General features: G+C 47.6%; 2 protein-coding genes and 1 long non-coding RNA gene across 3 annotated transcripts in view; 2 read left to right on the top strand and 1 right to left on the bottom strand.

Annotated features, from left to right (window-relative positions):
* The first annotated feature begins 17,177 nt into the window (after positions 1 to 17,177).
* Positions 17,178 to 20,799, top strand: LOC142831272 (uncharacterized). Its single transcript, XR_012906977.1, has 3 exons — positions 17,178 to 17,314; positions 18,834 to 18,974; positions 20,522 to 20,799. It is a non-coding gene; the product is annotated as an uncharacterized LOC142831272 (long non-coding RNA).
* Positions 20,800 to 34,559: 13,760 nt separating this feature from the next.
* On the bottom strand, positions 34,560 to 61,378 carry LOC102463258 (cell adhesion molecule DSCAML1-like). The gene is made up of 12 exons (XM_006129622.4): positions 61,306 to 61,378; positions 61,245 to 61,263; positions 55,999 to 56,086; positions 52,946 to 53,296; positions 49,366 to 49,635; positions 47,226 to 47,354; positions 46,547 to 46,648; positions 44,055 to 44,177; positions 42,869 to 42,964; positions 42,309 to 42,401; positions 41,529 to 41,587; positions 34,560 to 37,703 (listed from the first exon to the last, which is right to left on the bottom strand). The coding sequence occupies exons 3-12, from the start codon at positions 56,012 to 56,014 to the stop codon at positions 37,662 to 37,664; spliced, it is 1,281 nt and encodes a 426-aa protein (XP_006129684.2). The 5' UTR covers positions 56,015 to 56,086; positions 61,245 to 61,263; positions 61,306 to 61,378; the 3' UTR covers positions 34,560 to 37,661.
* Positions 61,379 to 69,578: 8,200 nt separating this feature from the next.
* The window catches only part of LOC112546891 (uncharacterized), a 21,069-nt gene continuing 19,547 nt past the window's right edge, over positions 69,579 to 71,100 (top strand). Inside the window, exons 1-2 of the mRNA XM_075896685.1 lie at positions 69,579 to 70,011; positions 70,343 to 70,423. The gene's annotated coding sequence lies outside the window, so the exon portion shown is untranslated. The remainder of the gene's footprint in view (positions 70,012 to 70,342; positions 70,424 to 71,100) is intronic.

Genomic DNA, 71,100 nt, shown 5'->3' with positions numbered 1-71,100 from the left:
GGGATTTCCGAGAGCTGACTTTATTCCTTCTGCCATCCGCCGTGCCTGGTGCTTCTTCCTCCCACCGTGGGGCAGCTATGGGGCCTGCGGGACATTTCTATTCTCCCCTGCGACTCTTCTGCTGGTGCCAGCGAGATGTTTCCGGTCACCCCTTCCTGCTCCTCTGTGCTGCAAGAGGGCAGCTGTGGGGCGCCCCATCTGCTGGGCGCAGAAGAGCCTGAATCCTCCAGTAATGGGGCCTTCCTGCTACGTGATGGAGGAAGAGGTGGGGAGCCCATGCGGGGAGTCAGCGTCCCTGGTGAGCTGGGGAACATTGCACTGCGGGTGCTTGGTCTGTGCTTGCATGGGCAGCTCCCACCTCCCCTCAGCTCCTGTGTCCATCCCGCAGAGGTGGTGCACGGGTCACAGGATCGGGGCCTAAGCATGGCCCACTCCTACCCCAGTGAGATCCTGAGACCCTCCACGCTGCATCCCATGGGATGCCTCTCCTCTCACTAGCCCCGGCCCTGGCACTGTCTCGCTCTGCCCGGCCCCGGCACTCATCCTCCTTGACATCCAAGTCCATTTCCATTCTCTGCACACCGTCTCCGGGATTCCTCTTCCCCACTGCTGACAGTGTGTCTCGCCATGCAAATGGTGACTACGCCATCTGTCGAGAGACGGGAAAGCTTCCCTGGCCTTGGGAATCCTGCCGTGTTCTCCCCTCGCCATTGGCCAAAACTGCTCAGAGAGCATCCCCTGCTGGACCAGCCACACACTTCAATTCTCCTGCAGAGAGATTACACTGTCACTGCAGAGAGCTTCAGGGGGTAGCTGAGTTCGTCTGTTACAGAAAAAAACAACAAATGATCTGGTAGCACTTTATAGACGAACAAAACATGTAGCTGAGATCATGAGCTTCCGTGGGCACAGCCTACATGTTTTGTTAGTCTATAAAGTGCAACCAGAGAGAGAGAGAGAGAGAGAGTCTTTTCCACTTAATGGCCAGGCTGGGTGTCCCATTGGAGGAACGGTCGCATTTCTTCCAAAATCTGAGGACTCGTCCCACTGGGAAATACATTAACGGCGCCTCCTCAGAGCACGAATGTGGAGGTTTTCATCATCCTCCCTCACTGGCACTTCAGATAGATTGAAACCCAACAGCACACTTATTCCACAGCAAAATTAAATAGTAAACATTCTCCACCTCGACATGGCTGGGCAGATCCTCCGCTGGTGTAAATCAGAGCTCTCTTGAGGTCTCCGGCCACGCAGAGCAGACCCAAGCTCTGCATATCCTTACCCCTCTGGTGGCCAGAAGCTCAGTCATTCCTTCTAAAGCATCCCGCAGCAGCCACTGTTTGAAGACGGTTGGATCCTTCTCTGGGCTAGATGGGCCATTGGATTCACCCAGTAGGGCCATTCTGCTGTTCTTCGATCTCTGGAGCTCCACCGTGACCATCTGCGACTCTACCTCTGTGGATACCCAGGCTATGTGTGCTGTGAGGCTTTTTCTAATCCACTGTGCCCTGGTGGTACAAAGTGCTTCAAGGCAGTGATCTGTACGTTGCAGAGGGTGAGGGCTCTCCTGGGACCGCTTGCGTCATATTCCCAATGTGTGCTTTTCAGGGGGTCATAAGAACATAAGAACGGCCGTACTGGGTCAGTCCAAAGGTCCATCTAGCCCAGTATCCTGTCTGCCGACAGTGGCCAGCATCAGGTGCCCCAGAGAGGGTGGACCGAAGACAATGATCAAGCGATTTGTCTCCTGCCATCTCTCTCTAGCCTCTGACAAACAGAGGCCAAGGACACCATTTTATCCCCTGGCTAATAGCCTTTTATGGACCTAACCTCCATGAAATTATCTAGCTTCTCTTTAAACTCTATTATAGTCCTAGCCTTCACAGCCTCCTCTGGCAAGGAGTTCCACAGGTTGACTACACGCTGTGTGAAGAAGAACTTTCTTTTATTACTTTTAAACCTGCTACCTGCTGGTTAGGTAGCACTATATTTTTTCTTTATTTATTTCTGGGCTTTGGTTGTTACCAAAAGCTGCCCCATCCAGAAATGTTTGCCCCTTCCAGAGATGTTTGCTAACTTCATCCCAAGACAGTGCAGCAGCCACGAGACTTCCTCTTGCTCCTTCTAGTCTAGGTTCTTTTCTCGTACCGGTCAGCCATATCACCTCTGTGATGTTTAATTCTTGCCTCTTATTTTGCATTCATCTATTTTTAACCTTTAGGAAAGGATCTAATTGCCGGGTGTACATCAGCTCAGATGCTGGTCAATTCCCTAGGGCCCATGGGGGCCATGAGGGAAGATTACATCCAGAGACAAGGGGAGATGCGGGTCGCATCTTAGGAGAGGAGGCTGGGTCAGGACACTAGGATGTCCTCTTCCCCCCAGTTGCCCTCGGTAAGAAACTCCCTTCCCTTCCCAGCCTGTTCTCCTGGGGTCAGGGGCCAGGAGGGAGAGATGGGTCACAGGGGGAGGGTAGGCTGGGGGTTCAGGAAATCAGGAAAGCAGCAGCTTGGGACCAGCATTGTGCCAGAGCAGAGAGGCACATCAGGCAGCCAAGAGGAGGCTGGATGGAGAATGAAGCTGCAGGAGAGTGGGGAGAGGGCAGGGGGTCCTCCTTGTGGGTGCAGGAGTGGGCTGCAGAGGTGGGAGACAGGGAGAGTAGGAATGAGGCAGGAGATGGACTCCGGAGGTGGGGGGAGGAAGGGCAAGGAGGGAAGAGGCCGGTGAGATGGGATTGTATCCCATCCCTCGCTAAGGAGTGGCCAGATCTTGCCCCCATGCAGGGCCTGGCTTTGCTCCCTGGGAAATTAATGAAAATTTGACCAGAGGCTTCAGCGGGAGTTGGATCAGCCCCTTGGCTGCAGGATCCTGGCCAGCGTCTATGCGACGGGCTGCACGGGGCAACCGAGGACAGGAGTAGCCCGCTGAGTCTCCAGCACTGCTGGACTTGTGTGCGCCAAGGAGCATTGCCCGGGTGCTGCCAGCGAGCGGAGGGTGACATCCAGGCTCTGCTGGGGTCAGTGGGAGGGTTGTGGAGGAGTCCGTGTGAGCCAGGCCAGGCTTTGCATGGCAGCAGCGACTGGAGGCTTTAAGCAGAGGAGTTGTGGGGGGTCGTGCACCCCACAGTGGCAACAAGAGGAGTAACTGGAGCCGCAGAGCGACTAGAGCCCCGGGCCGCCCCGGCGGAGGCTGCCTCAAGGCTGTGTCCCAGCTGAGGAACCGTGTGAGGATCACAGGAGGGTGATCAGGGCAGCAGGGGAGAGGCCCCTGGGGAAAGAGGCCTGCGAGGGGTTCAGAGAAGGAACAGGGCAGGGGAAACTGAGGCACAGACTGAGCCCGGGGGGCCCAAATGTTGGTCTAAGTTTATATTTTGAGTTGGGATTTAGTTGGGAGGGGAGATCCAGGGAGGACCTGAGATGTCTCTGAAGGAAGCCAGAGCGGCTGTGGTACCCGGGGCGGGTGGACTCCAAGAAGAATGAGAATCCACAGGGGGCCCACGTGCTACACCTGCTTTAGGATCACAGCATCCTAGAGCACTAGAACTGGCAGGGACCGCGAGAGTCATCGAGTCCAGCCCCCTCACAGCAGGGCCCAGCACCGTCTCTAGCCCAGCCCTGACAGGCGTCTGTCCAACCTGCTCTTGAATAGCTCCAGAGATATCGCTCACAACCTCCCTAGGCAACTTATCCCAGGTTTAGCCACCCTGACAGGCAGGAAGCTTTTCCTCATGTCCAACCTAAGCCTCCCCTGCTGCAGTTTAAGCCCATTGCTTCTTGTTCTATCCTCAGAGGCCAAGGGGAACAATTTTTCTACCTTTGTAACACTCTTTCAGGTACTTGAAAGCTGCTGTCATATCCCCTCTCAGTGGGGCCAGGATTTCACCCACAGACTTTCTCTTTGAGATCTTACAAACATGATTTTGGTCTCTGGCCTCCCATTTGCCTTAAATCTAGTTTTACAAAATGCCAAGCTGTTTGAGCACACAGGAAATAATAGTTAAAATAGGTGTCGCGCCCCCTCTCCACCTGGTTCCCTTCTTCAATGCCAATCTGCTGACAGGTTTAGATGGATAGGTCTGTGTTCTTCTGGATCCCGCCACCCACTCAGCTTTATTTTTTCCGATGGATTTATTTGGCCGTGCCTCCACCCACCTCACTCCTTCCTGGCAGGGTCATCAGGGCAGTTTGGGAGGAAAATTCTAACCCAGGGGAATCCCCACGTACTTGCCAGATAGTTGGAGACTCCCAGAAAATAACCCCAACACATAGGCTACGTCTACACTGGCCCCTTTTTCGGAAGGGGCATGCTAATTTTGAAAGTGGGAATAGGGAATCCGCGGGGGATTTAAATATCCCCCGCTGATTTAAATAAACACGTCCGCCGCTTTTTTTCCGGCTTGGGGAAAAGCCAGGAAAAAAGCGTCTAGACTGGCCCGATCCTCCGGAATAAAGCCCTATTCCGGAGGATCTCTTATTCCCCAAGCCGGAAAAAAAGCGGCGGACATGTTTATTTAAATCCGCGGCGGATATTTAAATCCCCCGTGGATTTCCCTATTCCCACTTTCAAAATTAGCATGCCCCTTCCGAAAAAGGGGCCAGTGTAGACGTAGCCATACACTATATGAAACACAATTATATTAAACAGGAGACCTATATAACGTAACAGGGTAAAACACTATTTTTAGGGTCACCGGTGCCCCGCAACTGTAGGATTAGTGTCCCGTTGGTACGCGTACTTTGTTGGGGCCCTTGACGACTTATGCCCACAAAATTCTTCGCTGCAATGGTTTAGCAGTGGGGCTGACTGGGCCCAGTACAGCCCAAAGGACTCACAAGTGGGAAGAGGTGGTAAATCCCTCCATAGGTTTAATATGCAGCAGGTTATAAAATCCCCACACAAATTCCCTGACTAACTAACTAAAAGATGGTGCACTCACACACTCCATGAACGAGGCTCAGGTTCAGAGATGACTCAGTCACTGCAGAGGGGCTGCTCTCTTCTGGCAGGGATCCTCTCCAGGCAGGAATCCGGCAGCTTCGGTCCCAGGATTTCCTCTCACCGCGAAGGGGTGCAGGGCTCAAGGTGCAGGCCACACAACTGCACCACAATTCAAACTGTAATCTCCTAGCCTGGCATTCAGACACCCAGCAGGCAGCAGCCCCAAACTAGCAGGCAGAGCAGAGCTGACCATGCAGTGACTGGTCTCACCCAGGGAGCTGGAGCCAACTCAGCCTGGCTGGGGAAACCTCCCAGCAAACTCCACAAACTGGGAATCAACAGTGGAGACAGAAAACGTAGCTGAGGGATCCTGCCTTCAGGGCCCTAGAGGCCAGTTCTCAGGGGGAACCCTGCATGCAGGCCTGGGGCTTACTAGCTCCCACACAGCCAGCCCCCCGCCCCCTTGCCCTGGCTAGCTCCAGACCCCTCCAACAATGGCTCCTCCTCCCCGTTCTCAGCTCCCTATGGGTTGCCCGGCAGACTGTCCCTGGTAGGGAGGGGGAGCCCAGGCAAACTCAGTGCGCCTGTCCCTGAGCTGCCCCCAGACAGAGCCCCAGGAATCTAGGAATCTCCTTGGGGGTTACATAGGGCCGGGGGGAGGAGCTCTGGGATAGGAAATAAGGAGGTTTGCTCTCCACAGAGGCTGCCAAACAGAGTTGGAGCCTAAAGCGACTGTCTCTCAGCGTGGCCTGGGGCTTACCGGGGAGCCTGGAGCCGGCACCGGGGCCAGGTCTGCCCCTGCATTCACCGGCGGGAAGGGTAACAACCCAGCGCCAGCCTGCTCAGCTCCGCCCTCTCCCAGCTGGGTCAGGCTGCTTCACTCTGGCAGCGGGAAGCGGAGCGACCCGGCCCCAGCCCCAGCCCGCTCCGTTCCCCCAAGCGATGTGCCTGGGAGCAGAGTGGAGGCCAGGTCGCTCCTCTTCTTGGCGCTGCGGAGAGGGCAGGGGATTCCCCTGCCGGGGCCGGGCCCCCCAATAATCCCCCAGGGCTTGTCTTTTGGGGGAGGAGGTTTGGGAGAAGAGGTGCAGTGGGGGAGAGAGGGGGGCAGAGCAGGGGCAGGAAGCGGTGGAGGAGAGGTGGGTCCCGGGGTGGAATTGGGGGAGGGTTGTCTCAGGCTCTGCACCCCCCCAGGGGTGGCCCCGAAATGGTGCTGATAGGCCCTGCGGGTAGAGCTGCCACAGCACTGACAGAAGATGGGGCTGCCACCTCAGCCGTGGCAGGGGAACGGCCACAAGGGAGGGGATCTTGGGAACGGAATGAAGTACCCTGGCCTGATTTTAGGAAGACGCCCGATTCTCTCCCTCACTTGATGAGAGGAGCAGGATTTGGGCTTACAAATATTCGTGCCCTTCAGTCGCCCAATTGCAAGAGGCAATTGCTTTTTGGGGAGCCTCCGGCCTGTCCCATTGACACCTGGGATCCCGCTGTTGGGTGGTGGTGTTTACCGTTGTCGTTGCCTGTAATTCAGCTGGGGCGGGGGAGGGGCTTCTGCCCCAACCGTGAAATTCCCCTGGACGTGAAGTGACTTAAACACGATGAGCGAGCGAGCGGCTTCAGGGATGCATTGAGATGGTACCGCCCTCCCACATCTGCACGTGCATATAGAAAAGGTGGCGGGGACCAAGCGAAGGTCTGTTAAACCCAACTGGTTCTCCACAGGGATGGGCGTTAGCCCCGGCTGGGTCGTCTGACCGTCCCTTTCTCCTGTGCCAAGGAGGCCTCCGGTGCGAAGAAGTTTAAAGAGACGTCGCACATAAATCTGGCAGCCCCAAGACCGCTCTCCGGTCTGCACGACTGGGGGGTAGCCCAGAGACAGTGGCGAGACAGGCCCCTGGCCCGGATCATCTCAGCGACATGACCCAGATAGACTAAGGCCTTTCCAGGAAAGAGGCGCTTTCAGACAGGTAGGATAAAGGGAAGCGAATGCCTTGATCTGCAAATCAGATTATATTCCGGGCGACTAGAGGAGGGAGAGAGGCATTGTCTGGAATTCAAAATGAGATTTCAAGGAATAATTAAGGGTTCTGCCACTGAACAATAGACACGAACTAGGAGGGAATAAATCAAATGCCACTGGAGGGGGAGGGGGAGGAATATATTAGCATATGTCCCTAAAACTGACTGAGGGGGTCATTGCATGGAGGCGGTGAGGCCAGGCCACTCTCACTGGACCTGGGAAGCGACTGGCTATAAGATATTCATGGAGCCCAGCCCCTGAGAGCCATGGGTGGCAGGTATAAGAGGCAGGAGAAGGCGAAGGCTTCCTAAACAGCCAGGCGTGGCCCCACCCACTTCAGGGTGGCTCCCAAGCTGCCCCCTGGGCTTCAGCCATGCTGAGGCTGGGACCACCTGCCCTCCCGGTGCTGTGGGGCCGGAGGAAGCTGGGACCACACACCGCCCTGTGCTCTGGGGCTAGGGAAGCTCACTCTGGAGGCTGGAGACCTGCCCCTGCAATGGGGAGGGGGCTTGGTTCTTGCAGGGGGGCAGAGATGGAGCTGGGGGTTGCCTTCCCCAGCTCTAGGTCCACCCATTGCCCATGTTGAGAGCTGTGGAATCACCAGGGAATACGATCCGTGTCTTGTGAGTTGGCCCTGGGGGTTGGCGAGAAACGGGATTTTCTCCGTTTTTATCCCCAGCCGTGGCTGCGTTTTACACTTTTACTGAGGGGAGCAAACGTCAGCAGCCCCTCCCTGCTCCAGGCCCTGCCCCCCATTTCTGCAGTGCCAGTGGAGCCGTCTGACCTGGGCAGAGCATGGACGAGACGTTTCTGTTGAAGAGAGACGTTGGGCCCTGCTGCTAATTGAGCGATCTAGCCGGCCCTAGCGCCTTATCACACCCAGATGTGGAATCTGTCCTGACATTCAGGACGTTATTACAAGTCGTTAACAAAGGAATCGCAGACACGGGGAAGGAACAAGACTAATTAGGCCATCTTGCCCATCCCCCCTCTGCCAGCAGATCCTTCCTGACAGTGCATGGCTCAGTATGCTTTGGGGGGTTCAGCGCCTCACACCCTGACTCCCCCTCAGTAGCATCTTCCTCCAGGAGTAGACTCATTTATTTCAAAATTAAATCTTTCTCCATACGTTCTTCCCTCCTTGGTCACAGAAGTCTGGCTAGACTGACATTATCGTCCTGGCACTGAGCAATCCAGGATGCGCATGTGTTATTCTAGTCCACATACATCCTTCTGCCACATAGCTTGTGTCTACACTGCACAGTTAACCCAGGTGATCCACACCTGCACACTTGGGTTAGCCTGACCTGGGCATGACCATTGCCACTGCAAACCCCTCTCCAGTGAACTCCGGGCTTCTGTGCTCCCTCATAACCCAGAATGCTTTGTGCTGAGACACTCTAGGATTCTTCCCCATCAACTGAGGCTAAGTCTAGATTGCAGCCTTTTTTTCGGAAGAAGCTTTTCTGGAAGAGATCTTCTGGAAAAACTTTTTCCGAAAGAGAGCATCCACACAGCAAAAGTGCATCAAAAAGCGATGTGCTTTTTCAAAAGATAGTGTCCACATTGATTGGACGCTATCTCACATTTCAGTTGTGATTACTGTGGACGGAGTGGCCGCCAGGGCACCTGTGCTTTTTCCTGGAGGCCTCTTCTTTTGAAAAAAACACTATTTTCCGCGTCCACACATGCCTATTTCTGAAAAACCTTTTTCGGAAAAAGGCTTCTTCCTCGCAGAAAGAGGTTTACTCGCAGTCGGAAAAGCCCCTCCGTTCTTTTGACTTTCTGTTGAAAGAACACAATAGCGGTGTGGATGTAAGTGTAGTTTTTCTGGCTGTTTTTCCGGAAAAACTCTGCAATGTAGACATACTCTGAGGGACCACTTGTCTGTCCTGCAGGGGAGATTGTGGGAGGAAATCGTAGGGTCGCCACTCAAGTGACTTTTGTCTCAAGTCCTCATGGCCAAGGAGGTGGAAAGCAGACCCGGAGGTGTAACACAGCCCCCCACTGCATAAGCGAACCCTGGCATAAAGCAGCTCCAAGCCTGGGTCAGAGGTCTCCAGTGTGAATAGTAGGCGGGTTGGGCAAAACTCAGGCATGCACCTGGGTTAACTGCAGTGTAAACACATCCACAATGGGATGCCGTTTTATGGAGACCTTTACAAAGGTGAAGATCGTTGGGCCAAATTCATCCCAGGTGGGACCCAGTAGCATCCGTGGGAGTATGTTCTTTTCACAGAAAAATAACTAGAGTCTGATTTACCTCAGGTAAAACTCTCCAGTTCCTCTCACATTCGATGTGAGAGGTGCAGCTCCAACTGCAGGTCAGCGACGTCGCCCTCATGTTCAATGCTACCATGTGGGAAACCCAAGTGAGGTGAGAGGAGCGGCTTTCATCCTGCATGACGGGGAGTTCGAGGGATGGAAAGGCAGGAGCGGCAATGAAGAGGGTAGCGCGCTGTAGACAACCCAAGCCTCTGGCTGACACTAGCTGTCATTCCGGGGCAGGAGGTGGCAGTGGTGGTTGTTGAGCCAAAAAGGCCAGATCTGGCCTTGGCTAGGGGAGTTTTACCTGGAGGTGTGACGCTGCCATGCTAACTCCTTACTCTAACATGGAAATTACTTATAAAAGTGGCATGCAATTCGGCCCGAATAACTGGGACAGAATTAGCCCAATAGTAACAATTAAAGCCCCCAGCTAACTGATAAAATTATTAGAACTAGGTGGATACTGCCCGGCATTTTCTGAGGAATATTTGTTTGAATTTGTAAGGAACTTCCTTCATCTGAGTTCACATCCCTTCTATCTTTGTTTTCCACAGAGAGTCTCCAAAGTTTCCTGGCAGAAACGAGCACAGAGGCAACGCACGTAGCCAGCTCTTTATGCAAAGTAGGGCTGGTGGGGAAATTTGTCCCCACAAATTGTGGACAACTCAGTCTTGTCTGTTTTCCTCTCCATTTTCAGGTTTTTGTTGAAAAAAACCTGAAGTGTTTCTCAGATGTCCAAAATCTTTTTTTTTCTCTAGATTTGGGGGCTTTGTGAAGAAAATTTGATTTTTTTGACAAGAATGTCCATTTTGTCAAAAAATCCCATTTTCTTTTGAAAAACGATTTTGAAGGCCGTAGTAGATGTTCACATTTGGAATTGTGAGTGTTTGCTTCAGACGCCACATTCAAAGTTACATTCAGCCAATCTTGGAACAGAAATGATACCCTGTGACCAAAGGGACCAATCGAAACAGCTCAAGGATCACATACCCGGGGTGCACGGCTTGGGAACCACAGATGACTCACGGATGGGTTGCATGGCGTTGAGTGATGATTGACTCTGGGAATGTTGCTTTCTGATTGTGGACAATCGCCCAAAAAAAGGTGAAATGTGCCCAATAACTGATTTGATGTGAAGTATTCACGCACTTCTATAAAGCATCAAGGAATGGCTCTGAAGGTGTGTGTAGAGCAGTGGTCTCCAACCTTTTTACACCCAAGATCGCTTTTTAAGTCTCAGAATAGGCGAAGATCTACCGCCCCACCCCTTCCTTGAAGCCCCGCCCTCTCTATTCTCCTGTCCATCACTTGCTATCCCCAGCCCTTATACACTCTGTTAAACAGTTTATTTTTTAAATTATGCAATATAAAATTAAAATCACGTGTTTATAGTTATGAAATAAATGGTCTGTTTTTAATTCATGCTATTTAAATGTCAAATGAAGCATTTACAATTATACATTTTGTTCTCTGCTATTTTGTAAATCTAAAATCAAGTATTGATAATTATATATTTTTTCTACCAATAACAAAGTCTCACTGTTCAGTCACAGGTGTCGCACTATCTGCCAGTATCTTGAAGTCTGGGTTGTAGTCTAAGATTGCTAGTCGTATACAGTCCATCAGATGGGCATCTGTGATCCTGTGCTCAGCCTGGGAAGCTTGCTCCAGCACAGCTGGAGCTAGACGCAGCCTCCCTGGGCTGAGCGCAGGGCAGCCGGGCTGGAGCGAAGAGAAGCGGCTGCCCGACCAGCTGACCATGGCGCTCAGCCAGGGCGCACCAAGCTCCATGTGGGCAGGTGCAGAGGAGAAGCTGCCGATCAGCTGGAGCGCGGGGCAGCCTCTTTCAGTTGAAAGCCACAGTCAGCTGGCTGGGGTGTTTCAGCCCTCCCGACCTCCCAGCTCCCACCATTCCTCGCAGCTACTCACCTGTGCTGTTGCTCGGTGAGTAGCTGCTCCTCAAATGAGGAAATCTAATGTAAATGTACTGCGCAGGCACGCAGTTCAGAGAGGGCTCAAGAGCTACTCTTAGAGCCCCTAAGATCTACTGGGAGATCGCGATCTACTGATTGGTGACCACGGGTGTAGAGAAAGAGTGTGTGAGCATCACTCTAACATAAGAACGGCCAGACAGGGTCAGATCAAAGGTCCGTCTATCCCAGTGTCCTGTCTTCCATCAATACCTGGCCGATACCAGGTGCCCCAGAGGGAGTGAACAGAACAGGGAATCATCAAGGGATCCCTCCCCTGTCGCCCTTTTCCAGCTTCTGGCAAACAGAAGCCAGGGACATCATCCTTGCCCATCCTGGCTAACAGCCATTGATGGACCTAGCCCCCATGAATCTATCTAGTTCTCCTGGCTTGAAGTGTTTGAGCATCATAAACTGGGTTCAGTGACCCGACACCCCCACCATACAAACTGTTCCAGCCCCCTGCTCCTGACAGTGTGCAAAGCGCCATCTCTGTGCCAGTAAGACGTACCCTTGAGCCTTGCTCACTGCTGTTCATTGTCACGGGCTTAGGTACCGTTCCCAGCCAAATGGACTTTGAGGGTACAAACTGTCTTGTTCCTCTGGGCATGTGCTCAGAGAGACACAGCTCCTGCTGTGTCGCATCCCCATTACAGCAGTTTGCAAGGGTGGTGTTTTTCCGCACGATGTTTTGGTTTGTGTTTTAGTACCATCAAGTGGTGAAATTGTGCACTACGAGTGAAACTGCAGGGACATTTCTTTCACAGGCGGCGTTTAAAAAAACCACAAATGGGATGAGAGTCCATTATGCATATTTTCAGAGAGCTGTAGTATTCACCTGCTCTTGGGGAAGCAGAAAAGTGGCCTTTAAAGTTCCTCTGCTCCATAGCAATGTTAGGTGTGTGGTAGTTTATTATTTTACTACAGCTCTTAAAAGTAAATAGCAGCTCTTTCCAAAGCAGGAGTAAAGTGCTTTAGTAACTTTCATTACTCCAGGAAGTGAAGTAAAACATGATTATTAAAGAGAAATACTTGATGTCTAAAGGTGTTTATAACATCTAGGGGCTTCCGGGACCAGAGCCCCATTGCACTCGGCTATACAAAGCACAGGAAACCCTCGCTTGCCCCAAAAAGCTGACACTCCAAGTACAGGAAAAGAGCCCACACATGGATGCGGAAAGGCTAGGGCATGCAAGGAAGCACTGAGAAATGCCGGTAAGTATTGCCAGGCATCAGCTGGCCCCTGAGGTCAGCAGACAGGCTGAGATATCAGAGATAACACCTGTCTTTTCTTCCCTTTCCCCCCTGCGACTGGCCTTGTTGATTGGGGCCAGTGAGAGACAAAGGGTAGACCAAGAGAAAACAAGGCCTGGATTTCTTAGGGTTTCCTCGCCCCGGTCCAGACAAGCTCAGTCTCCAAAACTTGAGGATTCACCCCTGAACTATTGAGCTCCACCCAAAAAGCACCAAATGCCCCCATAAAAGAAACGAAGTTTCATGCCCAAAAATGAAGTCTTCCATCCACATCAGCCCTCCCCCGCAAGACTCTCCTCCCACAGCAGAGTCTGTATCTCAGGGATCAAAAGCCTATGGCTCTGGAGCCAAATATGGCACCTTTGTCATTCCCAAAACACATGCAACTTTTTAAATTAAAATGAAAAATTAACTCAACATTTTTAAAACGCATCACTACTCGTGTCAAGAGGGTCTTTTGGGGCTAGCTCACCTTTAAGCATGTTTCCTCTCCCCTTCCCTCCCCCGCGCCCAGAGGAGCACGGAATCGCTTCAGGTCTGCGGAGAACGTCGTTTGAGGCACGGCATCCAGGGAAGCAGCCAGCGAGCGTTGTGACTGCGGTAGGGGTCACAGAAGACCCCTTGGGGCCGCTTCCTGGGATGAAGTGATTTAGTGTCTGTATTGCTCTTTGGGAGGGGCCTGATCTCAGCTCGGTGCCTGGACTGGGGGAGACCAGGAGACCTGGCCCAGCAGGACGGGGGTGGGGAGGGATGAGATGCCCTGGAGAGCAAGGAGGTGAGTGTCAGAGGCTTTATCAGCACACCAGGAAGCAGCCCCAAGGGGTCTTTCGTGACTGCCCCCATCCTAAGAGTGATGAGGCAGAAGAGTTTAGAACAGTAACGTACGCGCCTGATTCACTGCCCCTCTTGGAGCCACTGTGCAGGAGGGTAAAATTGGTAGGAGCTGTAACGGGAAGATGGACCACCCAGAGTGACGAGGACATGCCCCCTGTGACTTCTGGCGAGCAGCATTCTCCACGGGATTGGTGGCAATGTGGGTCTTTGATAGAAGCCGGAACCAGGCTTCAGAAAGGGTCTGTCTACACTAGCCCCTTAGTTCGAACTAGGGAGGCTAAGGTAGGCATTCGAACTTGCAAATGAAGCCCAGGATTTAAATATCCAGGGCTTCATTTGCATGTTCCCGGGCGGGCGCCATTTTTAAATCCCCTTAGTTCGAACTGACTGCCCACGGCTACACACGGCAGTCAGAAGTTAATTCGAACTAAGTCCTTAGTTCGGATTAACTGTTACTCCTCCTGCAATGAGCTGTAACAGCTCCTCATTGCAGGAGGAGTAACAGTTAATCCAAACTAAGGATTTAGTTCGGATTAACATTGCAGGAGGAGTAACAGTTAATCCGAACTAAGGACTTAGTTCGGATTAACTTCTGACTGTCACGTGTAGCCGCGGGCAGTCAGTTCGAACTAAGGGGATTTAAAAATGGCGCCCGCCCGGGAACATGCAAATGAAGCCCGGGATATTTAAATCCCGGGCTTCATTTGCAAGTTCAAATGCCTAGCTTAGCCTCCCTAGTTCGAACTAGGGGGCTAGTGTAGACAGACCCAGAGAGTTTTGCATGGGTGAGGACTGAGCTAATGGTTAGACCACAGGTGGGGAATTTAAGACCTAGGGGCCAGATGCGGTCCCTAGGTTGTCTGAATCTGGCCCCTAAGGCGTAGGGCCTCCCCCAGCACTGGGGATCCTGCGCTGGTGTTCCAGCCCCTCTGTCGCCTCCCTGCAGCCCCCAGCCCCTGACTGATTTTTCTGCGGGTCAGCGGTCCCCGACCCAAAAAAGTTTCCTCACCCCTGGGTTAGACAAGGAATTTTATGTGGAAAGATCTATGAATATTTGAGCTTTTCATGTGACCCCAAATCCATTCCTTTCTCTAGCTATTTCCAAAGCTCCTCTGTCTCCCGTACGTAAGACTCCTCACGCTTTTTGGTCAAAATAGCAAAGATCAGCTGCATTTGCTCTCTACTCTACACAGTTCTGCATGCGCCACCTCTAAACTCTCCCCTCCAGTGCCAGATTAATTTCCCACCTGAGATCATTCCCAACTCAGATCTTTCCAGCACCAGAGAGAATCCTTTTATCTGTAGAAATATAAATGTGAGCCAAGACAGAGACCTGACCTTCATCCACACCGACAAAAATAGACATGATCTTACAATCTCTGACTCATCCAAGTCATCGCTACCGCCGGCTGCTTTCCTACTGAAATCAAAGGGAAAGACTCCATGTGTGAAGGAAGGTTTATGAACTTGTTCCCTATATTTTCTCGCTGCACTGTAGAAGAAATGAGTCGCTTGGACTGCATTGACGACACACATTAAGCTCCTGCTAGGTGTCTTTCTGTGGATTGCTCTGCATAGTCTGATAACAATAGGGGATTCCTCGGTCAGATTGTATCATGTCAGCACAGTTTGGTTCATGTTTGCTTTTGGCATATGGTTAATTATGACATAACAGATGGAGACATCAGCAAAATTAATGTGCTGCTGGTCCAACTACTCTCACATTGATCAAACTGCAGCCCTCGTCTCCTGCCCTTCCCCAAATCACACCTCACAGCAAGCAACGGGCTCCGTGTCTCCGCTTCCTAGGCACTCCAGTAGCACAGATAAAATAACAGCAATTTACTATATATTGGGGAAAGTTTGTGCATCTGTCTGTCCATCTGTCTGCGAGCCCGTTTGTTCAAGAACTCCTCCTAAACGGTAAGAGCGAGCACCATCAAATTCGGTGGCCAGCTTCCTCTTCTCCTAAGTAATAGCAAGGCCAGGGTTTGGTTGTGCTAGAACAATGGGATTTGCCTGGAATCTGATTGTTTCTCGTAGAATGTGAAGTGAGGGGTCTGCTGGCAGGCACGGTTATACGGCAGCATGCCAGAGGGAGCAGATGTACCGGTAAGAGAGTAAGCGGCTGGGGGCAGGGCTCTGGATGTTGCCAACCCCCATACATTGGTAAGGGTTCCATGCTGGTGAAATGTTGGCTGGGCAGTGGGGCCTCCCCTTGCCCTGGTCATCCCCAGGGATTTGCCAGCCCCAAGGATATGCCAGCCAGGCACTGCATCCCCCACTATTCCAATGGCTGCACTACAGCTTCCGCAGCCCCGGCCAGTCTCAGGGAGCTAATGGCCAGGGGAGCCATCAGCCAGGCAGCGTGGCCCCCGCTGGCCCAGCCATCCCTGAGGATCAGCCAGCCTCCCATATCCCCCACTCCCTGCTGTGAGCTCCAACCCCCCCCCAACCCAATGCTCTGATTCCTGCACCCCCATCCTCTGCTTGGAGCCTCTCCTCACCCCCCCAACCCAGAGTCCTGTTCCCCCCACATGCCTAACCCTGAGCCCGGCACCCCCACACACCTGAAGCCCCCTGCCCTGAGCCCCTCCGTAATGACCCGAGCAATGCTGGGTAAATGTGCTAATTAATAATACAAACGCCCAAAGAAATATAGATGGACACAAGAATCAAAGCCCCAGATTTTGGAAACCTAAGTAGCATTTTCCTGAACAGACGAGATGCCCAGACCACAAGAGACTTCCACTTACTGCACAAAGGCCAACACAGACTCTTCAATTGAGTAGGAAATGAATGGCTAACCTTGGGGCGGATAGACGATTAGAACTGAAAAGGAAAGAGAAGCCAGGAGTCCCATATGATGGGGACTAATTTGGCTACAACTATTCAAGAGAGAGATTTTGGAGTCCTTGTGGGGAGTTCTCTGCAAACAACCACTCAGGCTATGTCTACACTGGCATGATTTTCCGAAAATGCTTTTAACTGAAGCACTTTTTGCGGAAAAGTGTCCGTGGCCAATCTAGACGCGGTTTTCCGCAAAAAAGCCCCGATCGCCATTTTTGCGTTGGTTTTTTTTTTTTTTTTTTTTTTTTTTTTTGTGGAAAACAGTACTATGCTGTCTACACTGGCCCTTTTGCGCAAAAGTGTTTTGGAAAAAGACTTTTGCCTGAACGGGAGCAGCATAGTATTTCCGGAAAAGCACTGGCAATCTTACATGAGATCGTCAGTGCTTTTCCGGAAATTCAAGCGGCCAGTGTAGCCAGCTGGCAAGTTTTTCCGCAAAAGCAGATGATTTTGCGGAAAAACTTGCCAGTCTAGACACAGCCTTAGTGTGCAGCGGCAGTCAAAAAAGCCAACAGAGTGTTAGGAATCATTAAACACAGGATAGAGAATAAGACAGAAAATATCTTATTGCATCTCTATAAAACCAGGGGACAGCCACATCTTGAATACTGCGTACAGATGCGGTTGCCGCATCTCAAAAAAGGTATATTGGCATTGAAAAAGGTTAAGAAAAGGGTACCAAAAATGATAAGGGTTTTGGAACGGGTCCCAAATGAAGCGAGATTAAAAAGACTGGGATTTTTCAGCTTAGAAAAGAGGAGGCTGTGATAGAGGGCTATACAGTCATGACTGCTGTGGAAAACGCGAATAAGGGAAAGTTATTTACTTGTTCCCACAATATGAGAACTGGGGGGGTCACCAAATGAAATTAATAGGCAGCAGGTTTAAAACAACAAAAGGAAGTTTAATGCCCTGTGGGCAGAGGAAGTCCTCCCCCCCCTCCTCCTCTCCCCCCCCCCCCCCCCCCCCCCCCCAGCCACACTGGGCATGCTCCAAGGGCTGGGGTAGTATAAAAGGGAGTCGCTCAGGCTGGGCTGGATGCTGGACAGGAAGGACCTATTGGAGGAGTGCCAGAGGTGGACTAGCCAGAGACTGTACTGAGCTGGTAGGGCCTCAGCGGGAGACTGGTGCAGGGAAGCCTGAGGACTCTGAGTCCATGTGGAGCACCCCAACACTAGAACTGGTAGGTAGTGCCCCGGGGAGGGTGTGGGAATGGTATCTCCCATCTGAGTGAACTCAGTGTGTTGTGGTGGGATTCCCTAGTGAGTGAGTGGCAGAGCACTCCCCCAAGGATAGGGTCCTGGGTTGGGATCTGCTGGAGTAGGATGGGCCTGGACCCTGCCCCCCCCCCACCCCATTGGGGCTGTTGCTCCAACCCCTTTGACTTTAGCCATTAGGCATAATGTCCTGTTCCCAAGGGTAATATTATAGACTCTGGCCATTAGGCTGTACTAGTCTGTGAGTCAAGGACTAATAGATACTGTGGCCATTGGGCTGCACTGCCTCCGGATGGGGTGTGCTTATGATGTGATTTCCTCCCCATACACCTACATGCCTTGTAAAACTAGCAGTGGGTGCTGCCTGGAGAACTGTCTGCCTGTTTCCTGGTGGAACACATTGCTGATTTAGCAGCAGTGAGGAGGCTAAATGTTGCCCCAAGAGAAAGGTTGATTCAAACCTGAAAGCTTTCCTGAGCTGAACCAGCTGTGTGTTTCAGGGCTCTTTGTTGCTGCGCTGCTCTCAGGTGCAAACCCTTTCCCTTCTGAGGGGAAAAGCCCTGCCTCCTGGCCAGACAAGAGGTGTCAGGGAAAACTCCCGGGAGTTCACCAGATGATGAAACCAAACTACTGGTGATCTCTTCAGTGCTAGCCAAGCACTAAGCAAGTGGAGGGTCTGATTTTCTGCCTGGCTCTCTTCCCAGTGGGACAAAGTGGGAGCTGCTAGGCCCTTAGCACTCCTGGTACAGGTGTGTGTGTGGGGGGGAGGGAGCTGCAGCACCAACAGGGTTTGCACCTGCTTCCCCATGCCTGGGGGTCAGCCCTGCTACCAACCCACTGCCAGGTCTCTGGTCCTGCTGTCCTCACTGGCTGTGCCACTGCTTGCAAGTTCTGCCAGCCCTTGGGGTCCCATCACCCTCTGGCCTTGTTCCACCCCCCTCTGGGACCCACAATTCATAGTCTGCTGGCACCAGGTCACTCAGGAGGCTGGAGACCTGCCCCTGCAATGGGGGGCTGGGTGCTTGGTTCTTGCAGGGGGGGCAGAGACACTCTAGCCCTTTTGTTTAAATGGTGGCCAGGGAGCTGGGCGCTCCCAAAAATCTGGTCAGACCCTGGCCTTTCGCCATAAGCCCCCTCCCTCTCTCAGCAAACAGGATTAACTCGCACACCTGCCGGGCAGCATTTACAGCAGTAAAACACGGGCTCTGCCAGAGGCAAAGGTAGAGATCCAAGGAGGATAAACATACGCCCTATGTCTGAGAACTAGACTGAGCCCCACCCTGTGGCCTTGTCCCTTCCCCCGTGCCCCCCACCTAGTAACGGCTCCTGGGGCAAGCTCTCCTTGTTAGCGGCTTAGCTCTGCCCAGCCTTCCTGGCTGCTAGCAATTGGAAGATGAGCCCTGTCCTGGAAGGCACTCGTTTACTTACTTACACATGCAATCCTGATTCTTCCCAGCTTCTCTAAGCTTGTATCTTGCTCCCTAGGTATGTTGTGAGGATCCTTTTGCCCTGCACAATCTCTTCCTCCAGCCATGCCCACTGCAGTGGGAATGACCCAGCCTGCTGCGTTGAACCACCGGGAGGATAATTTAGCACTTGGTTCCTTCCGTGACACTCAGCCTTCAGGTGAGGCACAGACACTTTGTCTTCAGTGCAGCGGAATTCAAATGCTGCAAGAGTTGCTTGCACAGTGAAAACTCTTCTAGCATTTAGGATGCATCCAATCAAGAAGCATGAGACTTCCACCTAAAACTGGGGGAATTCCGAGTCTGTGTGGGACACAGACACGGTTAAAGCTGGCCCGGACTCGTACTGTGGGGTGAGGAGTCTTTCTGTCTCACCCTCTCCCGTAGTGTGTTCACTTTCCATCCTCACTTTACCCATTTTCCTCCTCTGCGACATGCGTTTCTTGTCTCCATCGGTACCTCTGTCCCCTTCCTCCATTCTCAATATTAGGGCTGTAAAATCCTGTTTAAAAAGTTTAACCAGTTAACTGGGATCCCGTGGCAGGGGGCTGCTCCAGCGGGGCCACTAGTTAACCATTCAAGCATGTCGATAAGGCTTATACTCACTGGGTAACCAGTTAACCCTTTACATCCTTACTCAATAATGCCCATCTTCCTTCTCCACCCTTATACATCCACTCCGTGTTTCCTCTCGCTCAGTACTCCCATCCTTCCTCACACCTTCAGACTCATTCAGGCTGGGCTTGGAAAGTCTGGCCTGCATTCCTTCATCTCCTGCATTGTCACCAGCAGTCGAGACTCCAAAGGGTTCAATGAGTCTTGGTGACAACTGCAAACCCTTGTCACTTACGGGCTGTTGCATCTTCTGGAAAAACAATAGCAGGCCAGAGATCTGAACAAACGGACTCCAACGTAGGGAAACCTCCTGTGCTGAGAGAAGGAGCCATCTAAACTTGTTTGGGGGGAGACTAGAACTGCTGAGAGCAGGAATATTCTGTTCCCGTTCAAGGCAATGGGAAAACGCCTGTTTACTGAAGTGTTTGTAGGGCTGTCTCCCTACCTGGGTCCCCTCTCCTACCAGGATGGCTACTGCAGCTCATTGGGGAAGGTTTAGAGCAGTGGTCCCCCAGTGTAGTGTCTGTGGGTGCCATGGCACCCGCCAGGGCATTTATGTGCGCCTGCCTAGTGACCAGGGCCAGCCCGAACCATTCTTGCACCCTAGGCGCCCGGCACATGCACGGGCCCGCTGCTGGGCACCCGGCAGCCCCAAAAGGTTGAGGACCACTGGCTTAGAGTGACTACATGGAAGACTGTCATATAGACACAGGTTTCATTTAGCAAGGCACTTCCTCTGGCTGGCTCCTGCTGAGGGTTAATGCTAAACCTCTTGAGCCAGAGTCTGTGGATAGTTTCACTTACTTTAGTAGAGCCACATCAGTTAACACCAGCTGAAGAGGCCCTCCCCCATGTAACAATTGACTGAAATAGTACAGTATTGGCTGGGGTGATGCCACAACCAGAAGAACACGGTGGTTGTCAGGCAACACACTCTAAGTTAGAGAATTTCCTCTGTATGACTAACTGCTCCCAGCCATGGAGGCTCGACAGCACAGAAACATCGTATGCTCGCTTCATCAGTGAATGAGCATCCGGGGGAGAACTCAGCCCTGGCTGACCTGTTCTCACAGCGTTATTTTCCTGTTACAGAACGTCCACCAGTCCCAAACACCACAGCTCGATCCCTTCCTGGGAGGCGGCAGAGCCCTGGATGACACGTCGGGGGAAGGAGGATGCACTTGTTCTTAGATGGCAGCTAAAAGCTGACTTGAGAGGCTAAAAAGCAATGGGACTGCAGTTCCAGGCTAGTCCACCCCAAACACCCGCTCATGTAGCAGGAGTCAGGACTAGCACTAGACCGGCTCTGGGTTGCAATGCGCCCATTTGTTTAATGGGGCTTTTATATTAAAATGACTTGGCTCCACTTAGCATTTTGGAAGTTTCACCGATCTTTAGTAGCAAACTTCCTGCGCAGTGGATTGCAGCTTTTCTAGCTTTGTCGTCTCTGGAGCCCATGTGCTGAAGGAATGGTTGCAATCCCTCAGCTTACCAACAGGGGGCGTCCTTCTTACCATGAGTCCTTCTCTCAGGAGTGGAACTATTTACGATGCTAGGTGCTACCCCGGTTATGATGGGCACCCCCAGGGTGCCAGCTGGGCCTGGGCTACGGATGAGCCCCCAACCCACTAGCCTGAGTTTCCAGCCACACTGCACTGCTGGGACAAGCTAACAAGTCCCCCGGTCTGCACTTTCACCAGCATATGTACAGGTAGGGACATACCCAGCCCAGGGCGACTTAGGGAACAAAACATACGGATTGAAAGGGATGGGATAGTGATACTGGCTTCCGTTTGAGGATGCTTCTGGTTCCCCCTTGACAAAAAGACAGCAGAGAAGGGAATTCTTTCCCATGGCACAAACTCTCATGCTGCTTTTTTCAGATCTCAGGCAAAAAGGAAAAACAACAACCAAAAAGCCTAAACTAATGGGTTCATCAGTCACATTTCACCAGAAACAACCATGCCCTGCAAACAGGAAAGTGCTCAGGTTGAGCGACTGTGGACGCAATAAAACGAGCTACACCACGGCGATGGCTACGTTGGCAAGATTTTGCGCAAATACTTTTAACGCAAGAGTTTTTGCATTAAAGTATTTGCACAAGAGAGCGTCTACACGGGCATGTGCTTTTGCGCAAGAGCATCCGTGTCAGTGCAGACACTCTCTTGCACAAGAAAGCTCCAATGGCCATTTTAGACATCAGGCTTTCTTGTGCAAGAAATTCATGTTGCCTGTCTACACTGGCCTCTTGCACAAGAATAGTTGCACAAGAGGGCTTATTCCTGAGCGGGAGCGTCATAGTTCTTGTGCAAGAACTCCCCGCCAGTGTAGACAGGCAGCATGTTTTTGCGCAAAAGCAGCTGCTTTTGTGCAAAATCATGCCAATGTGTAGACAGCCCATGAGTTCTGCTCTCGAGCCAGGCCGGAACAAGGTTTTCCATCTTGCAGGAAGGAAATGTCACCATAAAACATAATTCTAACAAGGAGGGCTCCTTTTTGATTAACATGGAAATCCTGCCTTCTGACTTTTGACTCTTGTGTAATATGAAACTTTACAACAAACTAAATTGTTTCCAAAAATGGAAAATCAAAATGGTACCTTGGCAAGGTCAAAACAGAACACTTTGTCCTTATCAAAAATACTCGTAACTTTTTCTTTTGATGATTTCAGCAAACCATCTTTTCAAAAGCAAGAAGCATCATAGAAACGGATCAAATTGGCACTCTCCAATAGCACAAAGTGACATGTTCCCCACATGTCAGTGCTTTGTTAACCACCAAAGGGAACTGTGGAGTTTCATGTCTGAGGGAAACAGTGAAACTAGCAGGAGACTGGAAAAACTCATGGCTGATTAAGATCTAAATATCTTCTCTAACTCATTACCAAACTTAGCCTGAAAATGTACAGATTTGCTGTTTCAGTAAATACTAGCAAAATGTCCTCCCTAACATTACCAAATCTAAGAGGAATGATGTTTATGTAGAATTCCAGTGTCCATTTGTGGGAGAAAAATAGAGCTGTTATGTTGCAAGAGAGAGATTGCTTTTGAGTGTGTCTCAGACATGCAATTACCTGAGTCCCTTTTCTTCTCCATTGAGGAAGATCACGTTTGTGAGTAAATGTTACACAGTTGAGACCCAAACAAAAACATACTATTCTCTGAGCCATGTGTCCAATCAAAACAAAGCACACCGTGCTTATTCAAATAGTGACCACAGCGTAATTCACTAACATTGTTTGGCAAATTTCACAAAATAGCTGCTGGCAGACAATTTACAAACAAAGGGAGGTGACATTTGTCACAAAAGACTGAATACTTTGCAGTACCGGCAGTCCGAGTTACGCGGATCCGTACTTACGAACGGGGCTTTTCTCGCCCTGGAGGATGCAGGCGGCGGGACCGCCCAGACGTGCCGCGGTCCCGCCGCCCGGTCCTCCGCGTCTCCATGGTCTGCTGGGGAGGATGGGGGGTGCAGCTAGTGCCCCTCCCCAGCAGACCAGGCTTTTCTCGGGGACGCCTGTGGTAGAGCAGCTGGGGCGCTGCTGGGTGGTCCCGCAGCGCCGCTCCTCGGCGCTACTGGACCAACCCGGCAGCACCCCAGCTGCTCTGCCCCAGGCGTCCCCAAGTCAGCCGCTGCTGAAACTGACCAGTGGCTGACTACAGGAAGCCCAAGGCAGAGTTTCTCTGCCCCGGGCTTCCTGGAATCAGCCGCTGATCAGTTTCAGCAGCAGCTGATTTGGGGACGCCTGGGACAGAGCAGCTGGGGTGCTGCTGGGTTGGTCCCCGCAGCGCCGCACCTCAGCGCTGCGGAGACCTACCCGGCAGCACTCCAGCTGCTCTGTCCCAGGTGTCCAGATTCAGCTGCTGTTGAAACTGATCAGCGGCTGATTCCAGGAAGTCCGGAGCAGAGAAACTCTACCTCGGGCTTCCTGTAGTCAGCCACTGGTCAGTTTCAGCAGAGGCTGAATCTGGATGCCAGTTCCGACTTACAAATTTGACATAAGTACAAACCTACAGTCCCTATCTTGTATGTAACCCGGGGACTGCCTGTATTCACCTAGCTGTTAATTAACACAAACACTGGCTCGTGTTCTCAAGTTGTCCGTATTTTCTTTCTTTTGGAGAAAGCTGACTATTGTCACTTGAATAAGGAAATCTTGTTTTTAAAAAGCCAAATCTAATATGAGCAGCACAGCCATGCATTATATAACTCCCAGCAATACAAAAATTTTGGACACTGATACATTTTTTCAGAGGTGTAATCAGATGGGAGCAAGAACTCGCTGAGGGCTGGATACACAAGCCTTTAACACTGAAGGGGTAAATTCTCCAAGGTGGCTTACTCCTGTATGCCAAACTTCCACGGTATCTTAAACTAGTCTCTCTTTAAGTGTGGGTGTATTTTTGCATGCATTGTCACATGTTAAACCCCAGGAATGCAGGTGATACACTCCAACATCTCTGTGGGGGTGGTTTATTTTCATATGTAAATTGTATAACATCAGAGCAGATAAACCCGTTGGCTTTCAACCAGGTACTAGCTTTCTGAAAGTGAATGAAACGAGTTATCAGTGTTCCCTGCAAGCTGTGTGCTTGGGTGGCTACTCAGGGGAGTTTAAAATGCTGCGCTACTGATTAGCAGAGCTCCCACAACTGGTTTTCTGTTTCTATTGGTAGTGCACATTTGCACATGCTTTGGTGCACTAAAAAAAAATCATTCTGCATGTGGCTGGAAAAAATCTGCCCATGGATGGAAAAGCTTAGAGGGAGCATTGGTTGTGACATCCCAACAGCACAAGTCTCCATCTTCTTGACTTTCTTTTCCAATAACCCACAGAATTACTTGAGGCTGGGGCCTATAGACTCATTCCTCAAATACAGCCTCAAGTGGAACAACCTACCTCTCCCACAGATCATACCCACTTTTCCTGGTGAGGAGCTAGATGTTTAATCTTGAGAAATCAGATTAATGCCAAATACATTTATTTCCATATTAAATGTAACAAGCTGTCCCCTGGATTTGGATTGCAATGCTGTGTGTCATTCTATTTTGGGGGGAGAGATGGTCAATTATCTACCTACCTGTAACCAGGGCAGGCTGCTTTAATTAGTGCTTCAGCTGTAATCCCAGCATTCATTAGATCTGACTCTGCCGGTCACCAGCTATTTTGGCTGGGAGGTAAATAAAGCAATTGGCATTGAGTTTGATACTTTGGGGGTGGATAGCTAAAAGAGACTGCCACTTTCCCCAATCACTACACAGAATTGACCAGGAATTGTATTTGATATTGTTTAATCAGCCTGATAAATAGATGAATTAGATATTAACCCACTTTATTTAACTTGATTTATGTATTTTTACATTATGCACACACACAAAGTGAGATTTCTCTCATGTGGCAGATCTAGGGAGCTTTAACTTCTGAGAGCCTCATTTGAGACACCTTAACGGGCCCTGACTTTGTGAACATGCTGTTGCTTCTCCGGTAACCACAGCGGCAGACTCTTGGTGACAGATTCGCCTTCGGTGGAGTGAGGGCAGCGACAGTGTGGGCTTCCCGGCCAGGCTGGGTCTGCGGGGGTTGAGATTCCCTTCAGTGCCATCTGCCTGAAGTGTCTCCTCTGCTTGCTTTTGTGGCTGTCTAGCCTCCAGCTCCGCTGACACAGAGCTCTTCACCTCTTCCCCCTCATCCTGCCTGCTGCCTCCTTTCGACATCACTTGGGCACCATCACCATGCAGCCTTTCGCGTGGGCCTGTCCCCAGGACCCGTCTTTGACGGCCTTTCCCTCCGGCCTCCGCTCCAGGCCATGTGTGTCTTGCCAAGTCTTTCGGTGTAACACATCTAAGAAATGGCCTTTGCTGTATAGCCACAGAGCTCAACCGCTTGGCCAGACTCTCCTCCTCCGTCTCAGTTAGTGGAGTATCCTGTTTCTCTGGCCTTGTTAAGCCAGACTTGCTCCCATCACCTCCATTCAGAGTGCTGCAGCAAAGAAGATTTTCCTAGCCTGTCGCTTTGATCACACCACGCTAACCGATCTCCCTCCTTCCTTCCCCCTCCTCCCCCACTTTTTCGGTTGCCTCTAAGGGTGTGTCTACACAGCAAAGCTCTTTCAGAAGAACATACTTATTCCCACACTATAAGAACAAGGGGTCACCAAATGAAATTCATAGACAGCAGGTTTAAAACAAACAAAAGGAAGTATTTCTTCACGCGGCACACAGTCAACCCGTGGAACTCCTTGCCAGAGGATGTGGTGAAGACTAGGACTTAAAACAGGATTCAAAAAAGAGCAAGAGAGGTTACAGGAAGCGAGAGAGGAGTACAGGAAGAGGTTACCCCTAGACCCTAATTGGCCTGGGGGCAGAGGAGCAGCAGAGTCTCCACAGGCCGGATCAGCCCACTTGGCGGGCCAAATCCAGTCTGCGGAAGCCCTTTTGCCCACTCCTGCACTAGACAATCAAAATGGTCCTTTTGTTCATTTATATCCACGGCTTTCGGTACTCTTAGAGCAGTCACTGTAAAAAGTCCCTGGCTTTGGAGCCGTCGCGGTGAAAGGCAGAGTTTGTATTTCATTCGTTGCTGTGCATGAAACGTGATTAGACACTTCTGGCTAAATGCTATGTGGCAGGTCAAACTAAGTTCAAAACATGTGGTTAACCAATTCCCTTCCCCCCTGCCTGTCTGTTTTACAGTTGTTCTCTGTTTTCTCTGAAAGCCTCTTTGGCTGGGAATTTAGGAGAGCTATTACTGCCTTTTTATAGTCCTTTTTTTTTTTTTTTTTTTTTCATTCTCCATGGGAAGCTGTTTCCCCTCTTTTGGGGCTCTTGTTTTCCTGACCATGTCAGCAACATTAGGCTAACATTGAACTCTTTATGTGTCTTCTTTCCTGTGTGCACTTAAAGCAGTTCTGCCTCCAATTCTTATACAGACACTGACGATCACTTGAAGAGTCCCGTGCTTTCATTCTTTATGGTTTATGAAGCTTGGCCGCCAGACAGTTTGGCTTAGTAACATTTCCTGTATGTCGGCAATCTTTCTTCCTGACCTTGCAAACGTGCTCCTGAATAATTAGGCTTAGGCAAGTAGTCCAGGGAGTCCAATGGGATTATACACAAGAGTAAAGTAATTTACTGCACTTACTGGATGTAAGAGTTTTTAGCATCAGGACAGTGGCTCATTTCTTTTTGAAAGAGGCACCTTCCTTAGGAAGTTTTTTGCTAAGGTTATTTGGCTGAGATGCAAGTATAAATCTTTGTGGGTGGTTTGTTCTTTAAACACGTCCTACAACACTTGTAGCTGCTCTGTGCTAAGTACACAAAGGCAAGAAATGGCTTACAGTACTGCTGCCAAAGCAGAGCAGCTACAATTAACCCAGAGTTAGGTACCGCCCAGGAATGTCTGGGGCACTAACGGTGAGGCACCGCGCTGATTTCAGTCTTTTTGGTGGTGTAAGTTCTGCTAAGTAGCAAAAGCAAGATCACTGACTCCCATGCACCATGCCCTCCTTTTACTGCCTCCTTCTAGCTCCTGCCGCCGCTAGCGACACTGTTATCTCTGGGGAAGAGACTGTTTTATTTGTGCATGGCACACCGCTCCTTGGCTGAGCCCTTCACTATAACTGCTTCCTGGTAATATCTATCAACCCTTCTCACTTCAATTGGTAGGAAGAGTGTTGATTGTTGGTTTGTAGGACTATGATTTGACACTTGGTTCTGGCAGCAGGAGGGGCCAGATGACCTATTTCGTTCTTTTCATCTCTGACTTTTATGAGACTCAGCAATGTATTGTGAGACTCAGCAATGTATTGTAACAAACCTCTGGCTGCCTTGGGTTCCTGGTTGTCGCTTTATTTCACATCATGCCCAGGTGGAACTAGGGAATCAATAACTCAGCTTTTGACAAGTACAGCAAGAACGCCTGTTCCTTGAGCTGCGACTTTTAAACCATGCGAGTTTGAGTTGAATTGCAAAGGAAAGGCATGAAAACTCCAACACGCTTCTTGGCTCCTGGAGTTCCTTCCCTCTTATCCACAATCCTTTGCACTGTCTTGCATCCCTACAGCTCTATTGGTGTAGAAAAAGGCGCCATCGCTTCAGTAAAAGTTATTACAGAACCCTGATTAAATGGAAACCCTAATCTCCCCCCCTCCCCTGTTTGTTGCCTCGAGGTGGCATTTCAAAGGCGCAGCCACTGCACAGCTAATCTGTGGATCAGCTGTGCGGCAGCTGCCCCTTTAAAATACTGCTTCTATGCCTTTCAAAGAGGCAGCCATGGAGCCCGGGGGTCAGCTGGAGACTCCCCAGCTGATCCCGGGCTCCCTGCGGCATTTCCCCAGAACCCGGGATCAGCTGGGGAGTTCCCAGTGACCCCATGCAGCGTAGCATGGACCCCGGCTCCATGGCTTTGAAATGCTCAAGAGCCCCTGTGTGCATTTCAAAGCAGGCACGCCGCATGCAGCCTGGAGTCAGCGGGACTTCCTGCTGGCCCCGGGCTGTATGCAGTTTTCCGCATTCCTCCCTTGAAATGTACAAGAGCCACAGAGAGGGATCTTGTATATTTCAAAGGAGGAATGTGGAAGTGCCTATTGACTAGTCGATGGAAATTCCATCGACTAGTCAATTAACCACATTTTAGCATCCTTAATATGAAGCTGTGAGTATACGCACATGTGAGTAAGCTGCCGGCAATAACAGGCCACTAAACTTGAGGACCCAGCATGCTTCTTCCCTGTCCTGTGTTTTTTCTTAAATCACTGCAATATCACTGCTCTGTGTGGACAACATGTATGCCTGTGCTACACGAGCTGGTCCAGTCTTCTAGGGAATAGTCCAATTCTAAATCTCCATTTCAGTTATCCTACCATTTAGGAGGAATTGTTGCATATTCAGAAAAATCTGTCATTTTCTTACCCCTTTTTTCATGCATTAATATAGATCATGCTCTTGATTTTGCTCTCCCATGCACTCTTACAAGCCCATGGACTAAGAAATGAGCTTAATGTCTTGCATCCCTACAGCAATGACATGAGAGCAGTTTTCAAGTATCTAAAAGGGAGGGTGTTACAAGGAGGAGGGAGAAAAATTGTTCTCCTTGGCCTCTGAGGATAGGACAAGAAGCAATGGGCTTAAACTGCCACAAGGGAGGTTTAGGTTGAGCATTAGGAAAAACTTCCTACCTGTCAGGGTGGTTAAACACTGGAATAAATTGTCGGGAGGTTGTAGAATCTTCATCACTGGAGATATTTACAAGCAGGTTAGACAGACACCTGTCAGGGATGATATAGACCAGTGTTTCTGAAAGTGCTCCGTGAAACCAGTTTGAGAAACACATTAACTGGCCGCCCCAGTTTGTTTATTTACGGGTGCTGCGGCCACGGAGCCTCGCAGCTCCCATTGGCTGCAAAGAGTGAAATGGAGCCAAAGGGAGCCGTGGGAAGCGGCGTGGGACGGGCCAACATTTCCTGCTGCTCCGCTTGGCCGCAAAGAGTGAAAAGAAGCCAATGGGAGCTGCGAGGCTCCGTTGCCGCGGCACCCATAAATAAACTGGGGTGGCCAATTAATGTGTTTCTCAAACTGGTTTCATGGAGCACTTTCAGAAACACTGATATTGACAGTGCTGACTTGATGACCTCTCGAGGTTCCTTCCAGTGCTGATTTTATGATTAATGGGGCTTAACATAATTATCCCCCAATATTTGTGTAGGCTTCCATAAATCCCTTCCCATTTCAACAGTTGAACAGTCATCATGCATTTTTATAACAATTCCTTGAAATTGTATCTTTCTGAATGAGGAAAACATCAGAACTCCCCTATCCAAAATATCTTCTTGGTATCATTTCTCTCCTATAAACCAAAATAGAATCTTTTAAAATTCTCTAGCAACTAAGGATTATAATAAAGACAGAGGAACTACCTGTGCTGCTTTCCGATTATGTTTAACATTCCAGTAAAGCTCAGAGCTAGTGGTAACAAGAGACTGGCAGATAATCCTTTCCTTTCTTTCATCAGGAAAAATGGACACATATTAATCAAATTACAAAGCTTCACTTTATCCTGAGCTAATGCAGACAAATTAGAAAGCGATTTGCTTAAAATCCAGTCCTTCAGGGCTAATTCTCTGTCATCATTACCGAGGATGACTTGAAACTCCGTTCAATGATTATTGGGAGATGTGGGTCTATATCCCCTAGTAAACTTTGACAGTCTCTCAGCCCAAGATACAAAGGCAACACTTATGTGAGAAGTATCAGAGGACTAGCTGTGTTAGTCTGAATCTGCATAAACAATGAGAAGTCCTGTGGCACCTTATAGACTAACTGATTGATTGGAACATAAACTTTCATGGGCAAAGACCCACTTCGTCAGATGCATGTCACATGCATCTGACGAAGTGGGTCTTTGCCCACGAAATCTTATACTCCAATAATTCTGTTAGTCTATAAGATGCCACAGGACTTCTCGTTACTTACGTAAGAGGCTCACTTCCCTGGGTTTCATACCAGCTGACCTCTTTGTTGACTTTGCAGGAGAAAGATCCATTGTTTTCTTTCCTTTGAAAACTGTGCTGTTTCTTCTCTAAGAAGTGAGGTAACATTTTTCCCTGGGGAAGAGGCTCTCTACCCCTTTTCTAAAAAAATGTGATCCACTTTGCCCTCTGATACCAGACAATGTAACTCCATATCTAACAGTGCTGGAATCAGTCTCAAAGTGCTTTGTAGTTGAGGTTTGGGCATAGGTCGATAAATACAAATATTCACATTTTAAGATGTTTAATTGTAGACAGTATAAATGCTGCCTATTCATACAGAGAACGTATATGTTTTAAAAACTGTCAGGTGTATCTGGTATTTACAGGGTGACAATCACATTGGTATTCAATAATCTCTTGTAGTAAGACGATCTATCGTGCTGAGACTAATTCTTTTGTAGCTTTGTACTTCAGTGAAAGCCAAAAGCCATATTTTGTTAGCATGCCTTTAAACATTTATAGCCCACTATTTTCATTGTAAAAGTTACACTGGAGACATAAGCATGAGGGAAAAGCTTAGGGGCTGAGATTTGCACTGCTATCTTTCTAGCTTCCTTCATTTTTCATTTGTCTCCTTTCTCTTCCTGTCAGTTTTCCTCTTGTTGAAATGACCACCAACAGCTGTAGAAAGTACCTTGGTGCTCCTACAATACAATGCACTACCCAGCGTGCCTTCTGTGAATGAAATCCTCTGCAATCATCTAATCATAGTTCGTTTCACTCACAGCATGTGCTGCAGGTAAAGTACTCCATTGTCAATGCGGTACTTTGCCATTCCCTAGCTGCCAGAAAATATCCTGAGATTCCAGTCAGAGACAGGAATCTGGGCCCCCTACCAAGAGCATCCTACATAGCAACTATTATTACAGCTAGTTAAATATTATTAAAATCAACACAGGCCTGTTGTCTTTTAAGGATGACCATGCTGTAGTGGCAGCCGCGCATTTATTTTGCACAGCTGCAATGCTACTTTAAAAAAATAAATCAAGATCTACAGTCTGCTGCAAGGAGGAGGAAGAAAAATTGTTCTCCTTGGCCTCTGAGGCCAGGACAAGAAGCAACGGGCTTACATTGCTGCAAGGGAGGTTCAGGATAGACATTAGGAAATTTCCCGTCAGGGTGGTTAAGCACTGGAATAAATTGCCTAGAGAGGCTGTGGAATCTCCATCTGTGGAGATGTCTAACAGCAGTTTAGACAGACACCTGTTAAGGATGGTCCAGCTCAGGGCTACTCCACATGCGGCCCACGGGTGGGATCCTTTGGACATGGCCTCCACTGGGAACATGTTCCACAACGGTGAGGTGTCTCCCAGGCAAGGTGAGCATTGAAAGGTGCAAGCGATGGGCTGGCTGGAACAGATGGGTACAGGATGTTGGCATTCCAACCCCCAGGTAGGAAGTGCTGGGAGTACCAGAGCATTGTGGGAAGTGCTGGCTGCTTAGCCTTCTGGACAGAGCCTGACTGGTTCACACTGGTCAGGTTTGGATCCATGCTGAGGCTTAATCTTTGTATTCATGGCTGTCAGTGTGAAATAAGCTATTTGCATATATAGAATCATAGAATACTAGAACTGGAAGGGACCTCGAGAGGTCATCGAGTCCAGTCCCCTGCCCTCATGGCAGGACCAAGTACTGTCTAGACGATCCCTGATAGACATTTATCTAACCTGCTCTTAAATATCTCCAGAGATGGGGATTCCACAACCTCCCTGGGCAATGTATTCCAGTGTTTGACTAATGTCCAACCTAAACCTGCAGTTTAAGCCCTATATTTGCATGTATATGCAACCATACTTACGTTGCAGCCTTCAGCTTGAGCTGTGAGTATTATTGTGTCCTCCAGGGCTTCCAAAGTTGAGTATCCCTAGTCTAGCTAATACTTAGTCCTGCCCTGAGTGCAGGGAACTGGACTAGATGACCTCTTGAGGTGAATTCTGTATAACTTTTCCATAAGGGATTAGAAAAAAGAATGTGAAACATTGGACCAAATGCTTGGGTGTGCCCAGCAGTGTTTGCTCATTTGACTGGGGAGAAGGGGCAAAGGTGATAGTCCATGGGCTTTCTACTCTCCTGGCCCTGGGCAGGCAGATGTGAGGGGCTTCCATGTCATCTTCTATCCCCCACCACCCTAGCTCTTGATAGGGTAACTGCTGAGGCCTCTACAAACTGGATCTGCCTCTGCATGGCACTACACCAACTGGGGTTGCCAGAGCACTGAGCATTTCAGCCATGCTCCTTCACGTGATCCCACCACAATCTCCTGTACTGTGAGGGGCGGAGGGAAGAAGATGGTGTAGAGTTACTGACTTCTCCAGATAATTTCCCCTGGTAGGGACAGGCACTAGGGTAGCTATAAGTCTGCTCTTCCCTCCTTTGCCCTGCAGTTAGCTGCAGCTGTAGGAAGGTAGCTCAATAGGCCTTGCTAAACTGTGGCCAGAATTTGAAGTTAACAGGGTGGCTTTAGGTGAAAGTGCAACCCACACAGGAAGATGTGCATTATGGGCAATGTATTTGGCCTTACAGTCTGGCCCAGAGCAGAGAATGGGAGCATAAGGCCGACCGCTGATACCGGTCAATGCCATTTTAAAATTAACATTCTGGTTTATTGCCAAAATACTTCTATTTTTTTAAAAAATATTTTAGCTACAGTCAACCTTTTCCAATGAAAAATTAGATAAAAATGAGAAATGAATTTGCCAAACCCACAGGCGAGGTGGGAGAGGGGTTGCTGGGGTTTTGGAGGGGTTTTGCTCGGGAGGCTCCAAGCAGCTGTGATGTTCCTAGAGGCTTGCCCTGAAGTAGGAAATGTCTGTGTGATGTTCTACTGTACACCTGTGACGGACCGGGCTGGTCTGGGCACAGCTGAGGGCGTCCACTCAGGGTGAATTGCTCAAATTCAGGGCTCCTTACAGCCCCCAGACTGGTGACCTTTCCAAACAGGCCACAAACCAGTCCCACAGAGCGCTTCAGCTGCCCACCTGAAACCTCACGATCAAAACCCCTCCAACACCCCAGCAATATCTGTGCCCCAGGTGGCCCCGGGCCTCATACACCGGTGCGGGGTCTTAGAACCCAATCCCACCTACCCCGAACAAGTTCTGTCCGGTTCCAAGAAACCAGCCACAGATCTGGTCAATTTACCCTCTGGACCTTACCCATAAATCACGCTGAGCCAATCCTTTAGAATCTATCCTCTAAAGGTTTATTACCACAAGAAAGAAAAGCATGAGAGTGAGGTTGCTAAAGAATCATACATTACATGCATCGAATCTCCCAGTCCTCGATGCAGGCTCTAGCAGAGATGTTACAGCTGCTGGCTTAAGAGTCATTGTTGCACATCCTAGCATCAGGATGGGTTCACAGGTCTTTCCGGCTCTTCATTCCAGAGGCAGCAGTGCAGGGATTGAAGTGCTGAGCTGAAGACCAAGATGGAGTCCACTACATGGCCTCTTTATACCTCCTTCCTGGTCTCTTCTTGGCTACAGCAGGTCACCTGGCCCATGGCTTATTCCTGTGTTCCCTGCTGGTAGCCCTTAGGTATGGGTCACCACTCAGTCTTCAGGTGTGTCCTTGGCCCATTGAGTGCCATTGTCCCACAGGGCCTCACTGATTAGCATGTCCATAGGCCAGGCACTGCCCACTGCTCAACCACATGCAGAGAAATATTCAGTAACTACACACACAGACATTATACAATCACATGACTATCGTACATAGGATTAGCAGACAGTGAGCTTCTATTCAACACCCCACTTGGCCCCCTTTTATACCATTTTTGGGGCCAACACCCCCACTTATGGGTGCATCAGTAATCTGGCTGCTCCCCTCAAAATCCAGTAACGTGACAACACCATTTCTTTCTGTCAGGCTGTTCGTGAATGATTTTACTTTCTTGGAAGAAAGGAGTCTCTCTTTTGGGCTAGTAGCCAGTTGTGCTTCCAGAACCACTTAGCACCTGCTCAACTTCCTACTGTAGCGACTCAAAATGTAGCAGGTAGTTTAGGTGGAATCCTGTCATTTTACATCCTCTTAAACTGTTGGCTAACCACTCCCACTCTATTTTCTGATGCCCAACCACAATGCATCAAAGGGGCAGGGAGGCCAGAGTCTTTCTCCACCTGCCAGCCATGCAGAGGAGGGGAAAAGGAGCTCAGGTGTACCAACCTACCTGCAGGTACAGTAAATAACTTCCCAGGCAGCCCCCGGAGCAACTTAGTTTATGTTCTAATATGAAACCCAAGAAGAAAATGCTGGTCATGGTGCAAGCAGCACTTTCACCCAGATGTTGAGTGAGTACCTTGTATAACATGGGTAACATACGTTATGTTTGTAGCCACTATCTGTCATGGAACAGGAAACTCTGGTTTGATGCCGCATGGTCAAGTCTAAAATTTTACCACGTCACAAGGGGTCCTGGGAATAGGTGTGTTCTGCCTGGGAAAGGCTCCTCTGCTCCAGTTTGGCTGAGTGGAGCCAGTTTTTTTTCAAAAGTGTTACATGTACTCAGATGGATGTTCTGTTCAATCCTTTTCTCAGACACGTTTGTGGTCAGACTGTCAAGGGGGTGAGGTTACAAATGAAAGAAAAGACACTACATATAGGTTGTTATAAAAATGAAATTTTTATTGAGCTCAATTGGCAGTGAATATTTTTAGCCAAGTTAGCAAGATATAGTTTTAGCTCTGAGAAGTTCTCCTGAGAAAGGCGAAAACCCAGAGGGAAAACCCCTCTTTTTAAAGAGGGGAAAAACTCTGGGAAATTCCTTTCTGACCCTCTAAGCAGCGATCGGAAAAAGGCCCAGGAGACCAAAACAGAAAACACGCTAAAGTATTAAATGAAAATACAAATAGAGCTGTTATAAGCAAAATGGGGGAGCAGAATGTTTTGGGTTTTTTTTTTTAAATATTGACAATACATAAAAACTGGAGTTCAGATCTCAAAGGAGCCTAAGTCCCGTTGACCTAAATGCCTTGCAGGATCTGGGCCTGGGTTACTGAAGTTCTGCAAGCAACAAAGCAGTGGCTAGCCATTTTTACCAAAATGGAAATTAGCCACCTCTGTTTCTATTTATGGCAAGCAATGATGGTACGGCAAACAGTGCTAATGGCAATAAAAGCAAGCTAAGGGGGAACTTACACAATGCTATCTCTGGAAACAAAATCTAGGCCAAGCTAGTAAACATGCACCTTTTTAAAAGATAAAAAGCTAAGTAATAAGATGTCAAGAAGGTTATATATAAAACTCTTATCAGAATCATTGGCTTCAGCTTTCTGACTTTCCAGCCTGTCTTCTATTACGTCATTCAATGGATTCCACTCTTGTGTTTAAAAGAGCGTAGAGCTTACACACACCCATTTGCACACACAATCACACACCAAAATGCGCACACATCCCAACACACCATTGCACCATCCACATCTCATACACTCATTTGCACTATCAACACGCTCTATGCACCATCATGCTCACAACTCACCAGGTTATTTTAAGTGTTGTAAAAGATCTGCTCTTGGAATTATTTTGGGGAAGTTCTAGGGCCTGTGACATTCAGAAGGTCAGACTAGACTGTCATAACGGTCCCGTCTGGCCTTGGACTCTATGGATACACCATCACACTGTCCATCCACAAAAGAGCATTTGTGTAAGATTTTTCCACCTTTCTGCCCAACAACACTGGGAAAAGTCCCAGCAGTGTCTCCTCCCTAAGTCTTGCACTTGCATCCCCTTTGTCAAGGTATCCAATTCTAGCAGTTCATCATTGTCCTCCCTTTCTAAAGAATGTGGAAAAGTTTCTGTTGGTTTACTTCTGAATTGCAATTTTCATTTTGATTTAGTTTTCGTACACTCCCATTTCTAGCACTTAAAAAGCAAACGCTTCTAGTGAGGAGAGAAGAGAAAAGAGGTTCTGCAGAGAATGGAGCCTGGGAGGGCTGCCCCAACCTGTCCTACATACCGGACAGCTCTCTTGGCAGAAATGCTTTCTTGTTGACAAAGGGAGCCTCCCTCAGGGAATGGAAGTATTCTGTTGGCAAAAGTGCCAACAAACAACGATCAGGCACGCTGCCTTTTAGCTACATGGCAGTGTTGAGACAGCCTTGCCATTGAAAGCTGTGCAGCATAGACAGAGGTGAAAGTAACTTAACACTTCTTACAGGTACTGTCCTATTGCAACCTGGGTCCCTGGTAGGTCTTTCCATAGCTCCCTGCTGGCTTGTGCCGCAGCTCACTCTGCTCTTGACGGAGCTGCGCGCCAGGGCACATCTGCTTCCTTTCCCCTCTGAATGTAGACATACCCATGGAGTTAAGAAAACATTTGGGACAAAAATCTAAAGAGAACTATTTGGCCTAGTTGCTAGTGAAGCTGACAGCATATCTGCACCTGATCCAGCTCAGCTGACACAGGCACACTATCTGGCTCTGAAACGCTATGAGGGCTGGGTCTCAGAACCCACTCCCCAAATATCCACACTGCTGTGTGTGGCACTGCAAGCTCAAGTCTCTTGAGCTGGGCTCTGTGATTCAGTGCTGTGGGGTTTTTATTGCAGGGGGGCATAACTTCAGAGGCTCCCTCTCTAATGTGTGCACTTTACAGGCAAAAAAAGCAGACCTGTTAAAGGTTGAACTGCACTGTAACGTTCTTAGGGGAGATTCTGTTCCTATATTGTTCAGGGGTGTGAAAAAGATCCACACCCCAAGCAACATAAATTACAGTGATCTAAGCACTATCCACGCTGGCATTGTGTTGGCAGGAGGTACTGTCTGATCAACAGAGCTTCCACCTCTCGTGGAGGTGCAGGAATTGCGCTGATGGCATAGGGCATCTTCACCAGGTGTATCACAGCACAACAGCTGCATCTGTGCTGCTGTGACAATATAGCACTCTGGTGTAGACTTGCCCCTAGCAGAGACCTAGGGTGAAATCCCAAATTAGGTGCGAAACTCCTCTTGACTTTAGTGGAGCCTGGCGTTCACCCTTACTTTCCATCCTTTCTTCCACTGTAGGAGTATGGACTAGACTAGAGCCTTTGTCGAAGATACTGTCAACAAAGCTTCTGTTGACAAAGAGCATTTAAACTACATCCAGTTCTGTTGACAAAGCAAACCTCTTTGTCAACATGAGAGTGTAGATGCAAAGGACAGTGTAGATGCAATAACGCCTTCTGTCGACAGAACTCTGTCAACAAAAGGCATTATTCCTCGTAGAATGAGGTTTACTGCTGTCGACAAAACTGCCGAGTTCTGTTGACGATATGTCGACGGAACTCGGTGGTAGTGTAGACTCAGGTACAGTTTTGTCGACAAAACCCTGTAGTCTAGACATACCCTAGGTGACTTCCTTCTAGGGGAAAAAGTGCTCTTGAGGGGCAGGGAGAGACGAGATCGCTTGCCCTCCAAGTGTCTTGGTCTCCTCCTCAATCACTATCTCTTCACACAAAAACACAGGATTGTTTTAATGGGTCCTCTTTTGAGGGTAGCGGTATGTCAAGCACCTGGTTATGAGACTCCAAATCTGTGTTACAAACTCTACCCTGAGTCTAGAATGAGCATTCCAAATGTCAAGCAGATCCTTGTAGCTTTGTTGGGAGGGAGGACTAAAAATTCAGTTTTAAACTGAAAATGTGTTCTACTCTAAGCTCTGATGCCTTTTTACACTGCCTCATACTCCCACCTGAGAACTACTGACCTGGAGGATAATACCTTTATGTGGAGCTTTCAGCTTCTGGACTCTCATTTAACGGTTCCTACATAGGAAAAACAATGAAGATGTTAAAACTTTTTAAATGTGTTCTGCTGTGTTAGCTATTACCTCAGGCTTCCCTTCAGCCGTGCTCGCTTTCTGGTTAGTACTGCAGCTCTTGCCATCCCAGGACTGAGCTAAAATAAGAATAAATAAAAATGGTCATCGTGATACACATTATGGCCTTTACACGAACACAGAGAGAAACCATGCACTAAAGACACCATAAACAGATACAGGAACAGTCCTCAGCTCCCATTCCACCAGTTTGTGGTGCTTAGTCAGCACCACACTCAGAGAGCTGCCCTGAAGTGCCGGGTGGGGCATCCTCTGAGGTTAAAGAATCCGATGGCAGAGACAGCTCCATACTACCCGCTCCCCCAGCTGCACCTAAGGGAGATAACAGTAAAAAGGGAAAGGACTTGAGCACTTTGATCTGTGGCTGGCAGAGGGGCCCCTAGAGTGTCAGGGCCAGATTGCGGTGATTGGTGTCCCTATGGAGTCCCACCATGTCCCTCACCCTACTTGAGGAAATAGTGGCAGGTGTTTCACACAAGCAACCTGTTGGGCTCGTAGGGCAGCCACCACTTCTCCTCTTCTGGAAGGATGTAGTCTCCTTAGCCCCTAGACTCCCCACTCCTTCTGGGGCCTTCTTAGTAGGAGGGAGGATTCAGCCCCAACCATCAGGCATGTACCCTGTGTAAGGCCCTTGCCACCACCATCAGAACTGTGCTAAGAGGCAACAGCTGGGCCCCTTCACAGAGAAACCCTTGGGTTCTGTCAGCAGGGAGCAGTGGATTTCAGTGTTAACGCTCCAGAGCTAAGTGAGGCAGGTAGTGCAGGTCACATGGACACTTGGTGACCAGCTGGCCAGTGTGGGCTAGATTTATGTCTCACCTTGCCCCTAACTGACCGACCCTCTAGCCAAGCTCACAGACCTGTTGTTATAGGCTCTCTGCAGACTCAGGTAGACATCACTCTATCACTAATACTAGGCTCATGTTTTCAAGCTTTTCTTTCCAGCCATGAGAGAGCAAAACCTGTTTTTAAAAGACTGCTAAGATTCTGGTGTTACCAGGTATCCTCAGGGTCTGTGACCCTAGGGATGTACCTATTGTGCCTGTGGTGTACAACTTGCACTTCTAGGGCCACCATTCCGACGGGTATAACAAAACAATCCTTATGCTACTCTAAATTCAGCTAGGGACCCAAAATATCCCCCAACATCCTACAGAATCCGGGATGTCAAAATTGGGAGTTGAAAGCATTTTTCCTACATATTCCCCTCAGTTATTGCAAGCAGAGCTGAGCCACTGCTGCAGACCTGGCCCTAATATTACATAGTATGTTGTAATAGGAGCACATTCCTGAGACATGCAAGGAAGAAGGAGTTTCAAAAGATTGTCCTCATGTTATCTGAACAGCTCTGCTCTCCAGTGAGTCTTGGGAACAAACTCAATGAAACACATTTTACAGAACCGCTCTACGGACCAGCTTCTTTTTGAATGACTAACAGTTCAGCAGTGTTGTTCTCTACTACAGTATGTGCCATTTTCTTTGCACCTTTCTCTATGTATTTCTATAAAAACTAGCCAATTAGCCCATCATAAGACGGGATTTTCAGATCTCTCCTCCATGTCAGTCTTCTCTCCTGAGCCACCAGTCTCTCTCCTCCTCCTCCTCTTCCTCCTGCCTCCCCCCCCCCCCCCTCTCTCAGCTCTCCTCCCCCTCCTGCCTCTCACTCGGGGGACCGCGGAGCCCAAATGGCCTTTTGGGCTCTGCACTCCTCGTGCTGCATGCGGAGTGTGGAGCCCAAACGGTTGCTTGCGCTGCTTGTTCCCACGCGGTGGCCTGGCTAAACGGCGCAGAAGTCAGCCGAGCCCCATGGCGGGAGGCGAAGGAGGGCAGGGTGGTGACATTCATGGCCAGGGGGGTGGGACGCTCGGCTGAGTTTTGCGCTGCTTAGACGGGCCATCATGGGGGAGCAAGCCACCGTTTGGGCCCACACTCCCCATGCAACACAGGCTGCCCAGAGGGAACAGCCAGCATTTCCTCAACAGCACCCCCCAGAGGGAACAGCCAGCATTTCCTCAACAGCACCGCCCAGAGGGAACAGCCAGCATTTCCTCAACAGCACCGCCCAGAGGGAACAGCCAGCATTTCCTCAACAGCACCGCCCAGAGGGAACAGCCAGCATTTCCTCGTTCCACGAGATGTACAGCTGGCCGGCTTTATGTAAATGAAGCCCGGGAAATTCAAATCCCGGGCTTCATTTGCAACTCTGTATGACTACATTACCCCCCCCCAGTTCGAACTAGGGGGGTAGTGTAGACATACCCTCACAGACATTGGGCTACTATATATCTGATGCTGGTGGGATTTGAACAGGAGTCTTTATGATAAGACAGAATTGTTCCAGCAACTTAGAGAGCTCCGGGTCTGAGCCATACTAGTAATCATCCCTCCGTGTGGCAGTTTGCTATGTTCTGATTTGAAAGAGCTGGGCAATATATTGCGAAGGCTGGGACTAGGATGTGCCCTGTGACTGTAGAGTACAGGAGCAGAGAATTCAGAGCAGGAGGCTAATAATTTGAGATTACTATCTGTTAACTTGATAATCTTCAAGTCTGAAATTGTATTTAGCTCAAGCCAAGTTTCAGTTAATATCTCTCCAATAGGAAGTAAACTCAAACTACACATTTCTAATCTAGGTGCAGGGAACTTGCAATTTATCAGCTGCCTTGGCTATCCTTTCACATTGAATCAGTTGCAAATGCTGACACTAGATGCATTATTTCTAAATTCAATAACTTGTTTGCTGCTTGCTTTGGATTATATTTCTCTTGCTGTTTTTAGAATTAGTTTTATCTTTTAAGAGTTTGTATTTTTTAAAAATACTGACAACCTGCAATTCATAGCTCTGGAATCCCTTAGCTTAATTTTGTCACGAACAATGTCCCAGAAAGGCCCTGGCAGAGTTTTGTGACAAATGAAATTAATCTCTTTTCAATTATGCAATGAGATTTTTGCTGATTACTCTTCTGTGCTGCACCTTTGATTTCTTTACACCTTACCTCCAGGCCTGGATGACAAAGGAACATCCTCCAAGAGCTAGTGCCTGACCATTCTCAAACAGCAGAGGGTGTCATCGAGCTTGCTGAGATCAACTCCGGGAAGCAAACGCGTACAGCCAGAACTAGCACTGGTGTTTCTTTGAGCTGCAGCTCCTTCCAAGACTAAGAGTGCAAGTGGCTATTGCTCAGTTGCAGGGGAAATCCAGTATTGTCATTCAACCTCTTCAATCTAGCGTGTAGTCACTACTGAGCTGATGTCCAGACATGGTGGTAAAACAATGGTTGGTAACCTGCAGTCCGTGGACGGCACCTGCCAGCAGCTCCCACCATTCCTGGCCAATAGGAGCCGCAGGAAGCGACAGACAGCAAGTCTCACTGTATTAGAGACACTGTAGTCCTGGATGCAGTGTTATCCGGATCAGATGCAACATTCGGGAAACTCCTGAGCAGCAGGTCATGAAAAACCCAATGGCATTACTTGCGAAAACAGCAGGCTGTAGCCAGGATGGTGGGATCAGCTCTATTACAGTATTATGTATGCTTCCACATAGTCTCAGCTTTTCAGTTACATGTGAAATAGTTAAGCATGTAACTCTGTATTTGCATAAGACATGATACAATGTTTGGAAGTTCTGGAAGCTCAGAGAAGTTCTGGATGAATTGAGGGAACTCTTGGATCTTGTTACACTAGCGAGACCCAATGCGGATATTTTAAAAGTCCAATTAAAAAGTTTTCTGAGGTACTTCATCCTTACTGTGGTGGCAGGCTCGTCTTCTTGAGGATTGTGTTCTTGGCTTTTTTTCCTGCAGTGATCTGGAAAGTGTACATTGATTAAGCCTGCTTAGTGCTATATATGCGTATCAAAACCAGTGCAAGAAAAAACATGTTACAGAGAGTAAGTCACCAGGGGCACCTATGAGGCATAGCTCAGTGGCATGAGAGTGAAACTAGAGCCCTTCAGAAAGTGGTTCTGGGATCCAAATTCCAGGAGACGATTGTCTTGCCTCAGTATTAGAGAAAACAGGAAGACTTGCAAAATGTTTTTGTAAAGCAGGTGCAGCTGAAATTATTAGGGGTTTTTTTTCATTTGGTATAATCAAGCCATGCCTGCCTCCATTTCCTTTATTATTATTTCCCTTTCGTAATCAAATGAAATCTCTATGTTTTGAAGTTAAGGATTTTTATATGCTCATACACCACGTATCAGAAACTCTGACAATAAAATCATTTTGAATTGGAAGGGATCTGGCCCCTTCCAGCACAACAGTCCCTTTTCCCCTTCATTATTGCCTCTCTTTGCCCATCACCTGGTTCTTCCTTTAATTCCTTTCTTGCCAGCCCAGCTCACACAAATTGATAGTAGATGGGCTATATATTTCATCTACTTGCCCTCTAATTTACTTTATAAAGTTTCCCTTTTTCTTCATAACTCCTGGAGAAATAAGGAATATATAAAATGGGTGGTGCAATATGATGTAACAGTGATTTTTTTAAAAAGGTTTAAAAACACATGAAATGAGGGGTTGATACTTACACCACATGAAGAGTGCTAGAAGAATAAGAAGAGAAATTGCAGCCACAATAAGGATGGCATCTGTGCTGCCAAAAACTGGTGAGCAGCCTTTTCCTGGAGGTCAAAAGAAGAAAGGAAGGAAATACCACGTCACTAATTTATTTGCTTACGGGAAGGAGGCTTCTGTACTTGGAATGCTGGGTTCCATGATGGCTGGGGATTGGGGGCTGTAGAAACCTTGCAGCTGGGGAAGAGACAATTCTCTTGTCACAGCACTGCATGTGGCTGGCATAAACAGTCCTATTCAAGCCACTTTGCAAACCTGGCTATAGAAGGGGACAGAGCTGGAAATGGGAGAGGATGTGCTGTGCCCACGGGTCCCTGTAGCATTGAATGCTATGGAGATTCTCAGGTAATGTGGACTGCAGGGGACTTGAAATCTCTATTTCACAACAAATATAAAATTCAACTGCACAAAAAACTAGCAGTGAGTCTGTATATTAACTAAGAGTTCCTTTAAAAAAAATTCCTTGCAGGAAAGCATGCATATACTTTTTAATGAGAGTAGGATGAGGGCTTACTTTGGAGATGCTGGATGTTCTCTGTAAGGAAGATGGCAAACAACACAACTAGAATCATTCCTCCTGGAGCTGCAATATCCAGAAGGACCCGGTACACTTGGAAAGAGAAAAGAAGTAAGAAAATGCTGCATTATCTGATTGATGCACATGAAGGTCGAAGAAGATTGTTTTTTCTGTTGGCTTCTTCCTGTACAATTGCAAAAACCTTTGGAACCTGATTCTTGAGGTGACCCATGGCAAGTGTCAGCTCATGAGACTCCCGTGAAGCAAATAGCAGCAGAAGTCAACATGTCTGCAATGGTTTGAGGCTTGTAACATGTCATGTGCGGATACACCAGCTATACATACAGTTCCTTTGTTTTATGTTTTACGGAAAAGCAAGTACGGACAAACATTATCAAATCTCAGCCAGCAAGGAAGAAAAGTGCAAAGTGCATTTCGTCTGCTGCCTGCTGCCAAATACCAACAGTTGCTCAGGAGATGTGATGCCATCCTGCCAGTTGTGGAGTTTTGCCCTAGCTGCTGGGTCAGTATTGTGTGTGACTGCTTGAAAGATGTGCAAGGTGAGGGGTGAAACATTTCCTTGTACCTTCTCCCACTAGCCATGCTTTCACTCAGCCAAAACTTTGCCCTCAACATAGTGGTGCTACTTTCTTCATGGGAGTCTCATGAGCTGACACTCGCCATGGGTCACCTCAAGAATCGTGTCTATACTGTGAGCGAAGGTGTGATTCCCAGCTCGAGGTGACAGACCTGCACTAACTCTCATCACGCTGCTGTGCTAAAAGTAGCCGTGCAGCCATAGGAGAAGTCGCCCTGAGCACATACCTAGCATCTCTGATGGGCACATAGAAATCTACTAGCTTCAACAAGAGTTAAGCTCATAGGAGGCCAACTGGAACAGGAAGAACCAGGTTTCAGGCTGCTAATTGGGGATGTCTGGTTAATGCAGTTGGTGTCAAGAGTGACAACAAAGCTCAGCATTTCAAGAAATGTATCACATAGCCAACAATAATTGCTATAATACATTACAGCTACACCACTCACCCTGTGAATCCTAGACACATAGGGCTAGAAGAGGTCCTCTTGTCCATCTCCCCACAGTGAGGCAGGAGTAATTACACAGATGTTTGTCTAACCTTTTCTTAAATGTCACAAATATATGTAAAATCCACATATTACTCACCTGTTTTCTCTTTAAATTTCTCAAGGTGTTGGGGACAAGTCGCCAGAACGGCGCTTATGAGAAGTGTTACCATGATCACCCACGTGAGGAAGACCATACACAACGTAAGGGCTGTGGAGAGACCTGTGCACAAACAAGGAATGGAACTAGAACTGCTGTAGCTACAGTTAATGCTCTGCTCCTGCCAATCACTGAGCATGGGCACCACCCTGCAATCAAAAAGGGCCCCGTGGGGATCTGCCAGGGTGGAGTAAGTAGCAGTATTGGGTCTTGCTTAGAGACACAATTAATTGATTAATCCTGCTTCACTGTAATTCAGTAACTACCGAGCCAAACCTGCTCCGCTGGAGTTCATAGAATCCTAGGGCTGGAGGAGGTCATCGAGTCCAGCTCCCTGCCCAAAGCAGGACCAATCCCAACTAAATCAACTTAGCCAGAACTTTGTCAAGCTGGGACTTAAAAACCTCTAGGGATGGAGATTCCACTACCACCTCCCTAGGGAACCCATCCCAGTGCTTCCCCACCCTCCTAGGGAAATAGCTTTTCATAATGTCCAACCTAGACCTCCCGCACTGTAACTTGAGACCATTGATCCTCGTTCTGCCATCCGTCATTACTGAGACCAGCCTTTCTCCAGCCTCTTTGTAATCTCCCTTCAGGAAGTTGAAGGCTGCTCTCAAATCCCCCCTCACTCTTCTGTTCTGCAGACTAAATAAACCCAAATCCCTCAGTCTTTCCTCATAGATAAAGTGCTTCAGACCCCTAATCATTCTGGTGGCCCTCCACTCAACCGTCTCTAACGCAACCACATCCTTTCTGCTGTGGGGGGGGACCCAAAATTCGACGCAATATTTCAGATGTGGCCTCACCAGAGCTGAATAAAGGGGAATAATCACGTCTCTAGATCTGCTGGCAATGCTCTTTCTAATGCACTCTAATATGCCATTAGTCTTCTTGGCTACAAGGGCACCCTGTTGACTCATATCCAGCTTCTCATCCACTGTAATCCCCAGGTTGTGTTCTGCTGAACTGCTACTTAGACAGTTGATCCCCAGCCTGTAACCAGCTTTGGATTCTTCTGTCCCAAGTGCAGGACTCTGCACTTCTCCTTATTGAACCTCATCAGATTTCTTTTGGCCCAATCTTCTAATTTGTCCAGGTTACTCTGGACCCTACCCTTGCCCTGCAACATATCTACCTCTCCCCCTAGCTTAGTGTCATCCACAAACTTGTTGAGGGTGCAATCCATCCCCTCAGCCAGGTCATTAATGAAGATGTTGAATAAAACCAACCCCAGAACCGATCCTTGGGGCACTCTGCTTGAAAGTGACCGCCAGACAGACATTGAGCCATTGATCACTACCCGTTGGGTCTGACAATCTACAAACTTTCTATCCACCTTACAGTTCTTTTATCCAAACATATTTCCATAACTAAGGATGGGAATACATATCAGTAATGAACGTCCTATCCTCAGGCATTCTAGAACCAAGAGATTCCTATTTAAGGTTAGATGTGAAATATCCAAACACAATATTTTGTGGAAATGTAATTACCCAAACAATGTTAAATCCACCCTGCAGTAATGCAACAAGGAGGGAAAGTTATAAAAAACCCCACTAATCTATCTTTAAAAACCAGTTTAAGCTAATAAGGGACTAACAGAATCAAAGTTCCTTGTTCCCAATTGTATGGCATGGCCATAGGGCAGGTTGGGGGAATGGAGCATGCCAAATAGGTTGCGGGCCCCAATTTGCAAATAGATTTAAGCACATATGTAATTTTAAATACAAATTTAAGTCCTACTCATTTGAATGGGCTGAGAACACATGTATGAAGTTGTGTTTAAGTGCTATCCACAATACTGGTACTGTCCTGTGTTGAGGTCAGGACAGCAACATGGGAGGGAGAGGAACCAACTTTCTTTCTTGATAAAATTGGAGACCTGGGCACACATCTATGGGACACAGTTCTCCACCCAGGGTGGATTTATTTACCAGTGGCTGTTTGACTCCATTTTAGGACATAGGAGTGGGTCTATGAGTGCTGTGATTGTACCCTCATGTAATCCCATATCTATTATGGACACACTTGGAAAAGTTAGGCTCTGTGGCTGCAGTCAGATGAAGGAGGAGCCAGGGATGGAAAAGTGGTTCCCAACCTTTGGGAGTAAGTGCTTCTTGGAGCTTTATTTTTTATGGAGCTTTAATTTAAAATCTCCCAAGTGTCCTCCTGCCTTCTTTCTGGCCCCTCATCCCTTATTCTGATTTTTATGATTCTGTAGCCAACATAACTCATCCGACAGTGTGACATCCTGCCTATCAGTTTTCCAGGTCTGATATTAATAAGGTGCTTTTGATTTTTGTATCTAGAGCTGAAGCTTTGATTATGAGTATTTTCCACCTTTCTTCCACAGTCTGTTCCCTTTGCCTCATTCACTGCTTCACGGTCAAACACGTGCACCCTTTAATTCAAGAACCAAGGGGGCCTACCTTCTTCCCACACCCAGAGGAGAGCAGCAGCAAACATCAGGATGGATGAAACACACACGAGCCCATGGATGACCACGACAAGCCATCTCCATAATTCTCCCTCTACGAAAGCAACAGATACATTAGTGAGTGACACCTCCTCTGTGCTCTAGGTTTGATACTAAGAGGATTTGGGGAAGAGCGGAATGGAAGGAAAGGAAAAGGCTGATCAGTATTTAAGGTTAATAAAAACAACAAGGGCTGGTGGATGGGGCACTGGCATGGGAATTATAATAATAAAGGCCTCATCAGAAGATCTCAAGCAGTGTACAATGGAGATCCATATCATCATTGTAAGAAAGTAGCACAAGTTCTGTTGCCCTCAATAGGAGGAGCCTCCTCATGGATTTCAGATACTAGCATTAGGAACCTTGGCCTTGGAATATTGAAGCTTTGGAATTTCTCAGAGAAATCTAATCAGATGTGAACATGAAAAGTGAAGTACAGGGAAGATAACTGAGTGTTCTGCTACAGGCATGTAGAGTCCTATGAGATACTGCCAGAAGACCACATACCTTTTTGCTATCAACTCTACTCAGTTAACTACGTTTTTTTACAGAGGAGAAATTAAGCACATGTTGGGTTTATCTGCAATACACACACTGTCCAAGATTGAAAAGAAAGGAGCTGACATACTTACTGATTTTTTTATTTTGTGATTGACAGCACAAGATAGTGAAGCCCAAGCCAGATCCAGCAGCCAATGATATTGCAATAGCAAGAGCAATAGTAGAAATTTTCAGTGTATTCTTTAGGGCTGGCACGATACCTATAATATGGACAACACAAATCCAAACAATCACTGGAAAGCCAACAAGAGAAGGACAAAAGTGACGGAGCAGGGACTGAAAGCTGTTCCATTTTTCTTGCTTCTTCCTTTCGGCTTGAAGGACAGCATAAGTACAATTTCCTCTTCTCTGCACTTCAGTGTCCTAAGGACTAAAGTGGGGATAAACCTTCTAGCTGAGATCTGAGATGCAATGAAAAGGAAGCCCTTTGGGGCTGCATTCTAGTTCTGTGACTGAGGTGCTCAGTCACTACATGAATATAAATGAATAATAATTAATGAAGACATTGTTAAACTCTGACACCTGGCAGGGGGAGCAAAACTTTCAAAGCTATGTTGAGATCTTCCTGTAGAATTTCCTTTGAAGAGCCCCTAAGTGTTACCTGTGGTCAGTGAGCATTCAGAATGAGAAATGAACAGGAATTAACTGGATCTATTGTGAGGGAAGATGCTTGATGCGAGTGAGGACTCTGATGTGCTGTGAATGTGATGATGAATTGCCAAACCTGATGCTTAGAGGTAGAGTTCTGCGCAGATACTGAAAGGTGCATCTGCATCCACTAGGCTCAACTGCCTATTGGATCTGCAATCTGTGATCCAGATTGTACTTGTATCGACAGAAGAAATCAGGGGAGGGGGAGCACAGAAGAGCAAGGAGGGGACCGGGTGATGCAGGGAAGAGCCCGGCAGCAGCGGGGAGTGTTTGTGTGTAAGGGGGTTGTCACATTTTCTGTTTTATTATTAGTCTTTTCTGAGCGCTGCCGTTTCTGTTCCTAGATATGGAATGAGAGTGTGGGGGGAGGACCAGGGCTACCTGTTGGGTTTCCATACTTGTGGAGACTGCTGTCCTTTTTAACAGTGTGCGGGGAGCTTTGCAAATCAGTGTTCACCAGGCGGGGTTGGGGAGACAGGCAGTCAGCACTTGGCCCTCCCTACAAGGAGATTTAGGGCGTAGTTTCACTTTTTCTCTTTTGCCAGGTGGGGAGGGGAAAAGAAGAAAGCTCTGCATGAGCATCTGCTTCACTATCTGCTCCACTAGCCATGGATAAAAAGTGGATATGCAGAGCTCTTCCTAGAGGAGCCATGTGTTACTCATGTCTCCAAGCTTTTCCTAGGTTTCCTATTGTGCTTGAAAGATTTGTTTTTAAATTACTATGTCACTTGTCTGCCTAAATCACCTTGATGTTGTAGTTTTTCAGAGCCAAAATCTGCCCCTACTACTCATTGTCGTGCCTTACTACACAAGTAGCCTATGCTCAACATGGACAACCCTGGGCTGCTAAAATTAGGCACCTAAATCCATATTATGGCAACTAAAGAAATCCAAAGGATATTTTACAGATGCTGAGCATCTGCTGCTCCCTTGACAACCTAGCAGTGGTTGCTCCAATCCACTGGCAAGCAGTTACTTGAATTGTGTGTTTAGGCATGGGTTTAGATTAACAAAGTTTAGTTGCCTAAACCCCAGAAGTCCTAGTTTTAGGCTCTCCAGGCTCTCCTATGATCCAAAGTATTCCCACTGAACCTGTAGACACTTCAACTCACTTGGCACATAATTTTCAGGTTAAAAGTGCCCTGGACACCTACATTACTGCTGCAGGGAACACACACAATTGTCTGCTTCTAGTCATTGAAGTGCCTGTCTCCCACCTCAGTTCCAGTGTAATTCACAAACCAGAGAAGAGGGGTGTTCACCCACCCAATTCACCTATGGGCCTTAATCATGTAGGTGTGCTCTGAGGCTGAGTTTGGGTCCCATCAAAATATGACTCAGGTGCCACTCAGCTCAAACTTTTAGCCCAGGGGTTAGTGCATTCATGTGGGACATGGGAGACCTAGATTCAATTACCTCCTCCCACAGCAAGATGATTGGAAGAGCAGTCATACCTGTTCTAACCACTCAGCTACTGGATACAATGGCACTGCTAAGCGTCAGGTTTGGCACTAACCGTAGTAAGGGGTTTACAATCAAAAGTGCTAATGCAACACTCACCCTCAATGGTCAAATTCACTGAGGTTTCCCGCCAGCTGATCTCATTGCTGGCATTGCAAGAAAAGGATCCACAATCTGACTTCTGAGCTTCTGATATGTACAAAACAGTGAAGTCTTCAGAGAAATAGTAACATTTGTTCCTGGGGAGGGGCTTCCCATCTTTCTTCCAATCAATAGCTCGTACTCTACCAGCTGGCACCTTGCAGGATAATTCAACGGAAGAACCTATCACAGTAGAATTTATCTGTAGATGAGCTTCGTGTACAGGCTCTGGGGAGGAGAATGAGATTATGTACATTTAAAAGTCCTGGTTGAAATGTACAAGCTTGAATACCTAAAGTCAGGCACTTACATCCATATTCAGGCACTGAAATCAATCAATTAGATCTACTTGTCTATATGAAGGGTATATTCTTAAAACTTGTGAAATCCTCTAACATGCAGTGAAGTAGGCTATTAGTCACTTAATATATATCTTGTCACTCATGTCTAAACTTCATATCTTAGGTTATCCTCAGTGTAAGAGTTCAGAAATACTGAGTTTTGAGGGAGGTTTTTTTAAACATCACTGTCATTCAACCTTTCTAAGTTTCATTTGTCTCTTTAAGCCTTTCCTCTAACCCAACTACACATTTCTTAATCTAGAATCATATAGTCCTTATAGAATTATAACTTAGTTAGTCAGCTCTTAGGGTATGTCTACACTACCCTCCTAGTTCGAACTAGGAGGGTAATGTATGCATACCGCACTTGCTAATGAAGCCCGGGATTTGAATTTCCCGGGCTTCATTAGCATAAGCGGGGAACCGCCATTTTTAAATCCCCGCTGCTTCGAACCCCGTGCAGCGCGGCTTCACGGGGCTCGAACTAGGTAGTTCGGACTAGGGTGCCTATTCCGAACTACCGGTACACCTCATTTCACGAAGAGTAACAGTATCATAGAATCATAGAATAATAGGACTGGAAGGGACCTCGAGAGGTCATCGAGTCCAGCCCCCCGCCCTCAAGGCAGGATCAAGCTCCGTCTACACCATCCCTGACAGATGTCTATCTAACCTGTTCTTAAATATCTCCAGAGAGGGAGATTCCACAACCTCCCTTGGCAATTTATTCCAATATTTGACCACCCTGACAGTTAGGAATTTTTTCCTAATGTCCAATCTAAACCTCCCCTGCTGCACTTTAAGCCCATTACTCCTTGTCCTGTCCGCAGAAACCAAGAGGAACAAATTTTCGCCTTCCTCCTTGTGACACCCTTTTAGATATTTGAAAACCGCTATCATGTCCCCCCTTAATCTTCTTTTTTCCAAACTAAACAAGCCCAGTTCATGAAGCCTGGCTTCATAGGTCATGTTCTCTAGACCTTTAATCATTCTTGTCGCTCTTCTCTGTACCCTTTCCAATTTCTCCACATCTTTCTTGAAATGTGGCGCCCAGAACTGGACACAGTACTCCAGCTGAGGCCTAACTAGTGCAGAATAGAGCGGCAGAATGACTTCACGAGTTTTGCTTACAACACACCTGTTGATACAACCTAGAATCATATTTGCTTTTTTTGCAACAGCATCACACTGTTGACTCATATTCAACTTGTGGTCCACTATGACCCCTACATCCCTTTCCGCCATGCTCCTTCCTAGACAGTCGCTTCCCATCTTGTATGTATGGAACTGATTGTTCCTTCCTAAGTGGAGCACTTTGCATTTCTCTTTATTAAACCTCATCCTGTTTACCTCTGACCATTTCTCTAACTTGCTAAGGTCATTTTGAATTATGTCCCTATCCTCCAAAGAAGTCGCAACCCCACCCAGTTTGGTATCATCTGCAAACTTAATAAGAGTACTCTCTATCCCAATATCTACATCATTGATGAAGATATTGAATAGTACGGGTCCCAAAACAGACCCTTGAGGAACTCCACTTGTTATCCCTTTCCAGCAGGATTTAGCACCGTTAACAACAACTCTCTGACTACGGTTATCCAGCCAATTATGCACCCACCTTATCGTGGCCCTATCTAAGTTATATTTGCCTAGTTTATCAATAAGAATATCATGCGAGACCGTATCAAATGCCTTACTAAAGTCCAGGTATATGACATCCACCGCTTCTCCCTTATCCACAAGGCTCGTTATCTTATCAAAGAAAGCTATCAGATTAGTTTGGCATGACTTGTTCTTCACAAACCCATGCTGGCTATTCCCTATCACTTTATTACTTTCCAAGTGTTTGCATACGATTTCCTTAATTACCTGCTCCATTATCTTCCCTGGGACAGACGTTAAACTGACCGGTCTATAATTTCCTGGGTTGTTCTTCTTCCCCTTTTTATAGATGGGCACAATATTTGCCCTTTTCCAGTCTTCTGGAATCTCCCCTGTCTGCCATGATTTTTCAAAGATCATAGCTAAAGGCTCAGATACCTCCTCTATCAGCTCCTTGAGTATCCTGGGATGCATTTCATCAGGACCTGGTGACTTGCTGACATCTAACTTTCCTAAGTGATTTTTAACTTGTTCTTTGTGTATCCTATCTTCTAAACTTACCCTCTCTCTGCTTGTATTCACTACGTTAGGCAACCTAGTCCGAACTACCTAGTTCGAGCCCCGTGTAGCCGCGCTGCACGGGGTTCGAAGCAGCGGGGATTTAAAAATGGCGGCTCCCCGCTTATGCTAATGAAGCCCGGGAAATTCAAATCCCGGGCTTCATTAGCAAGTGCGGTATGCATACATTACCCCGCTAGTTCGAACTAGCGGGGTAGTGTAGACATACCCTTAGAGATCAGTGTGGGGCGTTCCCTGCAATATATTTCAGTATTTTCTCCAGTCCAGTTGTATAGTTCACCAGGGATGGAATTGTTAGAGACCTATGGGGATACAAAATTTGTGTCTGCATCTATGTCTGCAAAAATAAGCCATAGATATCTATATCCACATTGGTGGATGCAGATACCCATGTATTCCCATGAATTTGCAGGGCTCTAGGGATTATCACCACTTTCGACTTTCTCTGTGTCATATGCAAGGATAAAGGCCCTTCTGACTACATGCTGCAGAACTTTAATGTGCACATCAGTGAAAGCAAAATGGTATTTCTTGCTCAGGTCTAGGTGCACACATGTAGTGTGGCTAGAGTCAGTGTCACTGTCCTTCAGCTACAGTATGTTGGGTTGTGCTGTCAAAAGTAAAGGGTCAAGTCAGGAGGGCTTTGATTGGAATGCTCCATCAAAACAATGGTAGTGCTACGAGTGTTGACATTTTTCCTGCAATGTCAGAATTGAATGCATAGAGTGAACAGATCTCATCATAAAAGTTTTTCCCTCTGATATCAACCTTATTTTTTATTTATTTAGAAATATCATCCCCTTATCACAAGTAATGGATTCTTGTCCTACAGGGGTGTAAAAGATTTTGGTACAAATGATTTGAAGGGCGTTTTATGTGGTCATTGGGTTGTGCAGCTGCTTCCTTGAAATGTACCCAATCTCCATCACATTGGTGCAATCTATTCAGTATAATTTTTTGGTACTGCCAGATGTTTGAACTCACTGCTTTATAAATATTTCTGCTCATTCACTTACCTAAGACTAGCAATTTCGTTTCTCTGGCTTCAATTTTGTTCAAATTGATGGTCGCTCTGTAGGTCCCGCTGTCAGTCTCTTGCACATTTTTCAACAAAAGGGAGCCGGTGGATTCATTAATAATGACTCTGCCTTGATAGGGTGTATAGATCACAGGTTTCTTTCCACTTTTGTAGTAATCCACAATATTTCTGGTCTCAAAGCTTTTTACGTATTCCCACAGCAAATGATCTATGACTGTGTGTTTGCTGGTGGGCAATGCATTCAGCAGCACTGAAGAGCCCACAGCAACGGTTCTAGATTCTTGGGCTTCTTCTGTTTCTGGAGCCCAGTGGAGAACCAGCAGCAGTGCTAGAGAGAAAGGCGGAAACGAGCTAGTCAGTCTGACACAGGACTTATCCCAGGGCTATGAAACAACGTACATTTGGGGATGTTGGATCACAACTGGGCCTCATCTACGCTGGCAGCATGTTGGGTGCCTCAGTGGAAAGCAGGCTGCTTTCATGCTGTGGTGCATTGCATCATGTGGAAGTGAAAGGTGCTGGCAGCAGCGTTAAATTAACTCTTCTGGGGGTCCAATGCTATTAGACTTTGTGGAGTCCCCTAGGCTCTGGGGTAGGACCAAAATTAAGGATTCAGAGAGCAGGAGGGGGCTGTGAGTTGAGGCAGGAGGATGGGTGCAAGAGGGCTGACAGCTCCAGCTGGAGTGTGGCCTCTGGGATGGGGCTGGGAATGAGGCTTTTAGGTGTGGGGGGGTGGGAGGTCTACACTGGGGAGCAGGGCTCTGGAGTGCAGAAGAGAGCTCAGGACAGGAAGCTGAGGTGGCAGTGCAGAATCTGAGATAGGGTGCGAGAAGGGACTCAAGGTTGGAATGTGGGGTCTAAGAGGGAGAAAGGGTGGTGGAATGGGCTCAGAGTTAGGGTTCTAAGCTGGAGTTCAGGGTCTGGGAGGGATTTAGGGTGTGGTGGGTGACTCCGGGCTGGGGCAGGGGATTGGGGAGAGTATGACTTTTACCTGGGGCAGCTCCTGGTTGTTGGGGAGGAAATAAGGGTATGTCTACACTACCCTCCTAGTTCGAACTAGGAGGGTAATGTAGGCATACCGCACTTGCAAATGAAGCCCGGGATTTGAATTTCCCGGGCTTCATTTGCATAAGCGGGGAGCCGCCATTTTTAAATCCCCGCTGCTTCGAACCCCGTGTAGCGCGGCTACACGGGGCTCGAACTAGGTAGTTCGGAATAGGAACCCTAGTCCGAACTACCTAGTTCGAGCCCCGTGTAGCCGCGCTACACGGGGTTCGAAGCAGCGGGGATTTAAAAATGGCGGCTCCCCGCTTATGCAAATGAAGCCTGGGAAATTCAAATCCCGGGCTTCATTTGCAAGTGCGGTATGCCTACATTACCCTCCTAGTTCGAACTAGCGGGGTAGTGTAGACATACCCTTTGTGACTCCACAGGGCCTGCCCTACAGTCTCCTCCAGGCTTCACCTCCTCACATCTCCCATTGGCTGTGATTCCTGGCCAATGAGAATTGCAGGGGCGGAGCCTCAAGGCAAGAGCATCGTGAGGCCAGAACTTCCCGGCACTCACAGCAATGCAGCGCCAATGGGGGTGGTGAGGAATAGCAGTGTGTGGAGCTGCCTCTTCCCCTATCAGGAAGGGCTAGCCTGGTACATAGGCTGCATCCACTGAAGTCCCTTTTTTAATCCTGTCCATGTGGGGCAAAGGGGAGACACCAGAAAAGGTTCCTGCAGCTCCCCACAGTGGGTTAAAGGCTCTGGTGGTGAGCACCTCGGGATACCCCACAGCTAAAAGTGGCCACAATAGATGGAGGAGAAGCAGCGTGGATATGCAAACAGACATGTAGGCTACATACCCACAGTGCCTAATCATCTACACAGTGCTTTATAGCCATACTAGGAGTGTCCGCAGTGAATGTACTTCACTTCCTGCTGTCAGCGTAGACAGTATCCTTAGAGAGGCTTGAACCAGAATCCCAATTCAGATGTCCCTGGACACTGGGGATGTGGGCCGGGGAGAAAGTTGAAATCTGAACCTGCCCTGAAAGTGCATTGCCTAAGCCCATCTCCTGTTGCATCTGGCACTCTTGTTTCACAGCTTATATGGCCAAAAGGGATCACTGCAGTCATCCGGGCTGAGCTAGTGCATAGCACACAGCCTAGGACTTCCCTGCTGCAATTTCTGGTTGAACCAGTGCATGTATGTTAGAAGAAACACCCCGGCTTGATTTTAAAATTGAGATTTGCCATGACTAGCACCCAGCCCTCGGTAAGTTATGCCCATTGTGAAGCAGAAGATTCAGCCCCATACAGAGCTGAAGCTGAACAATTCAGATTGGGTGTGTGGTATAAATTTTAACCATCTGGTAATTAATGGTGGATTCTCGTGAGTGGTCATTTTAAACTCGTCTTTGGACGATCTTCTAAGTGTGCTCTGGGAACGCCTGGGGAGCAGTTCTCTGACCCGGGCTGTTGAGAAGCTCAGGCTGGATGGTCACAAAGGTCTGTTCTGGCTGTGGAACCTACCGATGCCCATGTCAGCTTTAATCTAGCTACACGGGTAGAGAAGACATGGTGGTATGGGCTAGCTGCCTGAGTTCAGGCTACGATATGCACTCAGCTTTGTAGTATATGCTAAAGCCTGTGCCACACTGCTATTGTTGGAAAGCCCCATGACCAAACTGCCCTGGGGCTATTTTTGCTGGGTAGGCCATGGGAAGCAAAACAAAAGTTGGATCTAGATTAGACAAGGGGTCAGACAGGTCGTGTCCGCTCCAGAATACAGAGGTTGCAGAAACGACTTACAACATTCCATCTTCCCCCACTGAATGACCACCTCTGCTTCCTGCCTTGAGTGCAGGAATGGGGTGGCTGACAGTCTGAACCCCAGTGCCACTTCTCAGTGAAGCACATTGGGGTACTTTCAATATAAGAGCTGTATGAACCTGACAAAAGAGATCAGTGATGCATGTTTTAGTGTCCAACTAATGTGACTCCTTGCCCTGTTTCGGTATGGTAGGGAATTGATACGTACTCAGGCACCAGCTCATCTTCTGTAACTCATTCTCCTGAGGAGTCTGCACTGGCAACAGGTAACGCTTTGGCGCAATGCCCGCAGGACCCTGCAGAAGCATACAGTAAAAATCAGCAATGTGCAGTAATGACAGGGTGCATACAATTACCACAAGTGACCTGCAGTTCCATACCAATCCCTCCCATAAGAGAAGGAAAAGGCTGCACAGTTCTCATCAGACCTGTCCAGAGTTAAGGTGCTCCTTGTTCTAGGGCTGTCCCAAGGAGAGGCTCTGGTAGAAGCTGGATGCAGTGCTCCCCAGGTCGAGGAGTACCTTAATGCAACACAAGACACTGGAGGCTGTGCAGGATGTAGGAGAAGGAAAAGAATTGTGGCGCTCATGGAGATATAGGGACCTCCTGGAAAAGTTTGTTTGGTAGCAGCAATAGCAAGTAATTGTCCCCCAAGGTTAAGGTGACCAGACAGAAAGTGTGAAAAACTGAGACAGGGTTAAGGATAATAAATGCTTATAAAAGAAAAAGATTCAAAGATTGAGACTGTCCCGATAAAATCAGGACATCTGGTCACCTGATAAATGATCTGGAGAAAGGGGTAAGCAGTGAGGTAGTAAAGTTTGCAGAGGATACAAAACTGTTTAGGATAGTCAAGACAGAAGCAGACTGTGAGGGCCTCCAAAAAGATCTCTTATTGGGCAACTCAGTAATTGGGCAACAAAATGGCAAATGAAATGTAATGTGGATAAGTGTAAAGTAATGCACATCGGGAAAAATAACCCCAACTATAGGTACAGTATGATGGGGGCTAATTTGGCTACGACAAATCAGGAAAGAGATCTTGGAGTTCTCTGAAAACTTCCACACAGTGTGCAGCGGCGGTTAAAAAGGCAAATAGGATGCTAGGAATTATAAAGAAAGGGATAGAAAATAAGACACAGAATATCTTACTGCCCCTGTATAAACTATGGTACGCTCACATCTTGAATACTGTGTACAGATGTGGTCTCCTCACCTCAAAAAAGATATTTTGGCCTTGGAAAGGGTTCAGAAAAGGGCAACTAAAATGATTAGGGGTTTGGAATGGGTCCCATATGAGGAGAGGTTAAAGCAACTGGGACTTTTCAGTTTAGAAAAGAGGAGACTGAGGGGGGATATGATAGAGGTATATAAAATCATGAGTGGTGTGGAGAGGGCCGATAAAGAAAAGTTATTTATTAGTTCCCATAATAGAAGACCTAGAGGACACCAAATGAAGTTTAATAGGTAGCAGGTTTAAAACTAATAAAAGAAAGTTCTTCTTCACACAGCGTGTAGTCAACCTGTGGAACTCCTTGCCAGAAGAGGCGGTGAAGTCTAGGACTATAACAGAGTTTAAAGAGCAGCTAGATAATTTCATGGAGGTTAGGTCCATAAAAGGCTATGAGCAAGGGGATAGAATTGGTGTCCCTGGCCTCTGTTTGTCAGATGCTGGAGAAGGATGGCAGGAGACAAATTGCTTGATCATTGTCTTCGGTCCACCCTCTCTGGGACACCTGATGCTGGCCACTGTCAGCAGACAGGATACTGGGCTAGATGGACCTTTTGTCTGACCCAGTACGGCCGTTCTTATGTTCTTATGTTCACCTCATCCAGGGTTATCAGTGGTCTGAGAACTGGATTAGAATCCAACTAAAACTGACCCACCCTCCCCCTCGCTGAGTTATGTCAATGAGACAGATGAAATTGAGGGATAATTTCCCAGCCTAACTCAGAAGCGTTGTGTGAATCAGTAATGTTGATAAAATCTCCCACATCTATTATGCCATCCCCTTTCCTCTCCAGAGCTTCCTGTGTTTGGAGAAACACAAGAATTGCTCTCTCCTGCCACCCAGAAAGCAGAAGTGACACCAAAAAGGGGTGAAGAGTTGCGTGGCTTTGGTCTTGCTCCCCAGTCCACCTGTCTGGGAGGCAGGGTGGATGCACAGAGGGAAGAGTCCTGCACTGTCCTACGGGATGGGGGCAGAGTGTGCGTGCGTTCCTCCAGCATACAGAGTTTGTGTCCCAAAGCAGCATGACTCCATACCTTTCCTGTACCGGTACGGATGGTCCAGTTTCATAGTCCTAGACTCTGGCCCTACAAAAGCACTAAGAACTAATAGAAATGTATATCCCAATACCTACCCCAACAGGAGACCTTTACATCCCCCGCCCACGTCTGAAATTCGATGTTAAGTGTTTTATTTAGGGGCCCACTACAGTCAAAGGAAACACTCCCATTCATGAACTTTAAATCAGATCCTTAGTCAATAGATGATTGTTTCCCACATTTCCTGAAGGGGAATTTCAACTTGAAACAGGACTTAACGTTCCAACAGCTTCATTTAGAAACTGCATTGATCTGTGCAACAAAATGTTATTACCACAATAATACTAACGCAGAAAGATATACTTGTCTGGCAGGTGCAGGCTAACCTAGACACACCCTTTTGCTTATATTCCTTGCACCTGCTTTTGAATCCTTTGTGACCTTGAACTTCAGGCTTTAATTTTTTCAGTAATCATCTGTGATTATCTGAAGTCTAAATGTGAAGCAATATAAACCAACTGCTGCTAGAATTTCTCCTCAGGGATTTATTTTGTTAATTCATCATCCTTATCATGGCCCCCTTTCAGACAGCATACTACTCTGATTGATCTCCGGTGTGGTCTTTAAGCTGGTCTGGTTAGCTAGTCAGTTTCCATCCATCACTGGCAATCTAATCATGCCATTGAAACTTTCTTTTCTAGGAGGTGGCTGTTTTCTGACACCCCCCACCCCTTTATTTCTATAGCCATCCCCTTCTCCTTTTGTCCCTGCCTTTATTATCAGTAAGTTTTCCTGGGATACACCTGCTGGTGAACTTTTTTCTTCACCTGTGGGGCCTGTATAAGAAAGGGAAAGGACTTGCTAGCATCTACTGGCAATTAAATGATCTCATACATTACAGTAAACACCAAGGCAAAAATGTCTATTTGCTGACAGTAGTAACTTAGCATGTTATGCATAAAACCTCCTAACTTTGAGCCTGTTCCAAAGCCCCCTGAAGTCAATGAAGAGTCCCACTGATGTCAAAGGAATTTGAAACATGCCCCTCCAGAGAGACTGTTTTAGAAAGGTTACAGGGGCTGACTAGTCTGGCCGTGCATGGAGCAGGAAACAGATGGAGAGATAAGCACGACCCTAGAACAGTCTCTGTATGGCAGCCACTAAAGGTACATCTCGCCATGAGCAGCAGTGCATCTCAGGTGATGTCTACACTCCAAAGCTTTTGCGGAAAAATAACAGTTTTTCTGCAAAAACTCGTGGAGCATCCATACCTCAAGCATGTTCTTGCACAAAAAAATTGAAAGAGCAGCGGGGTTTTGCGCAATAGGTATTCCTCTTTCTATGAGGAACAACTTCTTTTTCTGCAGGAGCTCTTGTGAAAAAAGGTGTGTGTGGATGGGGAACATGGAGGGTTTGCGCAAAAGGAGGCAATCCAAAAAAGCATAGGTGTCCTGGTGGCCATTCTGTAAATTGCAATCAGAGCTTTCTTGCACAACAGTGTCCAAGCAGTCTGGATACTCTCTTGCACAAAAGCACATTGCTTTTCCGATGTGCTTTTGCAGTGTGGATGCGCTCTTGTGCAATACGTTTTTGTGGAAGATCTGCAATGTAGACATAGCCTCAGAGCACAGGAAGACAGGAGAGAGCTTGGTGGACACGGTGGCTCAGGCAGGATCCCTGGCTCTCACACCTTTGGAGGAGACTGGGCTCAAGTCCAAGCTGCTGTGAGCTTTGCAGACGTACCCTGACTGAGCTGCATGGCCCGGATAAACCAGTCCCATGAAATTTGCTGTTAGTTTAATTTTAGAAAACAAATTCAGCCTGAATGGCTGAGTATCTTTGCTCCTGGCAGAAAGGTTCTTCTTGGAGGCTATCCATTCCAGCTCCCCATATCTAGTGTCTGTCACACTATTAGCTGCCTCCCTTGGACTGCCTCCCTTCTGCCTTCCTGTATTTCCTCCATATGCGTGTGTTTGCAGCTCACAAGCTCTGGCTCAGCGGATGTTTACCTTTCTCATGCCGTTACCGTTGAGAGGATGTGCTTATCATTGATGATTTAATAGCTTGGAAGCTTTTTCCTGGACATTTTCCATTTAACTCTTTGAGTACCGATAATTGTACTAATTGAACCAATGCTGGCATTGGCTCTGGGCTGCAACAAGTCTGAAGCCCAAGCTCGCCCCCCGCACAGGGCAGAAGACCTGTAGACCTGCTTCCCATGGGAACCTACCATCTCCCCAAATTTGCTTAACTCTGCCCTCTTGAAATTCATGATCTTAATTCTGCTGTTTTCTCTCGGGGCATTCTTTAGAATCAAGAGCCTGCATTTTCTCAAGCTGCCTTTCATTTTCAAATTCTCAACTAGCTCCAACTTGTCATAATTGCCTCTCCCCTCGTTGCTTTCTCCACTTTCTAAAATTGAAAAAAACCCAATGCATTTCAAAAACTCGCTGGATAATCTAGTCCCCACAGATGGCTGGGTCGCTAAAGTTCACTACCACAGCCAAGTCCTCTGCTTTAAATTAATTTTGTTAGTTTAAAAAAGCCGCCTCTGCCTCTGGAGGAGAAAAGGCAAGATATGAGAGGGGAGGATGAGTGGGAACATATTCCAAACATTCTGTTTGATTCATATTTTTAAAGACTTTTTGAAACATTTTGTGATTATTTTTTTAATAAAATAAAACCACTTTTGTTTCTTTGGAAAGTCTGTCACTGAAAACACAGCCTTTTTTTTTTCACCAGCTCTGCTCCAGCCTAGTGTATTTCTTTCTCATCTTCCCCAGCTCTGAGTCTGCTCAGGGGTCAGACTTAAAACACAGCCCAAAATTAGTGAAATGCTCCTGGGCTTACATCTGAGTTGTGCAGACTCCACTTCTGCTTATGCTTAGAACAAAGTGATCTCGGACTACAGTTTAAATAATCTTTCCCCGATAGTGAGGCTCAATAGATTTGTGTGCATTGCACATGCTTTGATAATATCTTCAGAAGTGAAGTCAAGGTTTATTGCTAAGGTATTTATTTTGTACTATTTACAAAGCCAAATAATCTAGGAAGGCAGAAAATGAAATACATTGTACAGACAATATAAAACACAGCTTTGCAACCGCATAAACAAGCCAGGAGAATTGTAATTCTAGTAAGAATTGTATGTTGCCAAGGAAAAGCAAAGAGAGAGTTCAACTTACCGACTCGTTGCCTGTGGGAACCCACCCAGCTCTCTTCACATCTTCTGAAAACCGCATGGGAGACTGAATGTGGGTCGGCTCTGTAATGCTTGAGTCTGCCTGATAGGTTAATTTGAAATTCCTTGCAGCCACTGAAAGCGGGAGAGGGGCCTTTCCCTCCCAGCCCTGGTGCTGCTGCAAGGAGAGAAATCTGGGGGAATCCTCTCTGCTCACAGTAGGCTTGGAGCACCCTCCTTCACCCCAAACTGTTCAGTCCAGCCCCACCCCAGAGACTACACCCAGCCAAAACCCTTGCACTTGCAATCCTCTGTCCCAGCCCTGAACCCCTCATTCCTGCCCCCTCCAGAGCCCACACTCCCAGCTAAAGCTCTTTCACCCCTGCACCTCAATCGTGATCCAGCCCCAAATCCCTCAGCCCAGCCCTACCCTATAGTCCACACCTCCAGCTAGAGCCCCCACACTCCTACACTCCAACCCTCTGCCCCAGGCCTTAGCACCCTCCCACACTGAGAACCCCTGTGGCCCCATCCCCACCACATGAATTTTGCTACGTGCATCAATAGGAAGGTAATGTGTCGCCTGTCGCCTCCATATTGGTGCACATAACAGCAATCATTCCTCTCACGGGTAACATGTGAACACTGACGAGGGGACTATGACTTCAGCAAACAGCTGCTTCAGGGGTTTTCAAGCTGTGGGGTGCGCCCACTTCGGAAGATACGAGGGAATGTGTGGGGGTACGCAGCTGCTTCCACACAGCAGAGCTCAGAGAAGGAGCACCAACCCCTCTCCCGCGGCACCTCAGCGGGCCCCCCCCGCCTGTATGGGCTGCGGGAATTTTCTGAGCTGAACACGCCTCCATTTGAGTTACAATTTTTGTCTGAATCGGGGGTGGAGGTGACTCTCCCTCCCTCATCGCTGTGGCATCACTGCTCACCCCCCCCCCCATGTTCCTGTGTCCCCCAGGGGGCTCACCCCACAGTTGGAAATGTTTTAGTCGAGATTCAGAGGCAACGCATGAGGTGGCCACATGCTCCACCCACAACCTGGATATTGTGCCCCATCCACTATCACGTTACGTATCGCCTCTGGGGGGAGGGTGATGCAAATAACAGAGGTGGCCTGTGCAAGGACACTAAGCAGACACCCCAGAGGATCGTGATCATGTTTTTGGGAATCCAAAATGGAGTCCAGGGTCTGTGACCATAAACCCCATATTGCTGCTGCATCGGCCGCGCAGGCCTTTGAGTCCGGGCTGAGCCAGCCAGAACCAGACCAAGCCGGTTTTTCCCGCCAGAGAACATCCCGAGGGTTCCATCTCCTCAGAGCTGTTCCCGCCAAAAACTCTCTCATAGGCTCTGTGCAGCGACCGTGGCTGCTGCCCATCCCAATGGCAGCATGTGTTGGGTCTGGGTTTGCCTGCTGCCATTAGGGATGGGATGTGCACTGCTTGGCCCTCTGGCATTTCAGACAATTCCTCTGGAAAACATCGTCTCTTCCATAGGGAAGGAGAGAGAGAGAGAGAGGGGAGTCCCTTTACCATCTCTAAACTCACCATCGATCCTGCATCCTAGTGTAGAACATCAGTCTCCAACACTTCTCCCCACAAAGGCTCACATCACTGGATGGCTCTCTCTGGCCTTCCTCCCTGAGGGCTTTACATTAGCCCACAGGTTATAAATCCCAGGCATTGCTCCGTGTACTCCCAACTTACACATAACATAAAGGAATCTTTATGCATGGTTAGGGCTTTGTGGTGTATTTATACGACATTCCTGGCTGCAGAGAGAACCTTCCAAATGTGATGCCTGAGTTTGCAGACAGTCTGCAACACTGACTTAGAGTTTACCCCTTGATTTTAGTGCAAGCCTTACTCTTATGCCCACAGGTAATCCTCTGGGGACAAAAGGGAGTATAAAATCCTGGATTTGTATCCCTGTCTATGAACCAAAATTAAATGTGGAATCTAGCCACTCCCTAGTGAGTTTCACATTGCTGCATTAAGCCCTGAGTAGGTAACTAGCAATATTCTCAGAATACAGGAGAATGGTTGGTCTGCATTCATTTAAAGTTACTCTTAAAAAATGCTGAGAAAAAATAAATGTGGATTTTAGCCATGCATGAACTTGAGATGGGTTGGCAGATAGGAAGGGGAGGAAGGTGGAAAGAGTGAGTGAGAGAGAGAGAGACTCAAACGTCTGAGCTTAGTGGGTTTAAAAATCCAGATCCCTATTTTCTGATTTGACCCTATTTGTGCTGAATACCAAAAGCATTTTTTCTTTGCAATAATACGTGTTTGGGGTCTTGTTGACTTTTATGCTACTTTCCTAAGTAAAACAACATAGCTACAAGTAGGGCCCTACCAAATTCGTGGTAACTTTCAGAGATTTTAAAAAGAATACGTTTCATAATTTCTCGTATTTTCACAATGTTGTAATTTTAGGGGCAATGACCAATAAAAGAGTTGAGGGGGGGCAAGATTATAGGGGAGAGAGAAAGTTGCAATACAGCTACCCTTACTTCTGTGCTTCTGCCTGCAAAACTGGGCCCTCAGTCAGCAACCACCTTTCGCTGGCAGCCCAGCTCTGAGGGCAGCAGCCCAGAAGTGGAATTGACATCTTTATTTCTTTACTGCTGCTGGCAGGGCACTTCCTTCAGAACTGGGTGCCCGACCGACAGCTTCCATTCTCTAGAAACCCAGATCTGAAAGCAGTGCAAAGCAAGGATGGGATAGTGTGACCCCCTGCAACCTCGGGCTGCCTTACAACCTTCTTTTAAGTCGAACCCCCCCACCCTCAGTTTGAAAGAGACTGGTCTCCCCAGGGAAAGATGCATAGTAATAGGGTAAGAGCACACAGAAGGTCAATTTCATGGGGGAGAGCAGATTTCACAGTCATGACACATTGTTCATGGCCATGAGTTTGGTAGGGCCCTACTTACAGGAGAAGAAACTGATGAAAAACCTTCTCTCATGCCTTGCAGCAGCATTCCTTGTCCCCCAGAGGGAGCTCTTAAACAAGCTACAAAGTAAACTTGCCCACTATTGTATTACATTGCTATAGATAACTTTGGGGTGGTGACTGTATTGCTGGTTATACACAGGTTGGACTGCTATAGTTCAGCCACATCTGTGGTCCAACATCCCCATGGGCACTCCCGGGCTGGAGCATTCACAGGGAAAATCCAAGCCCCATGCTCAGCAACTCCTCCCCGAACCTCCCAGAGCTTCTGGAGCACCGCAAATAGCTTCTTTGCGGAAATTGCGGCGCTCCGGTTCAGGGATGGAGAGGGAGGAGCAAGGACAGATGGACACTTGGGGGAAAAGTCAAGGTGGCTGCAGAGCCTCATGGCCGAGGATCAGAAGCACAGCCCTGGGGGAGCAGCTGCCAGGCTGTAGCGCCACCCTGTCTCTATCCTGAGCACCTCCCCAGTCCTCACTGGGTCAGAGCTCTGCAGCCACCAGCAGCATCAGAGGAGCCGTCATTTACCTCTCCTAGGCTGGCAGATTCCCTGGTGACCGGTCCCAAAAGTGCCAGACCAAGGAGGTACTGTCTGTAATATCTATTGGGCACAGCATTGCATAGGGGATGGTGCAGGGCCACGCTGCCCTTGCAGAAGCAATGTGTCTGTGAAATGGAGATATGACAGTCACTGTCTTTGTAAAGTCCTTATAGATCTACTGATGTGAAGAACTAGCTATTATGTATTGTTTATTACCAGACATAATAAGGAACTTATCTGATCCCAGCACTGCAAATCTGATAATCAGACATTTAAAATAAAAAATAATTTTTTTTCCTCTTCTCTCTTCCCGGAACGTCAGGGAAGTCACTTGTTTGCTTTATGGTTTAGCTGGGGGGAAGAGAGGGGTGTGCGGGTGGGCAAGTGAATGGTTGTGTTGTGTGTTTGACTGTGGGTGTTAATCGGGGAAAAATAAGTTGAAGAGCTGAGTTTCTGTTCTGAGCTGGCTGAAGCCCCGGCTCATTCCTGTCCCTTGTGGTAGAAAGTTCCTCTTTCTGGGTCCAGTCCAAGTGAAGAATCTGTCACACTTCCCCTATTGTTTGAGAATGTCCTGGGTTCCAGTGGTATGTGTCTGTCATGGGAGTGCCTAGGGCCTGTTCTGGGCTTGGTATAGCCTCCTTTTGAAAAGAGCTCTTTGTCAGTGAGGAGCCAGTGCAGAAACCAGAGTGCTAAGTAGCCCTGCTTGTGCTCCCCATGTCCCATGCAGAGAAGGTCCCATAGCCTGAAGGTCTGAAGAGATGGGCACTTACTTCTGATATCTATTGCTGCACAGGGGAAAGAGCAGCCCTGCACTGCTTGAGAACTCCGTAGGCAGAGGATCCATCTGGGAAAAAGCACTTTGCTGCCATCTTTCCATGGGCCGCAGGAAATGACTGGGGAATCAGGCTTCATTTGCATTTCTGCTATGTGAAAGTTTAAGTTTTGAGGATAATACAAAATTGTGGTTCCTCTCGAGTAAAGAGAGGGCAAGAGAATGACCCCAAAAGCGCAGTGTGGGGGCAGATCACGTGCCACAGCTGTGGAACAGAGCCTGGGAAAGAGCCGTGTACCTGAACTCTGGCCTTTACTGACCACAGACAACAAACAGTGAGCGGGGGCACAATGAAAGAGAGGGGGTGGCCTGGCTGTTGAAGGAACATTGCCATTTTGGGTGTTTGCACCACAAGTGGAAAACTGAAAAACACTGTTGGGCTAGAAGCTGGGGGGCGGCGTTTCACTTAATAGTCATGTATAGAGATATTTGTGTGTTATTTTTTTTTATCTGGTCTCCCCCAAGGTGACTCTGTCTCTTTTTCTCCTTCTAATACAAAGCGCCTTGCTTCATGAACTGGTAGTGCCTGTTAATTGTTAAAGGAACTACCAGCTGAATCTGACCCTTGCTGTCAAAAGTTTTCAGTCAGCCGGAATGGTGCAAAATCTTCTAGCCAGTTCCAGATAGAAGCGGTGCCTTCGCTGTGGGTATCTGAGTGTCCACAGCACTGTGTTGAAAAGGACCCCAAAACTACAAGCTGCCTTAACTTTCTTAACTTTCTGAGGAAACATGTCAATAGATAGATCTTCACAGCACTATCTTCTTTCTACTACCTCAGCTCATGCCTGCGTTCAGCTCGTGCTTGCTGGTTTTCAGCCCGGTGCTTATTTGGCTAACTCACCATTGAGATTACTGGCAGAGGGAGCTGTGACATGAAAGAGGTGTAGACCTGGGTGTTTGCAAATTGCTGGTCCTGCAGGCTGTGCAGCCTTATTTGGTCCCTGTGGCTTCACTTAGATGTTGAATCATAAGCGGGGGTGGGCCATGCCTTGTGTAAGCGACAGACAAGCAGGTGTCATAACAATCCCTGCAGAGATCTGTTGTGAATCTGAGTTCTCAGGTTGCAGGGGGACCATAGTCACTACTATACCTTTTAAGAGGGTGCAAGTAGCCCCCACAATGGCAAGGAAATGATTAAGTGAGGTAAATTTCAATAATCCGGGCAAGTGACCCGCACCCGCTTGCTGCAGAGGAAAACCAAATACCCTCAAGAAAAATCCAGAGAAAAATCCCTTCCCATCCCCGCATGTATGGCAATCAGATGCAGCACATGACCATGAACCAGTCAGCCGTGCTGCTGAGAGAGCATGCTTGGTGTCGCTTCAGTGTCCCAGAACTCCCTCCAATGTCCCATCTCCAGCCAGGACCATTTCTGAGTCTTCAGAGGGAGGCTGAAAAAAATCCTCCCAGAATACATGAGGGAGGTACCTTCCTGACCCTTGCCAAGGCTGACTCAGGCCCTGAAGCATTAGCTTTAGAAACAATATATAAATCAAAAAGAGCCTCAGGACTGCTGAGCCCTGTCTCTCCCATCCCATACAACCTTGTTATACATCTGCACTCAAAAATGTGTCCAACTCTCTCAGGACTGATTAAATTGTTTGGCCCCAAAACTTTTACTGGGAGGCTGTTTCACCCTTCTGATGACCAGAAACCTTCCAATTTCCATCCTGAATTTGTTTGTGGCCATTTTATATCCATTTGTTCTTGTGCTGGTATTGTCCTTTAGCTTAAATAGCTCTTCACTTTCCCTGGTACTTACCCTCCTAAGGTATTTATACGGAGAAATTGTAGCCCTTTCTGTTATCTTTTTGCTAGACTAAACCATCCATGCTCTTCTAGTCTCCTCTCCTATGACAGATCATACATTCTTATGATCATCCTAGTAGCTCATTCCCTATCCACCTAGCAATGCTTGTACTGATCCCCATCTTCCATAATGTAATTAATACATTCCAATGTGACGCCTTTCCAAAGACTTTACTGAAGTCCTAGTATATTAGATATACAGCATTTCCATTACCTAAAACAGTTTTTACCTCAAGGTTAGTCTGATAGGAGCTATCTTTGTTAAACTTATGCTACATTGTGTCCTTTTTCCTGTTTACCACCATGACTGTAATTATCCTTTCCTTCACCATGTGTACTGTAGTAGAGCATGTTGCTGAGGTTAGAGTAACAGGACTGTAATTGCCTAGGTCACTTTTTCACGCCTTTCTTAAATATAGGCATGACACTAGCTATTCCTTAGTCAGGTGGTACAGCCCCCAAATAGATAACTGTATTAAAAATGTTTGCTACTGAACTAGCAATCTTGTTTGCCAGTTATTTCAGTATCCAGACCCTTCTTCCCCCACTCCCCACCACTTTTAAGCACTTTAACCTCTTGAAGTTTTTCTTCTGGCTCAGATGTAGTAATTTCCATTTCTAAACATGTATTACCATCAGCCATATTGCTCTCATGCTCCTGTTTCTATATTATCATCATAATTGAATGGTAAGGTAAAATATCCATTTAGTTTTTTTATTATACAGGCAGTCCCCGGGTTACGTACAAGATAGGGACTGTAGGTTTGTTCTTAAGTTGAATTTGTATGTAATTCGGAACTGGTACATATTGTAGGGGAAACTCTAGCCAAACATTTCTCCAGAGCTCAGTTTTATTCTCCCACACCTCACTTCCCCCAGTCCTGACATTCTCAAGCTGAGGTGTCTGCTGAGAAAAGCCGCTCCGCGTCTCCCTGGTCTGCTGGGGGAAAGCAGCTAGTGCGAGGTTGCCTCACCCCGTTTGTAAGTAGGGATCCGATGTAAGTCGGATCCATGTAACCCGGGGGCTGCCTGTATATAAATTATCTTTTATCTCCTCCTTCATCCTTCCTTTTTACATTTTATTTCTATAACTAAAAAACCTCATATATTTTCATTGCCAACAGCAATTCTAATGTATTCCTTCATTTTCTAGCTCTCACACTGTAGCTGTCTTTGCTGATCATCTCCTTTTATTTCATTCCCAACAGGTGTTTTGATTTGGAATGCAACTTTCGGATAGTTTCTGCATAGCTAATCTGAAGACGTTTCAAGCCTCCTATATAAGTCTTTGCACTTTTCAATTCCAAAGTCTGCCCTTTTGAAACTGATAAAGCATGTTCCAAAGGGAAACCAAACAATTTAATTCAGAATTCCACCTCCAGGTTTCAGGCAGTTGTTAACATTTGTTTTTCAGAGCAGTGAATGTTTCTTTGTCCACAGTTTAGCACAATAAAGTTCTTTGGCCATGGTTGCAGATATGCCTGTCACTGTAATCCAAAGCAGCTATAGCAAAGTGCTACCTGTTTTGGTTTATTTAAGCACCAGTCTAAACGAGATCCTTAGTACTTTAGAAGAAGTATAATTTTATTTCATTTCTAAATTGTAGATATAATATTGAAAGGAAAAGGACAAATAGCGTTGGAGGCTGCTGCTTTCTAGACATTAAACAACCCATCAGACATTCCATTCTTTGCAAACACAAGTAGAAAGTGTCAATTGTTCAAATTACATTTCAGTTGGACACTAATCTAATACAATGCAGCTACATAGAACAGAGCTTTAAACACATAGGCTTTGTCTACACTGGCGCGATCTTGCACCAGAAGCATGCAAATGAGGCTAAGTGTGGAATATTGCCGAGCCTCATTTGCATATCTAATGAGCCACCATTTTGTGGAAGAGGCTCTTGCGCAAGAAGGAGCATCTACACTGCCCCTTCTTGTGCAAGAAAAGCCCTCTTGCGCGATGCTGTTATTCCTGAAAATAATCAGCGTAACAGCATTGCGCAAGAGGGTTTTTCTTGCACAAGAAGGGGCAGTGTAGACGCGCCTTCTTGCGCAAGAGCCTCTTCCGCAAAATGGCGGCTCATTAGATATGCAAATGAGGCTCGGCAATATTCCACACTTAGCCTCATTTGCATATTTCTGGCGCAAGATCGCACCAGTGTAGACATAGCCATACAGTTCCTTCTCATGTGCTGCAACAACATGAATTACTCCCATTGCACTCCACAACTTTTCAATGATCTGACTTAACACACTCCTGTTAAAATCACTGAACAGCTACATTAAATTCTCAAACAATACCTAAGTTTCTAATAGTATGATAACTGAGAGAACTTTGCCTTCTTCCTAAAATAGTTCCCCCCACCTATATTTGCTATATTTCTTTCTATTTAGCTCAGTCACCATGGCTATCCACCACCAGCTGTATAACAAGTTATAGCTGCATATGCTGCAAGGGTACGAATCATTTCCAGCAACTTACACTCTTAAACCCCAGTGTACTAAGCAGAGTTGGTTACTCTGTTTGCTACAGGGAACATCCGTTAAGAACACGATCTCCATTTTGGTTAGCAACTCATTTGTGAACTGTTCCTGATTTCTTCATCCATGTTCATTATTAGTAAGTATTCACAGAATAGTTCTATGAAAAATTTTCATCCTATCAATTACTTGCAGATTGTTTAGTTAGCATATCTGGCATTCAGTTTTGGTGTAGTATGAGTGGTTATCTGTGTCTCATGCTATTGCTTGTGTTCCCTGGCATATTGACTGAAAGATTTTAAAACTAAAAAACCAGATTTTAGAAAACTCTTGCAAACATTGTCAGAAATTCGAAGCAGCCAGCTAAGTATTTGCAAGTGGTGTCTAACAGGACTTCACACACCGTATTGACCTAAACTAGGCAAGGCTATTTGCTAATCAGTGTGTTGGGTTTTGTCTTTTTCCTGAAGAATTTACCCAGCTTTACAGCTAGTGCAATTGACAAACTCTTCGGACTGGAGAGCACAACATCTGCTTCTGAAAATATTAAGGTTAGTCAACAAATATGTTTCTTCACTTAAAGAGAATAAAAAAATTAAGAGCAAAGAAGTCCGTGTAAATGCTCTGCTTGAGCTCATTACATGCACATACACCTCTTTGCTATTCTGGAGAGCCCAGTCATTACCACATGTGCACTGTCTACGAGCGGCTGCTTGTGTGTGGGCTGAATCTGTGGCATCTGTTACTATCACAACATATTTGTTATTGCATTGAACTGCATGTTGGTCACCTTCAGGCTGCTGCCCCAGAAACTGTATCTGTAGCTGAAATTACTGCTGTGTACAACTGAAATTATTTACAGCAATGTGTGTGTGGGGGGGGAGGGTGAAAGCACAAGATGCACATTTTAGGGAGGAAGGGGGGTGTTAACTGTTCAGAATACTCACTGGAAGCAGCCCTGTGTCACTGGCCTAGTGCCTTGCTGGAAAAGAAGGTTCAATCAAGTGTCAGTTTGCAGTGTGAGGCAATATGGCCCAGAACGAACCTGCGATTTTTAAAATGAAGTTTCTCAGGGTATTAGGGTGTTCTCAGCATAGCTCTAGCTATCATCCAAGTAATGGCCTCAGCATGGGAAGAGACAGGAAAATGTGACAGAACATTAGGGTGACAATTTATCCCACGTATAGAAAGGCAATCCCATATTTCAGCTCTCCTGCAGGTGTTCCCA

This window comes from Pelodiscus sinensis, chromosome 13 (assembly GCF_049634645.1).
Source record: "Pelodiscus sinensis isolate JC-2024 chromosome 13, ASM4963464v1, whole genome shotgun sequence".
NCBI classification, from domain to species: Eukaryota; Metazoa; Chordata; order Testudines; family Trionychidae; genus Pelodiscus; species Pelodiscus sinensis.
Note: the sequence above shows the minus strand (reverse complement) of the source record. Positions and strands in the feature narration are given on the sequence as shown.

What these genes read in the sequence shown, in the direction of transcription:
- LOC102463258 (XM_006129622.4), bottom strand. An exon ending in AGTGAATTTGACCATTGAGG is followed by an intron (nt 47,355 to 49,365) that starts GTGAGTGTTGCA and finishes TCCATATTATAG; the next exon opens with GTATCGTGCCAGCCCTAAAG. An exon ending in GAAATTTAAAGAGAAAACAG is followed by an intron (nt 42,965 to 44,054) that starts GTGAGTAATATG and finishes TCTCTTTCCAAG; the next exon opens with TGTACCGGGTCCTTCTGGAT.